Source organism: Pectinophora gossypiella, chromosome 21 (assembly GCF_024362695.1).
Source record: "Pectinophora gossypiella chromosome 21, ilPecGoss1.1, whole genome shotgun sequence".
Lineage (NCBI taxonomy): Eukaryota > Metazoa > Arthropoda > Insecta > Lepidoptera > Gelechiidae > Pectinophora > Pectinophora gossypiella.
The window spans coordinates 97,714-169,802 of record NC_065424.1 but is presented as its reverse complement, the minus strand read 5'-3'; the positions used below and the strand labels follow the sequence as shown (position 1 = coordinate 169,802).

At 36.0% G+C, this 72,089-nt stretch overlaps 5 protein-coding genes and 1 pseudogene across 5 annotated transcripts in view; 1 reads left to right on the top strand and 5 right to left on the bottom strand.

Moving 5' to 3' along the window:
• Nucleotides 1–2,726, bottom strand: part of LOC126376792 (uncharacterized) — a 5,838-nt gene extending 3,112 nt beyond the window's left edge. Inside the window, exon 1 of the mRNA XM_050024339.1 lies at nucleotides 2,604–2,726. Within this exon, the coding sequence (XP_049880296.1) occupies nucleotides 2,604–2,726 (123 nt within the window). The remainder of the gene's footprint in view (nucleotides 1–2,603) is intronic.
• A 14,413-nt stretch (nucleotides 2,727–17,139) lies between these two features.
• On the bottom strand, nucleotides 17,140–18,351 carry LOC126376899 (uncharacterized). The gene is made up of 2 exons (XM_050024464.1): nucleotides 17,703–18,351; nucleotides 17,140–17,534 (listed from the first exon to the last, which is right to left on the bottom strand). Exons 1-2 carry the CDS (start codon nucleotides 17,992–17,994, stop codon nucleotides 17,524–17,526), a joined length of 303 nt encoding a protein of 100 aa, XP_049880421.1. The 5' UTR covers nucleotides 17,995–18,351; the 3' UTR covers nucleotides 17,140–17,523.
• An 11,962-nt stretch (nucleotides 18,352–30,313) lies between these two features.
• On the top strand, nucleotides 30,314–31,949 carry LOC126376871 (uncharacterized). The gene is made up of 2 exons (XM_050024426.1): nucleotides 30,314–30,942; nucleotides 31,206–31,949. The coding sequence occupies exons 1-2, from the start codon at nucleotides 30,493–30,495 to the stop codon at nucleotides 31,947–31,949; spliced, it is 1,194 nt and encodes a 397-aa protein (XP_049880383.1). The 5' UTR covers nucleotides 30,314–30,492.
• Nucleotides 31,950–36,028: 4,079 nt separating this feature from the next.
• Nucleotides 36,029–37,352, bottom strand: LOC126376891 (uncharacterized; annotated as a pseudogene).
• Nucleotides 37,353–37,997: 645 nt separating this feature from the next.
• On the bottom strand, nucleotides 37,998–40,044 carry LOC126376883 (uncharacterized). Its single transcript, XM_050024440.1, has 2 exons — nucleotides 39,801–40,044; nucleotides 37,998–38,766 (listed from the first exon to the last, which is right to left on the bottom strand). Exons 1-2 carry the CDS (start codon nucleotides 39,982–39,984, stop codon nucleotides 38,000–38,002), a joined length of 951 nt encoding a protein of 316 aa, XP_049880397.1. The 5' UTR covers nucleotides 39,985–40,044; the 3' UTR covers nucleotides 37,998–37,999.
• Nucleotides 40,045–44,692: 4,648 nt separating this feature from the next.
• Nucleotides 44,693–46,522, bottom strand: LOC126376791 (uncharacterized). The gene is made up of 3 exons (XM_050024338.1): nucleotides 46,336–46,522; nucleotides 45,071–45,650; nucleotides 44,693–44,973 (listed from the first exon to the last, which is right to left on the bottom strand). The coding sequence occupies exons 1-3, from the start codon at nucleotides 46,520–46,522 to the stop codon at nucleotides 44,703–44,705; spliced, it is 1,038 nt and encodes a 345-aa protein (XP_049880295.1). The 3' UTR covers nucleotides 44,693–44,702.
• Nucleotides 46,523–72,089: the final 25,567 nt, after the last annotated feature.

Below are 72,089 nucleotides of genomic sequence, written 5' to 3'. Positions count from 1 at the left end.
CATCAAATTCTTTGAATATTTTAGAATGAGTTATGGTACATTTCAATACATTTTAAACGCAGTTGAACCACTTATTACCAAGCAAAATACAAACTATCGGGAAAGTAGGTATATCATCGACGGAAAGACTTGTAATAACTTTGCGGTAAGTGTACATTTATATAATTTTATTGTATAGGTATTTTATAGCAAGACACTTTATATACGGTTATCCGGTTAAACGGTTATTATATGATATATTTTTTTGTTTCAGGTACCTTGCAACTGGGGAATCTTTTCGATCTTTAGCATTTTCGTTCAGAGTTTCAAATAGCGCCATTGGAATGATTGTGAGAGAAACTTGCAAGGCTATATTTGAAAGTTTAGTATCTCATCATATGCCTGTGCCAACTGAGGAAATGATTTATCAAAATGCTGAATTATATTGGGCAATATGGGGTTTTCCTAATTGTATTGGTTCCTTGGACGGTAAGCATATTCGACTGAAATGTCCTTCGAATTCTGGCAGTATGTACTATAATTACAAGCATTTTTTTTCCATTGTTTTACAAGCAGTTGCAAGCCCAGATTATAAATTTTTATTTATTGAAGTAGGAGCATATGGACAACAAAGTGATGGTGGCACATTCGCCTCTTCAGCGTTATTTCGACATTTTGAAAATGGGCAGTTCAATATTTCAAAATGTTTACCAAATACCAATACTGTATTACCCTTGGTATTAATAGCTGATGAAGCCTACCCACTTAAACGGTATATTATGAGGCCCTATCCGAGGCGTAACCTTGGAGAAGAGGAAAGACTTTACAACGAAAGATTGTCTAATGCCCGAGTAGTGATTGAATGCGCTTTTGGTATAATAACACAAAAATGGAGAATTTTAACTAAATGCATAGAGACAACTACAGAAAACGCTGAAACTATAGTGAAATGTATCTGTTTACTGCACAACATTATTATAGACAAAGAAGGACAACCAAGGCACAGTTATTCTACAGATCAAACCAGAAATTCAGGTCAAAGAAACAACTTTGCTTCTAGAGGACAAAACAGAAGTACGACCGAAGCTTATAATATTCGTGAAGCTTTCAAACAGTTCTTTTGTAATCAAAATAGATATCAATAATTATACTTAGAGCTTTCGATTTTTTTTTTGTAAGGACAATTTACTTTTTAACGTAAATGAAGGTCTTAAAATATGTTCAATTAAATAATAATACTTACATAATTTTAAGTGGTTTTATTTTTAAGTAAATTAAGATCCAAAACATATTATGGTATTAATAAAACTTATTCTAACGTATAGTGAAATGATAATTACTGTAGGCTCCTATCTAAATCTACATACGAGAAAGAGTACAGTGGATTCTGGGCGGTTGTTGAAGATTGTGAAAGAGTCATTGGATTCGTGATCAGAGACAATGGCTCTTCTATATTAACAACGTAAGTCGGATGTGACACATTTAATGGTATGTCATCATTTGTGGCTGGTGGCAAGTGACCCTGCGCAGATGTGGATGTATTTGAAAGTGTCATTGGATTCGTGGTCAGTGACAAAGGCTCGTGAACATTATCAACGTATGTCGGAAGTGACGCATTCGATGACATTACACCAGAAGCAGGGCGGCTTAATTCTTCAGAAGAATAGCAGCTTACGGTAGAAAATTGAGGTTGATTTCTCTCTTCTTCCATAAACACGTCTAACAACTTTCGCTGAACAGAGAGTTTTCTGTTTCGTGGCACTTCTTTTAAGTATGGAAGTAAACTTAACAAAAAGTTTCGATCAGGGTCTTCTGCTGACTTATCAGCTGATCTGGACTCAAATAATTGAAGTTTTCGTTTTTCGATCTGTAAATACTCTTGTTCGACGACAGTATTTCGCTTTTTCTTATTAAACCGTCCAGTTGAAGAGTTAAAACGATGAGCTTGCGTTACAGGTACACGAGTAGGATTTGCGTGAGATGGAGTATTTTGTTGCGACGTTAAATTTTCGGATTGGCTCGATGAAGTTCCTGGCCGTGAAATAGGTAAATTCTCAGCCTGCGGTATTCCTCGTGGCTGTGATTCCGATGACAACTCAGAAAACTGAGATGATTCCGTATCATCATGATGATCTTGGCTCGGGCTTACTTCAGGCAAATTTCCACTTAATGGTTTTGGAGCAATTTGTTTCGCAAGGAATAATAACAAATCATAATATGCCCACGATGATGATTTGTGATCCGCCGCCGAGCCAGATTTACCTGGTTGAGTACATCTGTTATACTCTTTGCGAAATTGGTCCCTCAGGTTACTCCATTTCTTCTTAACATCTGCTATCGGTACTTCCATCTCTACAGCAACTTCATCCCATAGACGTTTCCCAATATCTCGATTATTGTAAGTTTTTGAATGTTTGTCCCACAGTGACAGTCTGTTATAAATGCAAGTAATTAATTTTTCAATATCCATTTTTCATCCAAAACACTACTCGATCGCAGAAAGAAGCGGGTAAAACTGACAAAAAATTCAAACATGTTCGGACTCGTCAGTTGATCGTCCGTTTTCGGGCGTTATCGGACGAAGTCGGTAGTAGCAGTGTATGCGCGCTCTTTCTTTTACTTACGTTTGATTTGATCGGCCGAGTTCGGCCGATGACGCCCGAGCATACTTCGGCCGATGACGGATTCGGTGTACGCGAGCCGTAAGACTGCGGGCGGCGCGAGCGCAAGATCGTGTCGGCGGCCATGACAGCGGCGTTCCGCTAGTTTTAAATAAGTGCGAGTGAGACCGCGATAACAAGCACGACTCCCAGGTAAAATGAGTCATCGGGCACGCCGAGCGTTGTCGCGCAGAATGCATTAATGTTTTAAAATAAAATGTATTGCTATAGCCGGAGAAAAGGAGAACACTCAATAACGTTTATACGATATTGAATTATATTAGTTATATATTTTTAAATGGGTGTACAATAATAGAGTTTTTTACGTTCATTTGTTCTATTTAGAACATAAAAATAATAAAAAACCCAACAAGAATTTTTGCAAAAGTATGAAAAAAAAAGCGCCTAATTTTCAGAAAATATAGAAAGACTGTGGAATTCTGGACGAGCAATATAACATTCAACACCTTTAACTTTACCACGATTTTGCCAATGTGTTAATAATTTTACATTAACTCTTTTTTTCGATATTTTCCATAGTCTTTCCATATATAGCGTCGTTCATTAGCTTATAGAAATCTTTTTCAAAGTCAGATGTCGCAATTGTGTGCCATTGTGTGTTCAATTCAATGTATTTTTTCAACCAAGGACTTAGTTTAAATTTTAATACTCGATGAAATTTAAGAACATGTAAACCAAGTTTTATACATTGTAAAAGATTTCTATAGTGAATAACATATTTGTTTTTGTTACATAAATTCGGAACTAATTTTTTTTCTCTTGTTTTACCCACGCAAATATTTTCTGGACATAATGGAAAATCGGAATGTGCATCGTGTAGGTTTTCGGGGTATTCAATATCAACTTCTAAAATATAACCATAATCTGAAGTGATTGCTACATTAAAATCAATATTAGGGTCAACCCATTCAAAATTTGAGATAGGTAAATACTGAGACATAGCCCATCCATACAAATTAGGGCCCTTTTCCTGTCATGCGCTTTTTCGCCCGCGCGCGGATCCGGTCCGCATGCGGGTGATAGCACGCTCCTGGCCACACGCAGGACAAAGATTTCGTTTGCCACTGCAGTGTCGTGCGTGTCGCCGTGAATAAACTCGTGCACAAAGATGAACGTTAAAAAAGTAATTATCGCTTATATCATTATCAAAAATAAAAAATATAAAAAACAATTCAGAGTAGATCCATATCTTGAAACTAGACTTTTAACTGGAATGTTTAATGTAAATTATCAAAATCTCCGACTTAACCATCGCAAAGAACTACTTCCGAATGTCTCTTCGTTCTTTTAACATAACATAACATAACAAATACTTTATTGCACAAACAGGAAAAAACAAAATACAAAACAAAAGAGAAATAGAATTAGTACAATAGGCGGCCTTATTGCTAAGTAGCAATCTCTTCCAGGCAACCTTTAAGTATAGGAGATATTGAATATTAAGTAATATAGCGGGATAGTGCAGCATGGGAATACTTGTGCATATAAAAATAAATACACTTTTGATGAGTTGCTGGGAAGAATTGAACATAAGTTGGCTGTATCCAGTTTACGACGAATTGCAATAAGTCCTACGGAGCGTTTAGCAGTTACTTTAAGGTAAATTATTAGTACTTACCTAATCCATACTCCATACTAATATTGTGACTCAATCACTTCAAAACGGTTAAAAGAAATTTAAAGTCTCCATACAAATTGGTATATCAGCTGACCACTTTTGTATGAAGAACAGACAGACAGAGTTATTTTCGCATTTATTTATTAGTATGGATGTGGATGAATCGAAAGTATTTCTGTCTGTTTGTCTGTCTGTTTATATCTATTGAATATGAATTAAAATACATGATAAGATAATCACAAATATATATTTAAAAAGAACGATTAATAACACTTATACATGTTAACATTTAAGGGGGTTTCATTTTAAATTCGTAAGTGAATTAATTATTGATGTGTCTCAGATCCAGCCGTATTAGCATCAGTAACCGGTGTACGGTTGTTGTTGTTGTTCGCAGTATCGGCGGGTGGTGTGTTGGCATTAGGAACAGGTGTACGGTTGTTGTTGTTCGCAGTATCGGCGGGTGGTGTGTTGCCTTCGAGAATAGCCGTATTATCAATTGGACCAGACACGTAGTTCGTAGTACTGTAATCAGGATTACTTATGGTGCTCTCAATTGTACCAGTATTAGGAGGGATACTTCGTTCGATATTGTACAAACTACGATATTCAACCGTATTATAAGCAGAAGCAGGTGTAGTATAGCATTCTATAACAGGAGTTTCGGAGGATGTAGTTGTGTTACTTTCGAGTATAGCCGCTTTATTAATTGGACTAGACACGTAGCTCGTAGTACAGTAAGGACCCGTCCACACGGCGCGTTGCGTTGCGTTGCGTCGTCGCAACGCAAATATTTTGACGCATAGCCGGCCACACGGGCGCTGCGCCATCGCAGCGTTACTATGACGCAGTCTTAACGTTCCGTCGGCGCAGCAGTCTATAGCAAATCATGGATCGGAAAAGACGTCTAGCATTGCTCCTATTACTACGTCACCGCCGAAATCGACGCAACACAACCACAAGACGGTACTGGATCAGTCCTTTCATTTCATTAAGAAATCGTGATGGACAGTTTTTTTTTTAGAATATCGAGAGTTGCTATTAGACGAAAAGAAGTTTTATAATTTTTTTAGAATGAGTGTATCCAGCTTCGAATGTTTATTGAAGTCCTTAGAACCACACTTACGAAAAAACTATACTAATATGAGGAATCCAGTGGAACCAGTAGAAATGCTGGGAATTACTTTAAGGTAACTATATAAATATATTTAAGTAATAAAAATATAACAGTTTTTTTTGTTTGTTTAATTAGTAATCAACTCACAAATAATCAGCAATTGTGATAATTTTAAATTTAGACATTATTTAAGAGAGATATCATCCAGTAATTACAAATTAGAAAAATCGTATACAGTTTCTTCACTTGCTTGTGATGTTTCTGGAGATGTAATTGAATTAGAAATGTATGTACTTTGAAAATTTGCTGTTTGATACCCATATGATGGTTGGTGAGACGTTGATGGGCCACTCACATATTATGATGATGTTTGTCCATACCGCATTTCATCTATAATTTGTATAACTTTACTTTGGAAACGGAGAGTTTCTCGGTCGGAAAATTCTTGAATAGATGGCAATATAGCTCTGAAAAAGGACATATGGCGATTTTCCGGCTCCTTGAGAAGTTTTAGTCCTTCTCTTTCAAACTCATCCATTTGCATTGCCCTTTTGCGCGCGACTGGAACATAGCGAGGAGTGTTGTCTGTGGTAATGTCATCATTTGTAGACGTAGATTCATTGTTGATTTCTCTAGGCGAGTCTAAGCTAGATTCGGTGGCATTTTGTTCCACTTTTCTCAAAAAAAGAAGTTGATTATATAAATGATACTTCTTCAGTTTCGTAGCGCCCCAGCCCGATTTTGATGCTTCTTTTATTTTTTTTGAATATCTGAAGTAATTATCTTTTACACTTCTCCATTTCTTTATTAAATCATTACCTGCAAAACCAATAGTAAACAAATGTCTGGTATTGAATGTGTTCCTCTAGTTATTAAATAACTTGTAATGTATATCCTCATTGGTTTTTAAAAGATGTGTTGCTGTTGCAGTTTCTTGTCATTTCTTCTCCTCAGCCATAACACCTTGCGAAATGACGTAAATTCAAAAATGTTACATTGACCTTCAACAAGTTTATCCATGATAATTACGTTGAATAAATGATTCTGATTTCTGATTACATGATTTAATAATTTATACATAGTGAATTACTCGATAAAATTTAATGACATATTCAGATATCGTTAACAAACACTATGTGACCGACTCTGGAATCGTGAAAATATAACAGCTGTTACATACAAAAAGCAATACCTACTGAATCAAAATCCCACCGGGGTATGTTGGGCCAAAGGGCAGAATGTCCAATGTGTCAAAATGCCAAGGAAATAATGTCCTTTTGTTAAAATGCCCAGTGGTCTTAACATCCAGGTGACTTAAAACCAAATTGTTAAAAAGACAAACTGATATTTGTCATTATGTCCAGTTATCAAAACACCCAATAGATAATATGCGCAGCTGTCATAATGTTGAATATCAAAACACCCAATAGCCGAAACGTCTAGTTGTTATAATGTCCAGGTACTGGAACCACAAATCAATTGTTAATTACCCTCCATCTATGCAATTTCTTAGAGCCTTATCACATTTGCGATGTGCGAGCGAATTTCTCATACAAAACTCGTACGCGGCGAACTCGCTGCGTCTTCGCCTTTATACAAAATTCGCTCACAAATCGCAAGTGTGATGAGGGTGTATTTTTTTAGCGAATTTTAAATGAAGACGAATACCTACGCAGCGAGTTCGCCGCGTAAGAGTTTCGAGTTATGTATGAAAAACTCGCTCTCAAATCGTAAATTTGATAAAGCCTTTAAAGTTAGGTTTTAATTCGACGCGTCATCATGGTTTTATAATTTATAATATTTATTTAACCTTCAGTTACACATTATATAACACAAAGTACAAATGGTGGACTTAATACCGTAGGCATTCTCTGTCAGTCAACCGTTTGGCCAAGTAGATAGAACCACTAGGCCATAGAGAGTATTTGTGTGCGTTTGCGTGTGCGTGCGTGCGTGCGTGCGAATATAAATATCTTTGCGAATCGTCGTCGTAACAAATAAGACATCAATTAAAGCTTAAAATTTATTTCTTTCCAACAAAAATCAACAGAAAATATAACTTAAACAATTGTCGCTTTCACATATTCCCTAATTTTAAATCATCGATAGGAACAGGATGTTATCTACTTAAACTTACAATTGCTGGCACATACTTGTTTCTGTAATTTTATGCAGCCTTGAAGAAACTGCAGTGGCGTAATATTTTTCTCAATTACGTCGTGTAATTTTTCAGTATACTTTTTATTGCATAAAATCACACTCCTTTTTCTCTTATTACGGTCAAATAAACTTCTCTTTATTACGTAATCTTTGTGTTTTGCCTCTTTGCGTAATAAATCTATAAATTTGAATAAATTTTGCTTCGTGCCGTGCATCCTCTTCTTGATACGACTGTGCCAAGCCTCGACAGAGTTGTTCGTTCTGTGTCTATCACTAGAACAACTTATATCAGCCTGTAATGATTTTGACAGCCATTCTTTGACAAAATAATGTTCAAAATTTTCGATTTCTGAACTTTTTTCAGAATTGGAATTCACGATATCATTCCAACCAGCAGAAATCAAATCTTTTGGCAAAAGTGGCAAATTGGAAGTTAAGCGAGCTAATTTCCTTCCCTCCATTTTATCACAAAGATTGAGCTGCTTTGCTTTTCTCCATATAGCTCTTTGGAAATGAAAAAAACAACCTGTTATTTCACATTCTGGGAAGACCATTCTCATAGCGTTAATCTGTGCCTTCTCGTAATCGCACTTGAATTTATTAATTACTATGTTAAATTTATCTCTTAGTGTAGAGAAGACACGTAAATATGTTTCAGTGCTTTTGTCCGGGAGAAGAGCGTATACCACTGGTACTACGCAAGTATGTTCATTGGTGCTCTCTATATCCATGTGAATACTGTACAGTTGATAGAAGGGAGAAGGCACAACGTCAAAAGTACCATCACCAAAGAAGGTTGTTTTGCTTGAAACGAGGGCATTTTTCATAGTCTTCAAAGAAAGTTCGGTACTAAAAATGAGTAACGTATTTGTGTCTCCATCTTCACTAATCAAAAATTTATCTTTCAGAATATCTGGTATTTCTACATCTGACAGGTTGTTGAATTTTGTCGATGTAACATTAAGTACATTATTGCGAGCCCTATACATTGACCGCTTTAGTGAGTCAAACGTAGGCACGTGTGTTGTGTTGGAATCGGAATCACTGTCGTCATCCGCCTCATGTAATGCACTAAAACACTCCTCATATATCTTACGCACAGGAGAGTAGCGAGTGCATACATTACTTTTAAAATCTTGTTTCGCTAGGTGTATTGCGTTTTTAGACGTACTCGCCTCGCAAAGATGCGTACTCTCTCTTATAACCCTCGTCCCTTCACTATTTATCGTGATTGACGCCGCACATTCGTCTCGGTTCACGCATCTCCACAGAGTGGTGCCGTTAATGTTTGAACCATTTCTATTATACCTGTGCAATCCAACTAGCACTGTGTCTTTTCCTTTTTGATTTTTACTAAACGTTATTTCCTCCATATTACGCCGCGGATATTAAACCCAAACGAGATCGACTGGATGACAGGAAATGTGGTGACATTTCAACTTCATTTATTTTATTATTAATCATTAATAGCCTCTTCAGCCAGTATCTATCGGAATTGATTAAAACCTTCCTGTTGTATGTAGTTGTGTACACATATGTATTAATATTTCATACTAGCAGCCCGTCCTGGCTTCGCACGGGAATGGAAAGAAAACGGTAATATTAACAAAAATTACAAATTTTAGCACACTGATACACCAATCTGGATACACCAAAAATGAGGAATCAATGCGGGGTCTCCATACAACGACTCGCTTTATTTACTACACCAGTAGGGTTCCGAAGCCGTTAGGTAATATACTATTAAGAAATGCACTACTGATGAAAATTGTGACTTAGAGACTTGTACACATTCACTATAATGGTCTTATATCATGTGGACATTATGACTCCTTGGGCATTTTGACATTTTTGCATATTAACAAATGGTCTTCATATCATCTGTACATTATGACTCCTTGAACATTCTGACTCTTGTACGTATTGACCAAAAGTCTTTATATCATATGGACATTATGAGTCCTTGGACCATCTGACCCTTGGACATATTGACTTATAGACTTTTTAACGTCTAGACGTTATGGCTACTTGGACCCTCTGACCCTTGGACATATTGCCTTATAGACTTTTTGACGTATGGACATTATGGCTCCTTGGACATTATGGCCCTTGGACGTATTGAGCTAGTAGGTTATTATTGGGAATTCTAAATCACTTTTCGCTCCATTGACCTCACGGCGCCGCCCCGCGCGCCGTTCGATCAACAGAGCTCCAAGCGATTTAAAATTCCCAATAATTATTTTGATACATATCTATATCACTTCATACAGAAAACCAATATATTTATAATTCCAGTCAATGATTCGATCGCACATACCTTCCAGATCTACTTACTATACTTTGACATAACCTGAGCCGATTGCTCCAGCCTTGCTAGAGCGTTGAGGTAAATAGATATGTCGAGGCTATTCCGACTGTTCCGTATCTAGACTGATGGCGATCACTTACAATTTTTAACGGGCAATCTGATTCGACAGTCTAGCAATTGAAAATCTACACACCTGTGTTTATTTTGAATTTTTTATTTTGATGTTTCGTTCTGGAATCATTTTTAACCTTTATACGTAGGTCAGCAGCCCTCGAAGAATTCATTTTACTACAGACTTTATTACATGACAGACGGCTCCGGAGTACACATGTGTGATGAAATTTATTAAACAGAAACATTCGTTGAACCTAAATAATGTTTGTCCTCTTACGAATGGGACTAAAGTTCACCGTCACGGTAAACTATTACCAAATTCAATTCGATGCATAGTTTGCGGTCCGTCAAATTGTGGAAAAACAAATTTAGTGATAGGTCTTTTATTACATGAAGACGGTGTGCGTTTTGATAACTTATATATTTATTCAAAATCTCTTTATCAACCAAAATATACCTTCTTAAAAAAGGTATTACAATTGGTACCAAATGTAACACTTGAAAACTATGCTGAAAGTGAAGAAATTTTGAGTCCTCACCATGCTAAGCCCAATTCCATAATCATATTTGATGACGTAGCCTGCGAAAATCAAAACAACATTCGAGATTACTTTTCTATGGGTAGACATAAAAATATAGATTGCTTTTACTTAAATCAAACATATACTAAAATCCCAAAGCAACTAATTAGAGACAATACGAATCTGATTGTGCTGTTTAAACAAGATGACATAAATTTAAGACATGTTTATGATGAACACGTCGGATGTGATATGTCCTGGTTACAATTTCGTGAAATGTGTTCTAACGTATGGAAAAAGCAATACAGTTATGTTGTGATTAATAAAGACTGTGAAAAGAATGATGGGTGTTATAGGATGAAATTTGATACATTTATTGTCCTCGATTGAATTGGTATATTAAATACATCATTGGATTTTGGCTTTCATTTGCATACTAAACAGCACCGAAGTCAATCCCAAATGGAAAAAGACCTTAAACAACGAATCATAAAATCTGCATCTGCAGTGAAGAAAAAAGTGAAGATGATGAGGAATATTAAAAATAATAATGAACAAATTTTAGAAACTATTTTCGAACCAATATCCAAACCATTGAAGGAAATCGCAGCTAAGCCTGCGAAAGACCATATAAACGATTTTGAAAATAGTTTTAAAACTGAAAAAGAAGAATCAGTCGAAAGCGATAGTAGTTACGATTGTTCGAGCGAAGATGATTTAAAAGAAGCTACTCCTAAGCCCCCACTCCTAAGTACTCCAGTCAACGACTCATACGGCAGTAATAATTTTAGTAATGAATCATTCAAAACATTGGAGTCGGATTCAAGTCCACTTAAAAATGTATCATCGTGGTCTTTATCATCTGATGTTATACAAGATGTTCCTTTTGGATTAAGATATGATCGTGGAAAGCTTATGATGGGTATTACACGAGTGTCAGATGAAGAAGATGGTCTACATATTGGTAATCTTAATTTCGAAAAAACTCCAGGTTTTATGGAATTATTAACAAAAAAGACACCTAATCTGTCATTAGTTACAGAACAGGATAAACAAGCGTATAAGGTTGCGTTGCTTGAAACCAACGCGCATCGTAGAGACTATGATCAAAAGAAACCAATAAAGAGCAATAAGGGTTTAAAGTATTTACGTATTATAAAACCGCTGTTCAGACATTCAAAAGAAAGAGATTTTTCAAGTACCGAAAATCTTACACAAGGAAGAGGTCTTCCCCTGTTAAAGAAAGTAAATCAAAATACAGATTTCGTTTATTGGGATGATCCTAACGAATTGGTAGAAAGGTTAAAATTGCTTGTTGCATCCCGTGACGCTGGCAACACTGGGTTGGATAATGAAATTATTTCAATTATAGAAGAATTGCGTCAAGCTAATATTATTAAATAAAATAAGATATAATGACAAAATTTGTACAGTTGACTTCTATTTGTGCATTTGTTAACACAAAAAATGAACATAGATAAATTTGGTCATCACGTACATAAACGTTTACGTCTATCAGATTATTTCGAAGCATTAAATGATACTTTAGTGAAATCAGATACAGGAGACTTTGATTTAAAGCTCACACGCTTACGAGGACTACCTTCTCCGTCATTTAATGATGAAGCAGTTAATAAACAATACATTGAAACGAAACTGAAACAAATATATTCTACCAAAGAATTTGAACAGAAAGTTAAAAGTGAAATAGACTCTTATTTAAAACAGTTTAAAGAACAATTATATGTAGCTTTGTCAGCTAGCTATTATAATAAGCCTGAAATCGATAAAATAATTGCAACTATATCAAACAAAAATACCTCTAAAAAAGCAGCATGAGTAAACAGAGTATCGTGGAAGAACTACATAAACCTGCGAGACGGAATTTTCCTCGTCGACCAACAGTTATTAAAGGAATCGATGATTTATGGCAAGCAGACCTTATTGACATGCAAAAATTTTCTCATTATAATAGTGGTTTTAAGTACATACTGGTTGTAATTGATACTTTTTCTAAGTTTTCTTGGGCTATACCAATAAAATCAAAAGCAAAAAATATGATTGTGCAAGCTATGCTAAATATTTTAGATAGTTCTGCACGCACTCCTTCTTTTTTACAAACAGATCAAGGAAAGGAGTTTTTTAACGCTTCTTTCCAAAATTTGATGAAGCAGTATGGTATTAAACATTATTCAACATTTTCTACAAAAAAGGCCTCAATAGTGGAGCGATTGATCAGAACGTTAAAAAGTAAACTGTATAAATATTTTAGCTTAGAAGGCAAATATAAATGGGTGCCGAAAATTTTAAATTTAGCTGTTACATCGTATAACAATAGTGTGCATCGTACTACTAAATTTAAACCGATAGATGTAAATAAGGAAAATGAACACATTATAAAAGAAAACATCCTCAGTTCACAAGTTAAAAGAAAAAAAACAAAAGCAAAATACCAAATTGGTGACCAAGTACGCATTAGCAAGCACAAAAGTGACTTTTATAAAGGGTACACACCGAACTGGTCTACAGAAATATTTAATATAGTGAAAGTTAACAACACTAATCCCATAACCTATCATTTACAAGACAAAAATAAAGAAAATATTCTTGGTTCATTTTACGAATATGAACTACAAAAAACAAAATTTCCAGATGTGTACTTGATTGAAAAGGTTATTAAAAGAAAAGGTAATAAACTTTTTGTAAAATGGTTGGGATTAAATAAAAATGAGAATAGCTGGATTAGCATAAATGATTTGAAATAGGATGTATAAAAGAAAGATAACCGTTATATTGTCTCATTAAATTTCTATCAATGAAAGGAAGTGGTCTTCTAAATAACATAATAAGTAATTTGCCAGTCGAGTTACATTTACCAGGTTATCAATTCTGCGGCCCAGGAACAAAACTAAAGAAAAGATTATTGAGAGGCGATAGAGGAATAAATAAGTTAGATGAAGGTTGCATGCATCACGACATAGCTTACACTAACAAGAATTTAGATATTAGACATAAAGCAGATTTTGAACTAATGAAAATTGCGCGTCAAAGATTGAGATCGAAGGATGCAGGAAAGGGTGAGAAAATGGCTTCATGGTTAGTAAAGAATGCTATGAAGGCCAAATTAAAAGCCGGTGCTGGTATTAATGCATTTAAGAATGGCGTTAGTAAAATACGTACACATTTGAAAAAAATAAAATGCAAGGACAACAAAACGGCAATAAAGATTGCTTACCTAGCAGCAAAAAAGATCTTCAACAAGAAAAAAGGAGTACATTTACCGCGCTTAATTCCCATTCCAAAAAAGACTGGTGGAATATTACCATTGATACCTATATTTGCTGGATTATCAGCACTTGGCACTCTAGCTGGTGGTGCGGCTGGTATTGCTAAAGCAGTAAACGATTACAAATCAGCACAACAAAATCTTAAAGAATCTGAACGACACAATAAGATGATGGAATCTATTGCTATTGGAAAAGGGCTTTATGTAAAACCCTACAAGAAAGGGAGTGGATTATATCTAACCCATCCAAAAAACTGAAAAAGCGGCTACCCACACGAGCTCTAACCAATATCGACATATTAGAACATACTCAAAACTTGCCTTATTTTCGTGGTGTTTTTATGAGAGATAGTCTGCCAAGAAAGCCCAGAAAAATTGAATGCGCTGTTTTGAACCTAGATAGTTCTAAAAATTCTGGTACTCATTGGGTAGCTTACGCTAAAGTAAATAATTACTGCCAATATTTTGATAGTTTCGGTAACCTGAAACCTCCTCTAGAGCTAATTCACTACTTGAAGGACACTTTGATTAATTATAATTACTGTCAATTTCAAACATTCGGTACCACCAATTGTGGTCACTTATGTATTAAATTTTTAAAAAACTTTTGGAAAGAGTATAAAATAAAATGATACACAACACGTATTAGTATTCATTTCAACAATGGCTTTCACTCTGTCTATAACTGGATGCGAATCTACGTTGACGACATATTATTCACCAGCTCTGGATTTGAAGGGAGAATATGAGTGTGCATTGTTATATTTTTCGACATTTAATTCAATACCTAACATCGATTCAGAAAATAATATGTTCTTTTACGGAGAAAATGGAATTCTTCAACTACCGGAGGGTTCGTATGAACTCCAAGATATATTTGATTATTTAAAAAAAAACGTTAAAGATTGTGTATTAAGATTATCATCTAATAATAACACATTGAAAACTAAACTTTATAGTTCAAAAGACATACACTTTGAAAAGGACAATTCGTTTGGTGACCTATTTGGTTTTAGTAAAGAAATATTAAAATCAGAAACCTTACATGAGTCGCACTTTCCAGTTAATATTATAGCTACAACTATTGTGCGAATAGAGTGTGATATTGTTAGTGGCTCCTTCGTTAATGGAGTACCCAGTCATATAATTTATGAATTCGTGCCTAATGTACCACCAGGCTATCGCATTATAGAAATACCTAAAAACTTAATTTATTTTCCTGTTAATCAAAACTCAGTTAGCCAAATAAATATAAGACTGCTCGACGCAAAAAACAATTTAGTTAATTTACGCGGTGAGGAAATACAGTTGTATTTACATCTCAGGAAAAAATGTTAGTTTACAATAAAACCACGACAACAATTCAAAATACTGTTAGTTTACAAAGCGCTTCGCGAAAAATAACACCTACGAAAAGGCTTAAAAAAATATCTAAAGAAAATAAACAATTTCTTAAATTAATTGGTTTATTAAAATGAATATTTTAAACGTGTTAGAGTCCCCAGTGTCTGATAACAGCATTGAAAGTTTCGAATTTCATTCCTACAAACCATATGTAACAAGTTTCAACAAGAACGATGAAATCCGGATCCCTATTAATCAGCAAGATTTGTATGTGTTGCCTTCCATGAGTACTTTATTCATAGAGGGTAAAGTAAACGTATACAAAAATGATGATAAAGCAACGGTTACAGACATACATTTTATCAATAATGCTATCTTATTTTTGTTCCAAGATATTCGTTACGAATTAAATGGAATAGAAATTGATAAAATTAAAAATGCCGGTATAACAACAACTATGAAATCATATTTGTCTATGAATGAAAATGAATCAAAATCAGCAAAAATATGGGGTTGGTCAATTAATGGTTCTAAGAATATCAATAGTGGAATATTTTCTGTATCTATACCTTTAAATAAAATATTAGGTTTTGCAGAGGATTATAAAAAAATCATAATAAACTGTAAACACGAGTTGGTTTTATTAAGAAGTAATACTAACTTAAATGCTTTACGACTGAGCACTGGAGAAGTAGTAGATGATATTATTATCACCAAAATAGTTTGGCGTGTACCTCACATTAAAGTTTCTGATCGCGAGAGAGTTAACCTACTGAAACATTTAGAGAGAGACCGTTCTATCACCTTAGCTTTTAGAAATTGGGATGTTTATGAGTATCCTTTGCTTCCTAAAACGCAAAAACATACTTGGTCAATCAAAACGTCTTCTCAAATAGAAAAACCACGCTTTATAATAATTGGATTACAAACGAATAGAAAACAAAATGTAAAGAGTTCTATGTCAGAGTTTGACCATTGTAATGTAACTGGTGTTAAAGTGTTCTTGAATCAAATATATTATCCATATGAAAATTTGAATGTAAGTTTTTCTGACAATAAAATATCTTTATTATACGAGTTGTATACAAGATTCCAACAGTCGTATTACGGACGACGTGCTGAGCCGTTGTTAAGTCTGAAAGAATTTAAAGATATTGCCCCCCTTTTTGTCATTGACTGCTGTCGACAACAAGAAACTTTAAAAGGCTCAGTAGATGTCAGAGTTGAAATAGAAGCTGACCAAGATATACCTGATCAGACTGCAGCTTATTGTTTAATATTAAACGATTGTATTTTTGAGTACAAACCTTTAAGCAGCATAGTAAAAAAATATCATGAACACAAACATCATCTTCGTTGATCTTCAAGGATTTAAAGATATTAATAATAACTTTATTGTGAAGGAGTGTGCAATAGCAACAAAGGTGTCTACTCAAAATTTTTTAGTGAAACCACCCTTTGCATACTCTACTTTGTCAACTGAAGAAAGAAAACAAGTGAGGTGGTTAGAAAGGTATCGAGGACTATTTTGGAGTGAAGGTTTCGTAGACTATCGTGAATTTCTACGTTTAATACCAGTTTACTTAAAAAATAAAAATGTATTTGTTAAAGGTAGAGAAAAAATTGAGTGGATTAAAAACTTGTGTGTAGATTGTAATATTGTTGACATAGGAGAGGAAGGTTGTCCAAGTTTGATTAAATTGCATGAAAAATACTGTATTATTAAAAACTTAAGATGTGTTCATCATTTAAAACAGTGTGCACTTCAGAACGTTTTATGTTTAATAAATTGGTATATAGACAATAATGTGTATCTTTTCAAACATTTTTATAACAATAAAGATAAATGTGACTAAGATGATTTGTTTGATTTAATATTAGATATTAAGGTAGGCATGAAATGAAACATCTACTTCTTAATTCATTATTTATTACATATTGATGACAACGTTGTCTATTTTCATAACAACAAATTAATAAAAATATACAGTTTAGTAAATATATCAAACAAAAATACAAAATATTCCTTTAAAAACTGTAAAATATATCATCACTACTCAACTTTTTTGATATTTTGTTAACTATGCTTTCTGTTTGGTCGAAAATGTCATCAACGACGTCTTTGACAACGTACTGCGCACTTAACACAACACTGTCACTATTTGCTGTCTGGGATGATGATAATGCTTCTTCGTTCAAGTCCTGGATGGTTATTTTGATAAGACGAATTCCTTTTCTTAGCTCTTTTCTAATTACAAAAGATTGAAGAGGTTTATTTTTATTCGAGTTTCTTTTAATTTTGAGACAACTGTTTGTATTAGGGTTTTCGCCTATCCTTAAAGATTTCATGATAAATTAATAGTAGGTAAATTTCGCAATCCAGAAATCTGCGCAATCACCGGTTATCTGAAACAAAAGAGAAATAAATTAATATCTACTCGTTGCTATTACAAAAACACATCTTTGAACTTAAAACGCACTAACACTTACTATAAGTTAAATAAATAAAATTGATGACACGTTGTAGACCAAGAACGGCTAATTACTCACTAAATAAAAATTATGAATGCTTACCTGATGGTGAGTACGACTGGTGATGAGTCTGTACTATATTGCCTGAACTTTCGTTTCTTGCTGCCACTTCAGCACCCATTTGGTACATAAGCCGAAGTGCCTTGTATAGGATGTTATCATGTTCATTGTGAACAACGTACTGAGCTTTCGAGTTAAGTTTCACGTTTACTTCACTATCTGTCTCTTCCGCACGCAAGATTTCTAGCCTAATTATATATTTAGGGATTTCTGGGCTCATATTTATGATAACCGAAGCTTCTGGCGAAGATAATTGTTGCTGCCTTCTCGACATGATTAAGTAAATTGAAAATTGGACAGTAGAACTGGTTGATATGAAAGTAGACGACAGAATGAATTAATGATTTTAAAACACAATAAATCTGCTGAGTCTAATTACACTTGCGAAATCCAACTAACAGAGCATAATTTAACGAATAAGCAATAGTATAACTTATTCATTTTGTCATACAGGATTCGCCTTATAGCTCATGTTACAAATAACTGTATCAGTTGGACTGCTATGTAATTAATCTACCTACTTTTAAAATAACATGTCTCGACTTGTCCAAAAAGAAAATGAAACTTGTTTTAACTTGTTTAGTAGAATGGATGGTAATTTAAATAAAACAATAAACATAAGGTACATTAAACACTTTATTAGATTAAACTTACACTAAAATCTTAAGTATAAATCAAAACCTTACTCTAAACACACAAAAATTACAAACATAAACTCTCAACTGTTTCTCACTGGGTATAAACAGAGATTATGGAATTCATTTTATTGTTTCTTTTTGTTTCGATCCTGACATAATAAATACAATATGATTTATATAAACAAGAAACCTTTCGGTGGCACCTAATTTCTTAAATACTATTTACACATAATTACAATTAGATACATTAAAATACTTAAAGTAAAATAGACTCATGACCCCACGAGAGAGTAGAGATTTTGTCTTTTAATACAATGCGCTTATCGTCGTTAAAGGACAAAGCTACTTTTTTAAGCGACTGTGTAAATATCTCATGCTTCAGCGATTTAAATATCAGATTTTTCTTCTTTATTAAGCAATTATCTAGTAATACAGTCTTATAATCATCAAAACTAAGTTTTTTGATGACAGCTTTTTTGGTACCTTTAGCTTTTTTTAATTCTGTTGCTTCTGTTTTAATAGAGTAAAGTTTAGATCTTAAACCAACAAATTCAACAATAAGTTGCCCTCCTAATTCGTCTTTAAATAATCCAGGTACTTTTTTATTCTGCTTCATTATACCAAAGATATTGTCGTCTTTATAATTACTTGTATCAAAGTACTGCTGAAAATGTTGTCTTATATCTTGATATACATCTTTTGTTTGTATAGAGTATAAAAAACTGTCTGTATCCGTATAGCAAAGCTTTAAGTGGGAACCGTAAAAAGGTTTAATGACAGAATAGTGAAAATCATACATATGACTTTTTGATATTTCTAATACGGTAAATCCTATGTAAATAGGTTTGTCAAGAGTAATTATTTCAGGTTTCATTTGAATCGCTACCAAATTCTCTGTGAATATAGTGGAACTGTGGTAGTTGGGCCTAGCTATAAGTTGCTCTGCCGTATAACGTTTCTTGGTTTTATTGTGGTTATCAAACCATTGGTTTATTAGCTTCACATTTAACCTTTTTTCGGTGTCTTCTAAAGTTTTCCCGAAAATGCTGTTATTTAGTAGCTTGAAGAAGTCTTGTTCAAATTGCGATTTTGCTTTTTGCCGCAACTTTGTGTTCAGGTCTATGTACTGTCTCAAATAAGGACTCTGTTTAAATTTGATAGCTCTATGAATATGCTTTAAATGTAAGCCATGTTTTAAACATGTTTTCAGATGAATGTAATGTATAACATACTTGAACTTGTCATACAAATTTGGTATCAATTTACAAGTTTTTGATCCAGGCGGTGTAAACTTTTGAGGACAAAAAGGTATGTCATTATGAAGATCATGTAAATGGTCAGGGTATACTAAGTCTACCTCTAAAATATAACCAACTTCTGAGTCATCTGGTATATTTAGTATATCTAAACATTCTAGTTTAGGGTTTTCAATTAATTCAAAATCAGAATATGGTAAATGACTACACATAGCATATCCATATAAATTATTACAGTCTATGTAAAGTAAATAGTTATTTGGTGAAGTTGGGTTGTAATTAGATAAGTACTTATTATTAGCTTTAGCGTAACGTGTGGAACACAAGCAAACACCCCCACGGATGCCGCTTTGAATCATCCGAATCATTTCGAGGTCATCGATTAGTTCTAACTTAACTCCTGTTTTGAGTAACATAGCATCAAGACTCAAGCTAGGCGCAGACACATAAAAAGCAGGGTCCAGTCTATAATTATTTTTACAGGTGTGTCTGAAGCTTTCAAAAATATCTGTCAGTAAAATAACATCAGATTTTAAGTATAAGTCCGTATATTCACCAAGATTTTTTAAATGAAATGTTTTCCACACTTTATGAGTATGTGCATAATCAGACTCTGAAATAGTCTCATCCGTTAAACTACTATAAAACTGATGACGAGGCGGCAATTCGACTTCTCTATAACATTTCCAATCGCACATATATTCATAGGGGTAAATGCCTTTGCGCGTTAATAAATCAAATTGTTCTTTTAGTGGATAAAAATGCGATAAATGGATAAAGTCACTTTTATTTAAATTCTCTGCCGCTTTCTCTAAACTCGTACCCAAAAACCTAAAAGAATCTACAAAACGTACGGGCATGTACTGATTGTTACCTAATGAAAAGAATTTAGTAAAAGAAATATAATTTTCTTTTGTTTTTGCTAGTAAATTGAGGTTACCTGGCATCTCACCTAATTCTCGAATAAATAAATGACTGTCGTAACCTGACAAGTTGTGAAAAAACACAGGCAAAAATTTAGGAAGCTTGAACTGAATATTACAATAGGAATGAGCAGGACCTCGATAACGACCTGTCAAATGACAATGATCTCTAACCTTATCTTCAAATAATAATTTATTACACAAGTAACAATTTTTGGATGTTAAAAAACTTTCCAGTTCTTGTTCGGTCAATGGCAACATTTTATGTTGATTTTGTAAAATTGTATTTATCCAAGATACATCATTTTCTAGATTTTCAATAAAATTTTGAACACAATCGGGCCCTCGGAAAGATACGTACTTATTTAAAGATGAATCATACGAGCAAACTGTGTAGTAACCAAACGCCGCGGGAACGTGTTTTTGAATATTTTCGGTACATTCAGAGTTTTGCACGTCAGGGGTCGGTTGTAGCAGAGATTCGAAATCAGCATAAATTACAAACGGCATATCTTGCATTCGTTCGAAGTGTTGAAACTGTATCAATGAACCTTTTTCAGGCAAAACTGTTTTGACTCTTCCGCATGCATGAGAATCTAATTTGTTTTCGCTAGAAAAAAAGTTCATACAGTCATCACAAAAAAATATTTTTCCATGATGCTTTGTAACCTGTGTTCTAATAAGTCGACTCAAATCCTTTATCAAACAATAATGTGATCGTAACCCGTTTTCGAGTAATAACAAATTAACATGCTTTTTCTTTTTATGAACCGACTTGTACAAGGGACCTACGACAGTTTTTTTGTTTTTGAGTCCATAGATATTCACACTAACTCTTGGGTTGTTTTTTTCAAAAACCTTGACATCAGACAAACTTACGGGGAAAGTCATACCTTTCGTACTGAGTGTAGTTTCAAAATGAGGATAAGAAGAAGGTCGATTTGAATTGTACTTGGTTGGAAACAATGCCGCCATAATGCACCATAAAAAACAAAAATTATCATTATTTTTTATGTTTATACAGGCGCGTTTCATTTTAATACTTTGTGGAAGCTCAATAAACCCAGATGCTCTCAAAGGGTTATATTTATTAATATTTATTTCTAAATACAAATTACCAACGAAATACCAACCACTATCTCTTTCCTGAAATTCGTCAACTTTAGTTGCAATCAAATTTACAACTTTATTAAAAATGTCATTAAAGTCGTACGTTTTATGAATAACTATGTTTTCAGTGTTGAAAGATTTGACTTCTCGTCTATCATCCTGGGGCAAAGAAAATTCAGCAAAAAGCTCAAAGTTTACTTTAATACTATCAAAGGCATCACGTCGGGCATCGATAAGCTGCCTAACATTCTTACGCAGAGAGCGTAAAAACGTCTCGGGAGGGCACGCGACCGCTGACCCTACCTCGCTATTTTCACTGCTCCTCAACCTATACGATGCGATACGGCTACGAAACGCGCTAGATATTCTCTCAATGCAATCGGACTCCCTAATAGAACTATTATTTTTATGCAGTGTGCTACGTAAATGAGATGAAAAAGCTTTATTTTTTATGGACAAATCACAAATAGAGCAATATACTGATTTAGTTGGCATATTGCTAAAATGTAATCAAGAAACTTCTTACGATTCAAAATCAAATTAGGTTTATATTTCTTAAGATATTTTAGACTAAAGACTTAGGACAACCTGATACCTGGTAGCACTATTTTAATTAATTACCTATAATTTCAAATAAACAAAATAATACGAGTCAATAAAAATCTCTGCCTACCCAAGAGGAAAAACAGACGTGAGTTATTCTTTTACGTCCTTATCTGCGAAAAAGTAGCCCTCAGTCCCGAACTTGGGTTTACATTTTTTGAGAAACTGTTGGAGTAGCTGTAACTCCGGCGCATTATGGTCCGCCTGATACTTTAGACTGAGGACTGCTTTCTCGTAGCGTTTCCTTACGTCTACGTGTCTGATGTCGGCGACCTGGTATAGCTTAAGCTCCACGAATAGGTCTCCGTTCAGCTTGGCGGTGCGGCGCACGGTCCCGTCGGCCACCCGCTTTGAGTAGGAGGATTGCAACGCGTTCTTGGAGCGCTTGATAACCTCCTCGTCCTCGCTCTCCGAGTCGATCACGCGCCACTCCTCGCCGGGTTTCTTTACCGCAGAACACTTTCTCTTTGGAACCAGCTTTTTCTTAGCCCTGAAAATTACAATAATTAATTAAACGCATGATCATCTAAGTATTTGAACCTTAAATTTAAATATTTATTAAAGTGAAAATAGGAGCATCATAAAGTTAATGTTGAGAATTTAGCAGTCATCGTGAATTAATCACAGCATGTGTAGAATTAAGTTACAACAAGTAGATTAAGTTAAACAACAAATAGATATTTACCTCGGTGTCTCTCCGTCAGATTCCACTGCTGTGCGCTTGGCAGATGAACTGAGCTTGCTTTCCTTTTTCTTCTGCCTGAAATTAGCAATATATATATATATATTTAAATTTAATATACAAACATTAACAGCAATAGATATCCTTAAAAATATAAAATTAGTATATTCACCTTGGTATCTCTACGTCCGAATCCGCACGCTTTGCGGCGGAGTTTCTCGAACCGATAGATCTTGATTTATTTCTATAAAAGCCCAGAAATACATTTCAAGTTTTATATAAGAATGTTTAGTAACACAAATAAAGTTAGGTCATTTTATTTTAATAATGTTATTAATATTTACCTGCTAAAAGCTATCTCGTCCTCCGAGTCAACAAATCCTCGACCGGCGGATTTGTTGGATGTTTTAGAATAATATTCAGAGTCCGACCTGAAATAACAATAAGTAAATAATGTTTAAAAATGAATGGATCTTAAAATGTCTCTAGAAGTCACAAAATAGCTTAATAGTCACTAGATCCATTCCGACCCGGATTGGTACGAAAACAAGCGATGCTAGTAGGATTTATTGTGATCTAGGTAAAAAAAAACAATAACTTCAAATTGGCGTCTGTCATTATCATCAAGTTATCAAGAGAGAATCTGATCCGAAAATTAAATGAAAACTTACGAACATTATTTGTGTTGCTCGAATCCTCATGTATCAAACAAAAAAATCAGCTCAGACGGCGCGGCGGTAGGATGGAGCGGGAAACAGCAGGGCGACTCTGCACTGTCACTAATTCGTGGACAGCAGCAGCGGGGTGGTGATGGGGCGTCGAAGATGGGGCACGTACCACTTAGCACTCGCGAGCGATTCAATCACGTCGAAAAATAATTATGGTAACTTACACATAAGTTTAGGGTTTTTATGGTAGCAAGTTGCACAACAGTCATCAGGAGTTGACAACATTTTTCTAAAACCTCAATGAGGTACCTTTAAATATCTTAGTATTTTTATTTACGTTAAGTAATGTACGTCTATTCCAAACCTTGTAAAAACTATTTTTTATGCTCATGTAAAATGTTTGTTATTTCTGTACTTACACAGCAATTTTCGCAAAGTGTGAAAAACAAAAATATTATATTTCATTTCGAAATCATTTATCGATAAGTAACTTGAAGCGCATCAGTTCAATAAGACCGCCGCCGCTGACGGAAACCCAGTACAGTTCACAAAATATTTTATTTGTATAGATCTAATAAAAAATGACGTTATCCATACAATACATAATATAAACATCCTATTTACGTCCCACTACTGTTGGGTACACCTTAAATAACGGGTTTGTGGAGGTGGTCTTCCGCCTAGAGGCCGGCACCAACAGTTAAACGTGCCTTTCGAAGCATAGAATCATCTAATCAATAAGGTAGTAAGGTGCAGTAAGGTACGCAACGTCATGAATGTACCTTTTATACCAATAATAATATGTTTAACTAGCTTAGTGACGATCGAATATGTGTATCTATTTAAAATAAGTAGGTAAACTTCATGGAATTATTTTGTAAACTGTACACAGACACAAACACCTTACTGGTCAGCAAAAAATGAACGCTGCATTACAATAATTATTAGGGATCTGCAGCTATTTTGAAACATCGGTGTTTGACGTTCTCTTCGAAGCACTGAAGTTTATTTACTATATTAAAGGAAATTAAAATATGAATAGTCTTTCTTATCGATCGCAGTTATCAACCATGTCAACAATTTTTTTCCCAGTGTCAATTCTGAGCACGGTTGCCCTTATTATTTGACCAATAAGACGCAACTTTTTTCTTAAAGGCCAAGCAGGGATCAATATAGAATTATATTCCTCATATCCAATTATTTGTACATAATAAAATTCGCACAAAATCCACACACGGGCGAGAATTCTTACTTCCAACACACTATCAATTTCGAGAGCCTGCTGCATTGTGTTTTCCTAACAAATATTCGTTATAATTTGAACCACATTTTATAATTGTCACCTTATATCTGGGGCACTGTAGTGCCCCGCCATCCTTTCTGGAAGCCATTCATGGTTACTATACTGTTCCGCATTCCAATTCAAATTTTAATTCTCCACATCTCAGCTAGACAAGGAGGAAATATCGTAATCATATCTTACAAAAATGTCTTATCCACATGCTTATTTCTTTGAAAAACTTTATTGATGTTCAGAACCTTCACTTTATAAACTAGTTGCGCTTTCTTGTTTATAGCAAGACAGCAAAACTTGGATCCCTATTCTATACCTACAAGCTTATGCTGTCGTTTGTATCGGTAAGGACTACACTTATCAATGCGACATAAACATGTTACTGTATAATGAAAACGTATGACGAAGTTTTAGTATCGTAGTTTCTCTTCAGAATAATACTGTTTGATCGAAGAGGACTCTACAAGTTCTCACGGCGATTATCGTTCATTTGGTCTCTAGTGTTAGAACGTAGATGATGTCTGTGGCGATACTAAGTACACGATGTGGAACAGTTACTGTTAGAAGTTTACGAACTGGTCTAGACAAAAAAAAAATCTCTATTTATGTACCAAGTATAGGGTTCGAACAGCCTCGATGTATCTGTACGCCTCTATACAGCGCTCTAGCAGGCATGAGCAACCGGCCCAGAATACATCAAAGCTTAGTAAACCTGCGAAACGTACGGGCTGCTGGCCTAAATACAGAAAGTTTGTCTAGCACCTAAGGACACTTTGTCTAGATACCAAGTACAGAGACAGAACAGAACGGCTTCGACATATACTGTATGCCTCACATAGCGCTCTAGCAAGCATGAGCAATCGGCCCAGATTATGTCAAAGCTCAGTAGATTTGGATCTGGAAGGTATGAGCTACTGGCCTAGACAAAAGCATGTGATGTGGTTGATATACAAATGATTTATAAATACAGTAAAGATGTGAGTTAATTTTCAATTGCAATTGTAAGTGGCCTCCCAAATATCGAGTCAGATGTATTTATATTCGAATTATTGATTAGGAATTCTATATTCTTTTCCGTATGAAGTGATCTAAGTGACATAGGTATGTATCAAAATAATTATTGGGAATTTTAAATCGCTTGGAGCTCTGTTGATCGAACGGCGCGCGGGGCGGCGCCGTGAGGTCAATGGAGCGAAAAGTGATTTAGAATTCCCAATAATAACCTACTTGAGCTATAGACTTTTTAACGTCTGGGCATTATGACCCCTTGGACATTCTGCCCTTTGGCCCAACATACCCCAGATTGATCAAAATGTATGCAACAGCTGCTATTTTTTTCGCAATTCCTAAATTAATTGGTTACATAGAGAAAGTTATTTGCTATCGATGTCTGAATATGTCAGTATTTTTTTTCGGGTATCTATCTCATAAATGCATATTATAATAATTATTTTCGTTTCAGATACCTAGGAAGTGGAAATTCAATAACTGATTTACATTTTAAATTCAAACGGGGAAAATCTACTATTGCATATATGATACTAAGAGTTGGTCGTGCTATATGGACCAATCTTCTTCGAGTCAACATCCCTGAACTGACAACTGAAAGTTTCCAAACAATAGCGAGGGGTTTTGATGTAAAGGCAAATTTTCCTCACTGTGTTGGTGCCATCGACGGCAAACACATCCGCGTGTGTAATCCTGCAAATAGTGGCTCACTTTTTTTTAATTATAAAGCCTATTTTTCGATTGTGTTGCTAGCTATTGTGGATTCAAATTACAAATTCGTATTTGTCGACATCGGTGCATACGGAAAAGAATGCGATTCAACCATATTACAAAATTTTAAACTGTACGAGCTAATGATTAACAACAACTTACCACTACCTCAACCCCAGCCACTCTCTGGTAGCAATATACCAACCCCGTATGTATTTGTGGGTGACGAAGCTTTTGGACTGAGCAAACATATTATGCGTCCATATGGCGGTCAAAATCTCGACTTACAACAAAAGGTTTTCAATTACCGTCTAAGCAGAGCCAGAAGATATGTCGAATGCGCTTTTGGGATTATGGCTAACAAATGGCGCATTTTTCACAGACCGATAGACGTGTCCTATGACTTCGCTACTGACATTATAAAAGTGTGCTGGACGTACAGACTAGATGGCCAACCTGAAGCTGACCAAGGCCCATGAACGCCCTACACCGAGGGGGTGCTGATCGCTGTAACAGGGAAATAAAAATGCTTCTTACAAATCTTCAAATTCTGAGGAGCGAGGCACCGCAGGAGAGCCCGGAGACGTCGAGTATGCGCGCGCGATAGGAACCAACTAACACGATTACTTGGAAATGACATCCTTATATACGAATGACGTACCTACTCTACTCCTAGTTGTGCCTCACTTCTCTGTTCTTTATTTTCATTATAAGATCGACATATTTCCTCTTACAATTATTTTTCTAATAAGAATATGCAAACAAAAACTATCCTAAATCGATGATCCTTATCTTTCCTAATTAATATACATTATAAATAGCATTTCTCTTTTAAATTGTTTTACTAATCCAGAATTTTCATAACTATTTGGGGTGAATCCCCTTAAAAGTGGATCATTTTTCCAATGTATTTCTTTAGGTAAATGAAAAACACGAACAAGACAAGTTTTATTTAAAAGTGCATACTTAAAACTACAGATGACAATATTATTTCAAGTAATCAAGTATAGAAAACAATAATTATCCAACAAAAACCTTACATCTCTAAGTAAAAATGATACCAAAATAGCACAAAAACAAAACTTAATCTAAATCATTTTCCTCCAATCACAAGTTCTGCAGTCTGTCTTGCTCTATAGGTCCTTTTCTATCACGATTCTTTGTCCCTATTACGCATTGCGTCTCACTCTAACATACACATTAAATGAAGATAACAAGGTTTCCAAACAAAATTTCACTTTTGATCGTCTATTAATATAAATTACACTATAATGTCATTCACTAAGAAGAAAAAAGTCAATCATCGCGAACAAAAAGCATGTTGTGTATTACACAATTTTGTCGCTGATCGAGATGGTTTTAGACAAAGAGATAAATTTGCTATAAGTGTTGATGAATTTCTCCCAATACAACCCGCACATGAAGAACAGACAGCACCGAATGTCATAAGACAGCAATATGCGACCTATTTTATGACTAGAGGAACTCTGCCTTGGCAGTCAAATAAGGTATAATTGTATTATGAGGGTTTTCAAGATTTTCTTGCACCGCCAATTCCGCGATCAGTAAAAAAATAATATTTTATGCCTACTCAGCGTAGTCTAGGTTAGTTTGAGCTAAGTAATAAAATAGTACTCACGCTAATCTAGATTCCCTTAGTTTTAAAATTTTAGAGTGTCGAGATATTAATTTTGTACTGATCGCGGAATTGGCGGTGCAAGAAAATCTTGAAAGCCCTCTTAAAATAAAAAAAAACATAAATATCTGTACTGTGAACTCACCAACTTTGTTTTTTCGTTCAGCTGTGAAATTCTCGTAATCAGGAAATAAAACTTTTGATATGTCTTGGGAAGACATATCAAAAGTTTTATTTGTATGTAAAACAACGCAACGGCAGCGCTGCGTCGACGCAACGCTGACGCAACGCGCCGTGTGGACGGGCTCTTAGGGTGCGCCAGAAACCACGAATCCCTACTACTAAAGTATAATTTCGTAAATAGAATCAATTTTAATTTATACGCCGATAAACACAGCACTACTTATAATGACAAGTCAAGATAAAAGGTGTTGTATTGTTAGCGGTGTGACAAACAAGAAAAAAACCTGTTTGTCATACTGGTGTGACAATCTGGTGTGGTGTCCGGAGGGCGAATGCCTCAGTGCCCTTTAAAATTATATTTATAATAGCAAATCTTATTACTAACAACAAAAAATGATCACTTAGGTGTTTCGGACACATTAGATTGTACTCATATTGGTTTTTAATAATATTTAATATTTCTGCTGAAATGTTTGCCCAGTGAGGATTATTTTTAAGTAAACATTTGTTTCCTCTATAACTGTGCCGAAACACCGTACCGCCGTGTCTGATGGGTAGCTCAGTCTATTTTTCATTTGTGTGAACTCCCTGTGTCTTACCCAATTATGGATGGGCAGTACCGACTGTGTAGTCAATTTTATTTTACAGTCATCATAGGGAGTTCTTTGTAGTACCTTCCTCACTACCCATCCAGCGGTATAGGCCTGTGAATGAATTTGTAGTCGTTGCCGTCTGGCTTCATCAACAGCTTCATTCATGGCCTCACTGTGAGACTGTCTTGCTTCAATGCCACCAAACCAAAGGATCACCGGATCGTGGCAGCATCGGTTCCTGCATATATCTCTCTACTTCCACTTACCTTTCCAGCGCAGCGACTTCGCGATCGAAATCAGCCCATATGGACGACGGCGGCGCGGTGGCAGCCTGCTTAAGTTTGAGGTCTGGGGCGTTCATCTGTTTTTTTAGTTCGTTGAGTTTACTCAACGCCGAGGAACTTCGTTTAAAGTATTCAATAACGCTCTTGGCCATTTTGTACCGCCCTGTTTATACTATGAGCGAGGCAGGCTATATTTCGCCAGTTGCCTATCTTGATAGCGGCAATTATGTTAAATACGTTATAACTCGCTATTGCCGTTGTTTTTGTGGACAGTTTACAGTCTTCTATAAAGTCTTTGAGAAAATCACGCAAGTTTTCTTGTGTGTGTCTTTCATTAAACTGTATCCAACCTAACATCAAAAATTCGAGTTTAATGAACGTCTCAACATGGGAAATATAGTGAGCTGTCACAGCCACAAAACTTTCTTTGTTTATCGATGTCCAGCCATCTGTGCTCAGACATACCTATGATGCTGTTCAACACATTTTTTAACAGTTACTACAAGTTTCTCATATTCTTTAGTAAGCGGAGATAGAGTTTTTCTAGTAGGAATGATAATTCGGATTTAGAAAAACGACGAATCTACGGAATTCTTTTTCCTCCACCAACCGAAGGGGGTGATACTCTTTTGCGATCATGGTGATCAATTGCTTATCGATCATAGCTACACGCCTGGGAGCTAATGGTTTTATTGTAAACTCCTTCATTGAGGGCTGGCTGTTAACTCGCAGCTCTACAGAGGCTGGGGCTGCCGCGGCAGGTGCTGATCCAGCATCTACATTTACTGCAGCAGCACGAGCAATGGGAGCAACTGGAGGTTTAACTCGGCAACTAAAGCGATAGTAGGACGCTTGCTTTCCATATGTCTGCCCAAGTTCAGCACATTGCCACTCGGCAACTGCAGCAGTTAGGAACAGTACATAGGGTGATTCTCTTCTGTGCTTGAAACTATGGGTATTAAAGTAAGTATTGTGCTTTAGGAACAGTTCTTTTTGAACGGGTTGTAGTTTTAAGGCTACTACACACATGCCGGCGGCAATGCCGCCGGGTTCATGCCGAGCGGCTGTGCCGCCGGCAATACAAGTCGCCGACACAAGCCGCACAAAGCCGCCAAGCATCATTCCGGTTGTGACAGTCACATAGAACGCTAGTGAAGTGATTTTTTTTGGTAGGTTGGTTACAATGAATACGGAAATCATCAGTACTGCCGCCGCAGTTGTCATTTATATTTTAATAAGAAAAAAATACAAAAGAAAAAAGACGAGAAGGTTTTGGGTGCGCCCAAGTTTACAAAATAGAAAATGGCAGAACGGTACTGTAATGATGGAAGAGTATAAAAAAGATGATGTGGGATGTCAACGTTTGCGCAATAGTATGTTCTTTGGGTTTCTGAGAATGACATATGAAGATTTTGAATTTTTGTTAGCGAGTACTGAAGAGTACATTAGCAAAAAAAATACTGGCTGGAGAAAGCCTATACCCGCTAAAGAGAGGTTGGCAGTAACGTTGCGGTTTTTAGCTACAGGAGAAAGTTATTTCAGCCTTGGAGAACGGTTTAAAATTTCACCACAACTTCTTTCCTCACTGATTCCCGAAGTTTGTCAAGCAATAATATCAAAACTTCAAATTAAGGTAAGTAATTTTTTCATGACTCACTCTTGATAGTCACAGGGAAGCTCACTCACAGGGAATCCTAGAGGGGAAGCTAGAGAACACCATAACCTAAGTCGTACTTAATTAAGCGCAAATATTTTTAGCGATTTTGCTGGAATTAGATAATATTTCAGTATAGCTTTACATTTAGGCCTTCAAGCACATATGCTAAACGTTTAAGTATATATTTAGTTTTGAATGTTTATTTTAAATTATTTTTTATTTCCTTTTTTTTCTTCTAGATGCCAACCACAGAAGAAGAATGGCTTTCGGTGTCACGTTTGTTTTTCAAGAAATGGAATGTTCCCAATTGTTGTGGATCCATTGACGGGAAACACATACGTATACAGTGCCCCAATAATAGTGGCTCAGAGTTTTTCAATTATAAATCGTTTTTCAGTATTGTGTTGTTGGCATTAGTCGATGCTAATTATAATTTTTTATACGTCGATATTGGTTGTCAAGGAAGAGTTTCGGATGGGGGTGTTTTTAGAAATAGCTCGCTTTACGAAGCATTGCGAAATGAATCTATAAATCTACCGACACCAAGACCTTTACCTGGACGGACTATGAATGTACCATTTTATTTCCTTGGTGATGATGCTTTTCCGATTTCTCCTAACTTAATGAAACCATTTCCTGGACAACATGAACGAGGATCTCCGAAAAGAATATGCAATTACAGATTTTGTAGGGGAAGGAGAGTCGTGGAAAATGCTTTTGGCATATTATCGGAAAAATTCAGAATATTTCATACAATAGCTAATTTACAGCCAGAGAAAATGACAATTGTAGTAATGGCTTGTGTATGCCTGCACAATTTTATCCGAAGAAATGACGTTGATGTTGAGGATAATATGATAACGATACCGGCACCAAATATTGAAATAAATCGAAATTTGGAACCTTCTATGGTCAGGAATGAGTTGATGAACTATTTTCTTTCAGAGCAAGGACAACTTCCATGGCAACATTACATTTCATAAATCAAACACATTTTTATAGGGAACAACGTTTACTTAGCATATAAGTGTTTATATAATGATATTTTAAGTAAAATTTTAACCAGGTAACACTTTGTTAATCTGTGTTCGCCTCACTAATCTCACTATTAATCACAACGTACGAGTACAATCATAGTTTTAATTATTAAATCCTTAATGTAGCATCATAAAAGAGTTTTAATTATTTTCCAAATATGTAAATAGGCTGTCCTGAGTATCAGAATTGTCGGTGTCCTGAATAGAAGAATGGCTAGTGGAAGGACGTACACTTTCAGATGTCGAAGTGGTAAAATATCCTTGAGCTGCCGCCACCGTGGAAGGTCTTGAGTAAACGCCCATTTCAGCCTGATAAATTATATTATTAATATGATGTTGTACTGTAGAAATTGTTATGGGATCCATTTGTCGTATTTTATTTGCTATGTGTTCTCCGAATACCGAGGCATCGTCGCGAGCAAATGACGAAGCTGACATATTTTTTAAAACTTGTAGGGCTTCAGCAATATCACTGTCTCCATCAGAACCGCATCTCCTTTTCCGGGAACTAGTCGCTGTTGCATTATCTTGCTGACTGTCCTGCGAATGCGTCTGTAAATAGAAGGAAATAATATGTTTTTTTTTGAAGTGAAAACTTCTTTAGCGGCGCCTGGCACTTTTCTAGATGGGGAAAAAATGTTAAACTCGCGTCGTTTGAAGGGTGATCGAAAATCCATACAAAAACGTAAGATATTTAAGCGTAAGATTTTTGTCATCGATCATAGAAATTTCGACCTTAACGTTATTGTTAAAAAGTTCACTAGTAGTGTAAATGTTATTTGGTCATGTTTTATAAGTTTATAATTTTTGTCATCAATCATAGAAATTTCGACCTTAACTTTATTGTTAAAAAATTCACTAGTAGTGCAAATGTAATTTGGTCATGTTTGATAGGTTTATAACTCTGAAAATTAAGAAGTTTGATAATTATATCAAAAACGTTACTTTCACTGACCTATTTGACATAGTCGGTTTGTAGTCGGTTATCTGTTGTATACGAGTGTCGGGACATAAAATAATAGGCAATAATCAAGTGGTATTAAAATATCCTATGATGAATAAAGAACTTTGACTTTGAATTATAATAGTTCCGTAGTGTAATTTTTCTATTGTAATAAAAATTGGCATGTTTGTCTATGATAGCGCAATAAATAAATATTGTATGTTACCACATAAATGATAATACTTTTATACTGATAATATTAAAGCATACACAACGTTGCTATTTGAGTTTTCACTTCTGCCGGCAGTCCCGGAGTGCAACCCGTTCTTTTTTTTTATCATGGTAGGTATTTAAGTAAGTAAGTAAAAACACTTTATTGCACACAATATAAACACTACAAGCAGGACATTAATACAATAAAATAATAATAGTAGGTACAATTATAGTGATAATAGTTAATAGTATAATAATAGTTTAATATTTAAACGTATATACTTACATCATTCTCACTATTTACTGTGGATAGTGGTTTATTTTTGTCTCGCAAAAAGTTCAATGCCTTGTAGGCAAACCACTTTGGTTCCTGTACCTCGTCTGTGCCTGCACCAGATTTGTTGAACTGTTCAAACTTCTTTTTTTCCCGAAAATAATGAGAGGTTAAATTTTTTAACTTTCTCTCTACTTCGCCTTTATCAATGTCAAATACACTTGCAATTATGTTCAATGCGTCCGTTCGTTTGTTCCTATTCTTATAGTCTGCGTTTCTAGGATTCCATAATATATCATTTTCGTGAAATTTTTCAATTAATAGCAACACGGTTTCCTCGTCCCAATGAAACGACATTTTAATTTGTTGAATACACATAAACTGCACACCACTACCGCTCGAATGCCGGGCACGAACTGACGACAGGCCGCGTAACCCGCCGGCACACCCCGGCGGCCATGCCGGCGGCTTCTTTGTGCGGCAAAGCCGGCGGCTTTGTATGCCGCCGGGTGCACGGCGGCTTGCCCGGCGGCCCTGCCGCCGGCACTGTGTGTAGGAGCCTTTAGGACTCCACTTCGGTAATTGTAAAATGTTTAGTATTTTGACCTGATTAATCTTATCTGGTTCAGGATTTGAGGCAACAACGTTTTTTACCAGAGCTACTGAAGATTTAGATTCTGTACAGGCATACGGATTTGAAAGATGACGAGAAGAAACAGTTCCGTTTTTGAGCCTATACCTGTGGGACTGCAGAATCGGATATCAGGCCGAGAAAAAAATTATCTGTGCAGCTGGTTTTTGATGATAGATTCTAAGTATCTGAGTATAAAGTGGCCCTAGAAAAATAAAAAAACCCCCTCTCTCCCCCCTGAGAAAACCTTGTAATGTATGTAAATTTAAAGAAGATGAAAAAAGTAAATGGATGAAATACAAGTGTAAGAAAATGGGTTTACTCGAATTTATATATTACTAATAAAACCAAAGTAACACAAAAGTATAAATAGGTATTTGGAACTTTTAAATCCTAAGGGTACATTCCAGGTATTCAAGGCCACTGGTCATTCGTTAAGCATTAAAAAATAAGGTGTTATAAAAACCTCCCTAGCTCGTTTGATAGCGACGGCAGGAAGGAAGCTGAGCCGACAAGGAGCAGCTACCAATAAGCTGTACGGAACAGCTGTACAAAACACCCGTACCTGACACGCCGTACTAAACACTCGTACAGCCCGTATAAAACAGCCGTCATAGAACACCTCCTGCGGACAAAACGCACAGGGGTAAATCAAACCTCTAGGGGCGGAGGCACAACCTAACTAACTCCCCAAAATCATACAAAAAGACTCACCTGTCGGAGGTCGAGAAGCCACGTATGCGGCCAACGTACGATGACGTCGATGCCACGACACTGGGACAAAATGGCGGAGCAAGGTGTCCACGCCACGGACACCAAAACCACATCTATTCAGAACAAATCGCATATTAGAATCTTGACCGCAAACACTAACACTCACGAGTCATGACAGAAATTTATAACTTACCAGAATAAAAATCTATGAAGATTTGGCGGCGCGTGCGACGGAGTTGCGAGCCACCGGTCACACGCTTATAAACCGCCCGAAATTCACACATTGAAAAATTGAAGGTGTGGACACACCCGCTCGGCGGAGCGCTGTCTGGGGAATGCGGCAGCTCGCAGGCGCAGGACTATATAAATCGCCCAATTCAATGACTACGACACGGACAAAGCCAGCAAAACCTCAACCGTCATATACATAGATGACGCCGCCGTCGCACACCCGAAATGCAATTTATCAACAAGTCCAAGGACAGAAGACTGACCGAAAATTCCCGATGTATATTAAATATTGACACCAACATTCTTCAGCATCTGCTTGACAAGGGACTCCAAGATATAGCCTTCTATATAATATCGGCACACGCCATCTTCCGGTTACTGGTGGAAAGTCGCCGACTACGGGGCTCAACGATAGCAAGTCGATGGTCCCGGACCTTAGGACCCGTCCACACGGCGCGTTGCGTTGCGTCGTCGCAACGCAAATATTTTGACGCATAGCCGGCCACACGGGCGCTGCGCCATCGCAGCGTTACTATGACGCAGTCTTGACGTTCCGTCGGCGCAGCAGTCTATAGCAAATCATGGATCGGAAAAGACGTCTAGCATTGCTCCTATTACTACGTCACCGCCGAAATCGACGCAACACAACCACAAGACGGTACTGGATCAGTCCTTTCATTTCATTAAGAAATCGTGATGGACAGTTTTTTTTTAGAATATCGGGAGTTGCTATTAGACGAAAAGAAGTTTTATAATTTTTTTAGAATGAGTGTATCCAGCTTCGAATGTTTATTGAAGTCCTTAGAACCACACTTATGAAAAAACTATACTAATATGAGGAATCCAGTGGAACCAGTAGAAATGCTGGGAATTACTTTAAGGTAACTATATAAATATATTTAAGTAATAAAAATATAACAGTTTTTTTTGTTTGTTTAATTAGTAATCAACTCACAAATAATCAGCAATTGTGATAATTTTAAATTTAGACATTATTTAAGAGAGATATCATCCAGTAATTACAAATTAGAAAAATCGTATACAGTTTCTTCACTTACTTGAGATGTTTCTGGAGATGTAATTGAATTAGAAATGTATGTACTTTGAAAATTTGCTGTTTGATATCCATATGATGGTTGGTGAGACGTTGATGTGCCACTCACATAATTATGATGATGTTTGTCCATACCGCATTTCATCTATAATTTGTATAACTTTACTTTGGAAACGGAGAGTTTCTCGGTCGGAAAATTCTTGAATAGATGGCAATATAGCTCTGAAAAAGGACATATGGCGATTTTCCGGCTCCTTGAGAAGTTTTAGTCCTTCTCTTTCAAACTCATCCATTTGCATTGCCCTTTTGCGCGCGACTGGAACATAGCGAGGAGTGTTGTCTGTGGTAATGTCATCATTTGTAGACGTAGATTCATTGTTGATTTCTCTAGGCGAGTCTAAGCTAGATTCGGTGGCATTTTGTTCCACTTTTCTCAAAAAAAGAAGTTGATTATATAAATGATACTTCTTCAGTTTCGTAGCGCCCGAGCCCGATTTTGATGCTTCTTTTAATTTTTTTGAATATCTGAAGTAATTATCTTTTACACTTCTCCATTTCTTTATTAAATCATTACCTGCAAAACCAATAGTAAACATGATTTAATAATTTATACATAGTGAATTACTCGATAAAATTTAATGACATATTCAGATATCGTTAACAAACACTATGTGACCGACTCTGGAATCGTGGAAATATAACAGCTGTTACATACAAAAAGCAATACCTACTGAATCAAAATGTATGCAACAGCAGCTAAATAAGGTATAATTGTATTATGAGGGTTTTCAAGATTTTCTTGCACCGCCAATTCCGCGATCAGTAAAAAAATAATATTTTATACCTACTCAGCGTAGTCTAGGTTAGTTTGAGCTAAGTAATAACATAGTACTCACGCTAATCTAGATTCCCTTAGTTTTAAAATTTTAGAGTGTCGAGATATTTTGTACTGATCGCGGAATTGGCGGTGCAAGAAAATCTTGAAAGCCCTCTTAAATAAAAAAAAACATAAATATCTGTACTGTGAACTCACCAACTTTGTATTTTCGTTCAGCTGTGAAATTCTCGTAATCAGGAAATAAAACTTTTGATATGTCTTCCCAGGCTTTTGTTTTTAAATTTTTATTTTTAAAATCTACGTTTGATTTGTCCCATATAATTTCCCTTTCCTGTATCAATGTAATCAAGTAATCTATGTCAAGTTCTTCAATGGTATTCATTTTACCCTACAAATAAAACTAAATACAAAAACGTAAACGTAAAACGAAATGAGCTTCCGTGTCCTCTGTCAACGCACAAGCAACTGAGCGCTGGCGATCCGACGTCGCACGAGTACACCCCCTCCCGCTTCGTCTCGGGGGCTGCTGTACGTCATGTGTGCGTTGCGACGACGCAACGCGCCGTGTGAACACCTTGGTTAGAGCGAGGCCCCATGAGTGCGTTGCGCTGCGTTGCGTCGCGTCATCGCAACGGAACAACGCATTGTATGCCACACCTGTGTTGCGTTGACGCTGCGCCAACGCAACGCAAGAGGGTATGCACGCCGACGCAGCTGCGTCTCAGTTCAGCCTTTGCAATGGATAGATACAAACGTGTTCTTTTGTTGCTTTTATTACGGCACCGCCGAAATAAACGTAGAAATCATAGAAGATTCTGGATATCTCCTTTGATAGCATTAAGAAATAGTGATGGTCAGTTTTTTATGCAGGAATATAGGGAGTTGTTATTAGATGAAAATACATTTTTTAATTTTTTTAGAATGAGTGTGGCCAGCTTTAATAATTTGGTTGAAACCTTAAAACCACATATAAAAAAGCAATATACCAAATTCAGGGACCCTTTAGAACCAATTGAAATGATTGGTATTACATTGAGGTAAGTAATTCAAATATCATAATACTCGTAATGTTAATCAGTTATTAATTTATTATCTTTATTAAGTATTACTATTAGGCAACAAAACAAAGTTATAATCTTCTTCTTGACTATCATCAGTAAAATTATTAATCGTAGTGTTGGTTGAGTAGGTAGCTTCGAATTCATCTGTTCGATACGATGATGGCGATGGTGACTGGGCATGTTGTCCAGTTTGATATCCGCGTGACTGCAATGGTGTTGCTTGATACTGTTGTCCAGTTTGATATCCGCGTGACTGCAATGGTGTTGCTTGATACTGTTGTCCAGTTTGATATCCGCGTGACTGCCATGTTGTTGATTGAGTCTGTTCCCCGAACCGAATTTCGGTAATGATATTTATAACTTTGCTTTGGAATGTCAAAGTTTGTAATTCCGTAAAGCTGTCCAAAGAAGGCAAAATTCCTTTGAAAAATGATAAGTGGCGGTTTTCTTTCTCTTGCAACGCTTTTAAAGCTTGCGCCTCGAAATCATCTATTGCTTGGTTTGATCTCTTACGGCTTGCAGGCACGTAGCGAGAAGGACCTGGGGGTAACGAGGACATTTCTTTTGTAGGAAATGGAGAAGATGATGCTGTGTTTTCATTTCGTTCCGTTTCTTCAGACACCATTTCAAGGCTACTATCAGTTTTATTTTGGGCAACTTTCATCAAAAACAGCAACTGATTGTAGTAATGATATTTCTTCAATTGTTTTGCCCCTGATCCAGACGAACTGTTTTCTTTTATTTTTTTTACGTATCGAAAAAAGTTGTCCTTCACGCTTCTCCATTTTTTCACAACCTCGTTACCTGCAAAGAAAGAAAAAAATGTGTAAGTACCTAACTTGTCTACACTGACCAATCTAAATGGGCCACCCTGTTTATTTTTTTGTGTTTCTATTTCAGGTACTTAGGCAGCGGAAATTCGATAAACGACTTGCATTTCAAATTTAAACGTGGAAGAGCAACAATTTCTAGAACTATTTCGTCAGTTTGTCAAGCTATATGGAAATATGTTCGACCACAGTACATAGAAGAGATCACAGTAGAAAAACTACAAAATATTGCATTAGATTTTGATCTCAAAGCTAACTTTCCTCATTGCTTCGGGGCAATTGATGGGAAACATATACGTTTAATAAAACCAGACAAAAGTGGCTCTCTGTTTTATAATTATAAAAATTATTTTTCAATTGTTTTGCTGGCGGTTGTTGACTCAAATTATAAGTTTGTTTTTGTCGACGTTTGTGCATATGGTAAGGAAAGTGATTCTACTATTTTTAGAAATTCGACACTGTACAAGATTTTAATGAGAAATGAATTACCATTGCCTGATCCTCAACCACTTGGAAATGATCATAATAACGAGCCACCAATCCCTTATGTACTCGTCGGTGATGAAGCTTTTGGTTTAAGTAAGCATGTTATGCGCCCATACGGCGGATCCAATCTCAATGTGAAACAAAGAGTTTATAATTATCGCCTTAGCAGAGCACGTAGATACGTGGAATGTGCATTTGGGATCATGGCAAATAAATGGCGCATTTTACATAGGCCAATTGATACGTCATATGATTTAACTATTAATATTGCGAAAGCATGTTGTGTTTTACACAATTTTGTTATACAACACGATGGGTTAAAACAACAAGACAATATGGCAATAAGTAGGTTCTCACAATTGAGACCCCATAGCAATGAAGAATCATTAGCCGAAAATTTTATCAGAGATCAATTTGCTAATTACTTTATGAGTCCAGAAGGGGCTTTACCATGGCAGTTGAAAAAGATATAAATTAACTTATGTATTGAATTTATAAATAATATAATAAATAACAACTCACCAATTTTGTTCTTTTTTTGGTCCTCAAACTCCTCGTAATCTTGAAATATTTTTTTACAAACAGCTACCCATTCATTCGCTTTACGAAATTTATCACTGTAATGTTCGTGTGATTTATCCCATATAATGGGTCTTTCTTGGACCAAGGATATGAGAAAATCTATATCAATATCCTGCTCACTCATGGTAAAATAAAAAATGTCGTTACGCTCGTCTAGCTTCCTCCTCTAGCAGTGCATCACTGTCCGTCGTCGCAGCGGAGCTCCGACAACGCAGCGCATCACCCTCCCTCCCGCTTCGTCTCTTGTCCGTCGATCCGTTGAAACGTCGCGCGCGACGACGCAACGGTCTAATGGGGCATGTCATAAAAAATGTATGGAAAACGACGCAGCGACGACGCTGCGACGACGCAACGCAGCGCAACGCACTAATGGGGCCTCGCCCTTATTTGTATGTAAAACAACGCAACGGCAGCGCTGCGTCGTCGACACAACGCTGACGCAACGCGCCGTGTGGACGGGCTCTAACATTGAACAAGGCGAGATGGCGCTGTGTCCAATACTACACAAAAAAAACTATAAAACGGGTCCCCTGTAACTAATCCGCAGGCTGAAAGAAATACGGTACTACAACCTCAAGTCACGATAGTGCGATATCGGCTTTACCTTGTCTACCTCAATTTTTCTAGGTATACATTTGCTATCTGTAATTTTAGAGGAATTAAAAAGACTTGTTTATTCGTAATTATCTATTAGTTTCTGTAATTAAATTATATTTTAATAAAAAAACTAAATTTTTAAACATTTCTTCTTGAGATCAATAATTTTGTAAACATTATTTTGGTTTAATCACTTTGTAATAAAATCTGAGAAAACTTATCTTCTATTTATTGCTTATGAAATAACGTGAAACACTTGCCTTTTCTGTTAAGGCAAAGGTACACGTTTCATTCTTCACATCTTATCTTGGATCGGCTTGAACAACCTTCTACACTAGAGATCGAAAACCCTCGATCCTGTAGAATCTACAGGATCGAGGGTTTCGATCTCGCCAAAAACCGGAAAATGTTCGTAACTGTCATGACGTTTCGCCTCTGAAGGTACATTCGCTGGACGGTATCTCTTCGCTAGAATATTTGGGTTGTCATTTTCTGGAGAGTGGGCCTCTATCCCTTCCATATTTTCGTCAGCATCTTGTTCTGGTCGTCAGTACGGAAGTGCATAATGGAAGTCGGTATTTTCAGATTTAGGCCGCTTATTAGAAGTAAATGAAGGATGTGATGTAGGCTTTGGTGTAGAGAACCGAAACGATTCAACTGATGGAGATATTTCAACACGTGATTTTTTAAATAGTGCATGGACATCAAACATTAAATCTTCTCTTTTATAATCAGGCAAGTTCTTCAGTTTTTTGGCAATTAATCTGCCAAATATATCACACTCGTCTTCAATCTCGGCACCATCCTTTTCTGGCTCATTACTTATTATTTTCGGGTTTAAGAAGAGCTTTATTTTATGACGTCATAAATCGTCTGAAACAGACGGATAAGGCCAATGATGATGATGATGGTTTTTCTCATAAAGAATTACATTCGCTTACATAAGAAAAGAGTCACAAAAATAATATAGAAATATAAAAAATAGGGTAGTAGTGGGTTGAGGTAAAGTGAGCGCACTGCACACAATGTAACACAAACGGTGGGTAGGTATGAATTAATAGATACTAAAAGTTGGTAAGCAACTATTCTTTGTTGTTAGTTCCTCGGAGCTATATTTTACTAGAAGTGGCTAGTAGTAGTAGTTATTTTATTTAAAGTATGGAATGCTTCGGTCATTTGTCTGCTTGCAATTTGCACTTCCGGTGGGTTGTCACGTCGCCGAAGAGTACGTCTACTTTGTGATGGTTCAATTGAATTTTGATTATATAAAGTAGCAGAACCAGTTGCTACGGCGTCCTCTGTAGGTAGGATCAGTGATGGCGGTGTGTTCAAAAACTCAACGTTATGGGAGAAAATTTCATCCAATAGGCTCTATCTTCCTAAGCCATGTTCATTATCCGGTACTGATAATGTCGACATTCCCTACGTTTTTTTAAGTGACGCAGCTTTTGCTTTACATAATAATATCATGAAACCATATCCAAACAACCATGAAATAAATTCTCCGAAACGAATATTCAATATGCGGTTAGCAAAATCTCGAGTAGTAGTTGAAAATATTTTTATTATTCTGTCATCCAAGTTCAGAATATTCAGAAAGCCAATTGATTTGGATATCGGTAATATTCCAGTTATAACAATGACATGTCTGTTATTGCACAACTTTCTTAGAAAAAGTAATAACTCTTCTCATACGAGGGTGGATTGATAAGTTTTCGGCCTGACCCAGAAAAATCAATCAATCAATCAATAATACTTTATTGCACAACAACATATACAAAGGACATAAACATACGAATAAAACATAAGCACAATAGAAACAACGTTTTTAAGATTTTTTTTTATTTCTCAACATAATCTCCTCCAAGGCTGATACATTTCTCATAGCGGTGTTCTAGTCTAGTAATGCCATCTTTATAGACTGATTTGTCAAGCACCTCAAAATACCCATTTACAGCTTCGATTACTTCTTCATTGTCCGCAAATCTCTTACCGCCAAGCCATTTTTTGAGGTTAGGAAACAGATAATAGTCACTTGGGGCTAGGTCTGGAGAGTAGGGAGGGAACGGCATCAATTCAAAGTTCAGATAGTTGATTTTAGCCATCGCAACGATTGACGTGTGCGCTGGTGCGTTATCGTGATGAAACAAGATTTTTTTCTTCGCCAGATGAGGTCGTTTAATTTTCACTTCGTGGCTCAAACGTTGCAATAAGTCTGCGTAGTATTGACCAGTGATAGTTTTACCCTTTTCAAGGTAATCAATGTATATAATACCTCTTGCATCCCAAAAAACAGTAGCCATAACCTTGTTCGCCGAAAATTTTTTTTTGCCTTCTTTGGAGTTGGTTCCCCTGATCCAATCCACTGTTTAGACTGATCTTTGGTTTCAGGAGTGTAGTGGTGGACCCAAGTTTCGTCAACGGTTACGAATCGACGCAAAAATTCGCTTGGGTTACGCTTATACAACGCCAAATTGGCGGTAGAAATGTTTTTTCGAATCAATTTTTGGTCGACAGTTAGCAACCGCGGCACCCATCTTGCACAGAGCTTTTCCATATACAAATGTTGGTGCAAAATATTTTGTACACGTTCATATGACATCTTACAGGTCTCAGCTATCTCACGCACTTTTAGGCTACGTTCAGATGACAAGCGCTCAACGCGCGATCAACGCGCGTAAAATTTTTGTATAGTGTTTACATGACACGCGCTTGTCAGGCGTCGAACGCGCGTTGCCGCGACCGTCATGGTATTCAGTACAGTTCTTACATTTGTTGAAGATGGACGTTGAAACAGTTTTAACAGTGATTCTATACCGACGGCTGAAACGACGCGACAGAAGACGCAGATATTGGGTCCACCCAATTTTGTCACACAGGCTGACTGAAAGCCAGTACATAGTTTTGTATCCTAAGTTAAGGCAATTCGGACCCAAATTTTTTAACTTCTTCAGAATGTCCATCAAGTCATTTGATGAGTTACTGGCTCTCATAAACGATGAACTCGTAGCAGATAGTTACGCTGTGCGATATTGCATTTCACCAGAAGAAAAACTCATAATAACATTGAGGTAAGTTTTTTATTAATCAACATCTATAAATCAATGAAATCAAATCAACTTGTTCAGAAAAGAAATTAAAAAAAAATGTTAATCGCAGAATAACTCTAATTCCGATTCCTGCTGACAGTTGGTGCTGGCGACGGAGTGTGTGTTACTGGCGATCCCATTGCTGTAGTATAACCATAATGTGCTAAATTATTTGGCACACTAGATTGCTGTGATTGATAATGTTGAAAGTCTTCAACAGAAGCTTGATTACGCTGCTCTTGTGACAAATAATTTCTTCGTTGTGGTACCGGGTTACGATAATATTGATTTTCAAATGTCTGATGTTGCGGTCCTTGTAGGACATTTTGGTTTTACAAGATTAACACTTCAGCTGCTAGACCCATGTGACAAATATGCGCATATGGAACCTCGAGGCGTGCTCTACGCACACGCATAGCTATCACGAAAGTTGTACCAACGAATGTGCTACCGACACGCCAGCTGTGTCTCGCTGTCCACACGAATGTGCGCACCGGTAACGCGTAGTGTGTTCATACAAACGCATCGACGGACCGGCCGACGCGCCACGCCGGTCCATACAATCTCGATAGGGTGTCAATTAAATGGTTAGCATAGTATTGTTATTTCTGTGAGCAGAAAAATATAATCGGTGAGCAGAAATAGCTAATTGGTCAGCAACTCATGGTCAGCAAACATTTCAAAATCAATCAGCAATTTATGTCATTCTGGATGGCTGTAATTATTTTTGTACAGCATATTAATTATATAAACTGCAATCAGCTGCTCATGTTTAATAAAATTTTGGTAAGCACTCAGAGTGTAAGCAAAAAAATGCATTTTGTGCTGCATATAAGAGTAGCAAAAATACTTTACTTGTCATGCGCAAAATGGGCGCATTCCTTACAAAGATTATTTAATTTATTTACTCTCTGAGTGGATGTGTTTTTTTGGGTATTTATTATTTATAGAAGTGTAAATTAATAAAATATTTTTTTATTATTATAAAATATAATTGTAACTTCTTATACAATGCAACTTCTTATACAATGTGTTAAAATGAAATATAAACAAAATGTTTCATTCTTATAATTATAAATGAGATCAAATCAAAAAGTTATCAAACGATTAGGAAGGTTCTTGAAATTAGCGTATTATTATTATTAGCTTAATAATTTTATTGTATTATCAATGCCCGTTTAGCTTTTGACGGACGGCCACGTTTTCTTTTTTCCCCTATGGGAATATTTTTAGCTTCAAGCGGAGGAACCACATACTTTAAGCGAATCGCCAAACCAATCACGTGCTTGCATATATATAAATTAAAAAAAGCTGGACAGTCACATCTCCCTTTTATCCAATCGTTTCTTTCAATTGGCAAAGTGACAAGCCACTTGCTGAAATTTTGTTTCTTGAAATCGTCAAAACTTTCCCATTGTGCGTCGAAAACTTCACAATTAGTTGCTTGAGCAGCAGGAATTTGGTAATAATTGTATTTGTCGTCTTTACGTAGCAGGGTCACCATTTTTGTTTTTTTTTGCCCACTAGTAAGCTTCAGTCCAGTGCTTCGTAGTTAAAGAGGGTACGTTGGCAATGTAATTGTCTTCTGGGTTAGTAATATATTTATTAGACCACTGGTTTACCATTTCTTTTGCAACCACCAAAAACCTGGACAAAGGGAAGCGTTCTCGGAGTGTATTGCTATCCTTTATTACTCTGTTAAAAGACTCCAAAGCGTTATTGGTTGATGGAGAGTTGGGAGCCGCTCCCAGGAACCAATTGCGGTTTTGTGTTAACCACTGTGCTCTGAAATACGTGACAAATTCAATCTGATCTTTATATTTTTGCAGAAATGCTTCGGAAGCTGCGTCAAATATATTCTCATCTGTAATAGAATGCAATGAATCAACATCATTTAAGATATTATCACGCAGCACCTTGTTCTTAATCCTTTCTATCCTCTCTTGAATTTTTCTTTTTGCGTGTGCCCAGCACATCCGAACTACGACATGTTCTCCAAAAACTTCTAGAAATGCATTTTGTATGCTTTTAGCAGCATCACAAACCTTTTGGATTCCAAGAACTTTCAAAAATTTCTTGTATTTTGTCCTTAAGTCCTTGGAACATCAATTTGAAATCTTCTTTTTTTTCATTACTTGAAACCGTTACACATAGAGGGTGGATTTTGCGGTTTTGGTCCGTGGTTCCACAGACCAATACAGGAAAACCCTGCCAGATGAGCTTGTACGTGGCATCTGCATGAACGACGCTGGCATCTTTGGAAATTTCAATTAAATATTTAGTAGACATAACAAACCGAAAAATGGGATTTTGTTCATCACTGTCATCAATTCGGTAACAAAGCACAAAAACTTCATGCGGATCCAAAGGAAGACTTGAGTGTGAATGAATCCAAGCTTTAAGCTCTCCTAAACTTATGGTAGATTGGCCGTATATAGTACGACGACGATCACTCAGATAATTTCTTAACTGAGACATTTTAGGAACTTTGATATTTTTCATTTTTAATAGACTTTCCATTATAGCTTTTGGTTTCATTTTTAAATCAAATAATCGATTAATTTCCTTCTTCACGGTGTCACTCAAACCGTACGACGAGGTAAACTCCTTCTTTTCATCATGGTCATGATCAGCATTCGTTTTGAACATTAACACTGAATCTGAGGTGCTTTCGAATAACAAATACATTCTTGTAGAGCACTGTGGACCACGACGTTTCAATTTATTGCACCTATAGTATGTCTTTTTTCCTTCCTCTGTTTGATGACAATAATTTTCGGACCAAGTACGTTCAGCTTTCACGAATGTTTTGGCTTGTTCGATGTTATCAAACTTTTGAACTAACTTCCAGTCAAAAGACAGTTTTGGTTTCTTCTTAGCCACCAGCACCGATTCTTCACTGTCAGTGCAGCATTCCGAATCCGATTCGTAGTCGGGAACTAGTTGTATTCCTTCTTCAATAAAATTATTATCCATTTTACTAGGAAATCACAAAAACCACACAAATCTCTTTAAAACACGTTGTTACCACTGTAATTTGACTGTTAATAATCGCCGCATAATCATCGAATGACAATACTCGCACGCGATTGGTTGCTCGTGTCACGCGCCTGCTCTTGCTCCGCCCACTTTTAACGTACATTGCCGCTTTTTCAACAAAAACGCAATCCAAGTAGTTATTTTGCTCACCATGTTTTAAATATGCATACCAATCAAATATACTGCTTATAGACATGTTTTTCTGCCGCTCAATCATGAAATCTTGCCGCTCAAGTAGTTATTTTGCGGACTGAATGTTTATTATGCAGACTCATGTTATTGTTGGCTGCCTATGTATGATTTAATTTTTGACCATTATCAAAATTAGTTGCGGAACAAGAATTGCTGCCTGATTTTTTTTATTGCAAACAAAATCTTTGTATGCTGACCAAATTATTTAAATGCTGCTTTTGGGTGGCTCGCCAAATTTTATAATTGCTGACCATGTAATTACTTCTCATCTCGATACAATAGGTACTGCGCGGCCGTCTCGCTTACGGTGTGTTCACACTGCACTTATCTAACGCCTTTTTATTGGAATTGTTTAATATATTTCTACATATTATATACCTAACTTTTAAATTACCTACCTTGTGTTTATATGTGTCTTGTTCTGATAATTGTATTGGTGTGTAATTTAACTTTTTTTTATGGGAATGGTCTGAAATATTTTTTGTTCTATACCTATCTATAAACCTCCAAAAATTAAAATAAACAACAAAGATTTTGAAAATTAAAAAAAATAATAGTTTTAAAATTTACTTTTGAGTAATTAAAAAAATAATTTGAAAGTGTGACAGTTTTTGTTAAATAGTTTAAAATAAAATATTTTAATTAAGTTCTTACAACATCTTTATTACGATACAATATACAACACACGGGCACAAAAGTAAGTCTCTTTGGTCTTTATTTTTTGGTTTGCAATAATAAAGCAGTTAGATTTTTTAAGTTTAAGAATAAAATGGTGCTAATACCTGTAGGCACCATTTAATTTAATTTTAAGTCATACCTCATTAGCTAATCCGCTGAAAAGAAAGGGACGCACTCTGGATCGAATTTGAAAAAAGGAACCTACGATTTTTTTTTGTCAAAAACCATTAGGTATTTTGTTATGCCAATCGATAGAAAAAATCGATACAATCAACATTTAATATTTGTGTTTTTACCGAAAAACTAATATTTAACGATATATGATGACAAATGTGTTTTTTTTTTTACTATGAAACGAAAACTAAATTTCTCTGGTACTCCAAGGTGGGTACATCATACACTTACATCTAGTTACAACTCCAAGGTCGGTATATTTTATGGTTAAACATTAATTTAGCATTATGATGCATAACCAATGATGACATAATAAACTTACATACAATCTAAAAAAAAAACTAGTGAACCAAAAACATTGGCACAACCTGCGTGTTCAAAAAATTAGCAACAACCTAATCTTGCTTCTGACTGTACTAGTAGCTTGCCTTTCTTCAATGTTTCTTATATTTTCTGTTTCTTGAACCATTTCCTTTTCAGAAATAGCTTGTTGTGAACTACTTGTAGCTGCCTCTGTTTCAACTCTAATTTCTTGTATATTTGTTTGGTAGTCTATTTTATCTTCAGAATCTTTAGTATTTACTTCACTCTCAGCATGTATTATTTTCCTCTCATCAATAGTACTTGTCTTAGTCAAGGTACTCTTGACAGTTTCATTCGCTAAGTTATCATTATTTTGAATTATTGTTGGAGCTTGACTTTCTTCGTTATTTGTTATATTTTTGTCTTTCTCTAGAACGATTTCTATTTCAGTAATAGCTTGTTTGTCTCAGTTTCAATTCTTATTTGTTGGGTATTTGTTTGTTGGTCTATTTCGTCCTCTGAATCTTGGATATTTACTTCCAACCTCATCACGTTTATCAGATTTCATTTGGTTTTGTAACAGTATTTTTTTCTTATAGGTTTTGCGTTTTATCACATCGTTTTCTTCGATGGAAGTATCTAAGTCAGTAGTGTCCAGTTCTATCAGTGGCAACATTTTACCATCGGCAGTACCAACCAGCCATCATTATTGAGACAGAACTTTTTGAATGGTTAACCAACCACTCTCTCAGGATACTTGCAGCCCCTTCTCATCAGCACTTTTTTGCGTCCCGGATCGTCAGAGAGGTTGGTCTCGCCGTAGTTAATAATATTAGATAATTCCACTCCTTCTAAAGTTTTCTGCAGTTCACTGCAAGTATTTCCGAATTGCATCAGGGGATGCAGCCACCCTCACTCTTTTTATTTTCTCACATATCCGTTGAGATATTTAGTCACTGTACCTTTTTAAAAAAACTTTGCACGAAGTCAACACCAGGAAAATTGTTTTTAAATATTTTGTTGATTACTCCTAATGTATCTAGGTACATTTTAACTATGAAACGCAAATCCATAGTATCGATTGGATAGCCCCACTCAGCACATTTATTGATATTTTTTATGAGCTGCAACTCAGCCTCCTCTGACAGCGCCGTTTGGACTCATTGAGGTTTCATACCTCTTTTGCTATGTCTATTCAAAACAGATTTATGTATGTTGTACTTTGACGCTATTTCCGCAAGAGAAGCATTAGGCTTAATGCTTTGACATAGTTGTGTACCAAGAGTCGCTCATTATGATACCTATTTTTTAATAATTCCCACGCAAATTTATAATTGGAAGGGGTGAATTCAGATCCAGCGCACCTCTGTATGAAATAACAACGTCTTGTGTTCTGTGCCCAAATCTTCACAGAGAGCTGTAAACAGCTGCGTGTTTAATGCACTCTTCTTAACATAATTTACAATTTTAATGCATAATTTTAAGACGTCATACAGTTCGTTTGAAAGTGTTTTAGCTGCCAAGGCTTGACGGTGTATAAAACAGTGCTGCACGAATCCTGAACGAGATCCAAGCATCGCCGTAGCGCCGCCTGTGCACACACCTATCAACTTTGTCCATTGTAGTTCATGTTTATCAAAGAATCCAGAGAGCGCTGTTATAATATCAATTGCCTTCGGAGTTGTCGTTAACTCTGTTGAAAACACCAACTAGTCTTTGATTGTTTCGTTTTTTTTTGTAAGTACTGAACGAAAACTAGCAGTTGACAACATTGCGCAACATCCGTACTCTCATCCAACTGTATTGCAAAAAAACATAATTCCTTCACGGCCTCCACTAATTGATTTTTTATATCTTCAGCGATATCATCAATACGGCTTTTCACAGTATTATCAGAAAGAGGTATTTGTGAAAATTTTTGTTTATTTTCTGTTCCAAGAACGATATCAGCTGCTTTCAATAGCAGGGTTTAACGAGTGTTTCTCCGGTAGTATAGCTTTTCTTGCAATAAGTAGCGACAATTCATAGGAAGCTTCGAGTACTTTCTCAGATGACTGAGCAAAGGTTCCAGTACTATCCAATTTCATGCGCTTCAAATTTGCAGATTTGGAAGCGAAAAACTCTTTCGGCTTATCTTTTCAAGCGCTGTGTTTTGTTGACAAATGGCGTTCCAAACGAGACGGTTTCATAGCATCATTGCTCAGTACGTCATAACAAATAATACTGCGGATGGTCGATACCATTTTTATTCATAGATACAAAACTGAAAATATTTGCATTTTTTTGCAGATCTCACGGCGAAATATAATCGGTCACTGTTGCTACTCTTACACAAAAATAACAATAATAGCACGACGATTGTTTGTTTTTGCGTCAAGTGCACACGTGTTCTCGCAATGCGCGTGCATGTACCATGGGCGGTTATACATATCATTTTCGCATTATGTCTATGGTTGCTCTTATAGAAGATGACAGTTCCACCCCGCCCCTCCTTCATACTTCTTTCCTATTTCGCCTGCCATGCCAGAGTGCAAAGACCAGTCGCCATCTTGTTCGACATGACATTTTCAAAGTTCCTCTCTCAAATTTTGTAGCTGTATTATCTAACTTTCACCATGTACCATAAGTGTAGAGTTGTGAGTTGTGATAGTACACGAAAGGACGTAATTTTTTATAGATTTCCAAAATCTGAGATAGAACTCCAATAATGGGTAGAGTGCATTGGTTCTGAAAGATTGCGAAACGTCCTGAACTTACGAAAGCAGAAAAGGTTTTTCTCATCGCCACGCGTGAGATCTCGCCTCCGCGTCGACGCCTATCCAACATTATTTAGTGCTGATGAGATCAGTACTGATATGCCCCAAGGCTTACACCACGACGCCGGTGGAACCAGTAAGTATCCACAGACTTATTTAAAATAATGTATAAGTGCCTATTCTATTAACAATCGATGCTCTATTTGTTGTTCTGCTCCGATAAGTTGGTCTGTTTGGGACAGTTGCTAGTGAAAAGAACAGTGGCAGAAGTCTGAGAATGCAACTCACTGAAACATTTATTACTTTTCAGAAAATGTCTCTCATCAGCACAATTTCTGCAAGAGGAGACTGCATGAAGACCATTCCTACAGCAAAGTTGAAGTTCCAGAGAAACATACAAGAGTCGAAAGTGATAAGTTTACACATCAAGATGTGATATCAATGATTAATATGTATGATATACACAAATATCCAGTTACGGCCAATTATTTTAATATTGTTTTACTTTTCATATTTATCTACCGTTAGAACACAAAAAAAAATTGCCCTCAACAGAATGGACTAGGTATGGATGTGGCGTAGTAGGATGTTTATTAGTTTCTGTCGATTTAGAGTTGCATTTTTTTTTATTTTGTGTTTCTTATTTCAGATGCACCCATTTACTCCACTCCTCGACGCCCTAGACGAAGAAGGCGTGTAATTGTCACGAAAAAATCTCATCAGACATCAATGTGTGCAAGAATTTACTTTGAGTACATGTGATCCAGAAAACAATCCATTCAAAAATAAAATAATTAATAAATAGCACTGCCTATTTCATTTCAAATTCCCATTCACCCTCCTCTTCATGTCTTCGCGCCTCCATAGTGGGGCGCTGTTAACTGTTACAGTAACTGTAAGGAACCGGAACCATGGGAGGTCTGCCCCTCAAACCTACGCGAGCCTGAGCATTACTGTTCTCTTCCGCATGAAAGGCATCATCGACTTCATTTTCAGTCACAGGGTATAGACATTCTTCTATCATACTCTCTGCAACTGTCTGCTTGAATGCGCGCAGCTGTGGAATCTTGTGAAGTCGAACACCTTCCATTTTCTGAGCCTCCTTATATTTATGCCTTGATCGCACCTACCGAGTGGTATGAGAGTATAATGATACTAGGCCGAGAGAGTTGGCTGGGCGAGTAGGTGTTTACACGTATTTTAGACCTTTGCGTCGAGTCAGGCAGTCAGTTCAGTTCCAACATAAACTGCTAGGGATATGGATAAAAAAACAATAATTAAAAAGTACACAAAGTTGCTCATACCGCTCCTAGCACAAGAATTGAAGGAAATGTTGCTAGAACAACAAAATTAAATTTGGACTAGACCATGGATTTTACGGAGACCTGAATTAGGTGCCATAAACACGATTATTAGTGAATTACATTCAGAAGGTCTTCCTGAATTTAGAGCACTTTTACGAATGGATGTGCAACATTTTCACACATTGTTAGAAAATATTACTCCAATGATACAAAGGGAAAAAACTAAACTGAGAGACGCAATACCTTCAGAAACTAAGTTACATCCATATGTAAAAGCAGTTTCTGCAGGTATTGCTTTTCTCTTAACTCTATCGTTATGCTATGTAGTAACTGGGAAAAGCTACCGCTTTTTGCAAGCGTTCTACAGAGTATCACGAGCTGCAATATCACTACTTATCCCAGAAGAAATGAAAGCGATATATGTATACATATTTGGAGGATTATTTAAAGGTAACTATTAGTATATTAATAATACATAAATAATAATTTTAGGATATCTATAAATAAAACAAAATTAGTGTAAGTAATCATTTTTTTATTTCTCTTTCCAAATAATAAATTTTAAATTCGAATATTTTTATTTCATTGGTCTCTTGTATCAAAATCAAAAGTTGCAGTCGTGGCTGTTAATATAATATCATTAGTGCTCACATAATTGGGAGGTTGTGTAGAATTTATCATATTATATGGGGATGTCACGGGAGCTGGTTGTGTAGCACACACTATATTTTCCTTAATTTTTTTTTCTTTCTGTTCTTCCTCCAAGTCAGTAATTTCGCTTGATTCTGTAATTTTTATTTTTCGCTTAATAACTCGTTTTGCTTTATATTTCCGATCTGGATTATTTTCGGTCTCATTTTTTTTTTCAACATCTTTACAAATCTTCTTTTCGTTATTTCTGTTTTCTTTCTGTTCCTCCTCCGAGTCACTCATTTCACTTAAATCTGTATTTTTTTTTGTTCGGTTAATAACTCTTTTTGCTTTATTTTTCTGATCTGTGTTATTTTTGTTCTCATTTTTATTTTCGACATCTTTATTTCAAACTTACATCCTTACAAATTAACATCCAAACATTCACAATAACCTTTGAAGGACAGCATATTATCACAGAAACAGCTCAAACATCTGTATTTAATGACATTCGCTGCCTCCGTGTTAGCAATTTAATGTAGAGCCATGGTTTGAGGGACTGGTGTCAGAGTATCTGGTATTGAGTACTTGATAATATCTGTCTCTGAAATAAAAAAGGTCATAATCGAAGTATCCGAGTCTTGGAAAAGTTGAAATGCCTTATTGATATTCAATTAATTTGATGAAATTCTGTGAAAAAAGTAGGCATAAGTTTAATATAAAAACAATATAATTAGTCAGCTTTTATTTGTTTCCACTTACAATATACTTAATAGTTAACTAATTAAAAAGGTAACTTAAACTCGTAGGTCATCAACATCTTCCATTAATTTGTCGCAGTAACCTTTTTGAATTTCTTCATTTGGCGAAGCCAATGTCTCTTGGGATTGCAAAATATCTTTGTAAAAAGTAAAAAAGGTAAATTCTCCCATTCACCAAAATGCTTAGACAGCAAAGTCTTTACATCTCGTAATTTGTTTTTGTTTACAGACACAACGTTTGGTAATGGATCTCAATCATTGATATTGTTTTTCCACGCTGACACATGTTTGCCGGCGTAGCAAGATCGCTTTTATAATGTAGTTCACCTCTACTAACCACATTGCCTGATCCCTTTGTTCTTCTTAAAATATTTTGCACTCCTTAAATTTTAATGGCCAGCTAGTTGATGTTTTCAGAATACTTTTTACACTGCCATTTTATGATTGACAACATTTCATTTTTACTAAGGTGCCTTAACCCTCTGTAGTGCACGATACCAAAATTTTCAAAGAAGCATTGACAAATGTTAATCAAAACAAATAAAAATACACGTGTTTCTGGAAAAATCTTAATTTTCTTATTTATTTGAAATCACTGCATCAAAAGGGTAACTTAACGTAGGTGAAACAGTCTGAAACAATTGTTGTGTTTATCACAACTGTTTACTAATAACTTCTGATAGAAGAAGCTTCTTCTTCACGATTTCAGAAACACGGACGTTCTTCAAGAGCGCGGGATACTTTAGCTTCTGGTGATGTCTGATTATTTTTAGCTTAAGACTAACTTAGAAACTAATGGAAAGGTACAAAGCGTTTGATCTCATCATGGGCTTATCTTAGTGAATGTGCAACGTGGTGCATTCTCTGGGGAGTCTAGACGCTTAACTAGGTTTTACGATGGCGGACAGCCGAAATCTTCCTAGAGTAGATTATATGATGTTGTTGCAATACATGCGTGAAAAAGACACCTTTAACATTGCCGAAATCAGGGGAGCAAAAGTGTTGTTTTCACCGAGGGACGCTTATGCAGAAACAAACGTAGGGTACGTGGAGGTGAAACGCGAATATTCAACATGTTTCATCTAGGACAGGGTGACACCCAAAGAATACGTTCAAAAATGTATACTGTTATCGCATCCATCAACGAGATAGAGGAATCTATATTGGAGGTGAAGTGCGAAGATTGTGCAGCCAGTGAGTGTGGATGCAAACGTTCCATATGTTTTATTATGTAGCTTATCAAGCGCACTGATGAGCCGTCAATGACGTCAGTACATTGTTACTGGAGTCAGCCAAAACTCTCTGAAGCTGTTGTTACTAGGGACAAGTTTATTTTGGCAAAAGAGATGGGAAGAAGGGTACAACCTGCAGTATTATTAACCAATTCCTTACGTCTGTCATCATTTCTCGAAGCATGTAAAAATCATCCAATTAAAGAATCTCTACTATAATAATAACATGCAAAGTCAACCATTCGATAATTGCCGAATATTCAAGCTTTTATTGGACTATACAATCAATCGTTCTCAGAAGGATTATCTTTCTACAGTGGAAAGAGTTTGCAGAAAGCGAATTACCCACAGACATTAAAGATGAAATTGAAGAAAGAACTCGTGGTCAAGCTGATAGCCAGTTATGGCATACATTGAGACAAGGTCCAGTAACTGCTTCAAGAATATATGAGGCAACTAGGTGCAATATACCATCAGGTGTACTAGTCAAATCAATTCTTGGTGACTACAAAGTACCCGAGACAAAAGCCATAAATTCAAAGAAGTGCAACTTTAGGCAGATGCTGATTTTGCATTTGAGTAGTCAACTAGACAAATATTACAGAAAATAAGGTCTCGCGGCTGGATCGGTATGGACTTGGCAGAAATTTAACTGTCTTTGATACATTTCTTAAAAAAAAAAAACAGATAACGTTTTTTTCTGACCAAAGTGTAAAGTTTAGGAAAAAATGACATGGCATAACATTTATCGTGTTTGATTAGCTCTATCTATTGGCATAATCAAATATGTGATAAACGAAAGTTGTATCGTAAGTCCCTGCAATAGCACTTTCGACCCAATGTGCATAGGTGGTGCTATATGGCCCGCTGCACTGGCTGTGAAAAGGACGGTAAGATTTTCTTTTTCATTACCCGAAGTTAAGTATATGTTTTTGTTTCCTTTTTTAACCAAAACGCAACCTGGCTTCGGATTGAGGAAAAATGCTGTCTCATCTGCACAATGTTGAAAACTCTTGATGGATCCTTTACAACCTCTGATAGCTGATTGTCCTGTAAATACTTTTCAACTTCCGAAAAACACTAATTTATTTGTTTTTCATTTACATTTTCTCTTGAAGCGGTAAGGTTTTGTGACCTTGTGATCTTGTGACCTTGACTTGTGATATCTGTTCGTAATACCTACTTTATTGGCGCGCGTTGCCATTTACCCGTGCAGCTATTCACCTGTGCACAGTTGAAGTTGTAGGTACGATATTATTTATTGTGGCTATTACATTGATATTTTTTAATAATTACTCATTTTTATTTATAAATAATTTGTAATGAAACTGATCGGCTTACTCGTTTGTATTGAAAAGAGGGTTAGCCCTCTACGTTTCGATCCTGTACGAAGATCTTCATCAGGAGTGTGACTTTCTTCTCTCCTGAAAGTCGATTAGTTTTCATTATGAATAATACTTGTTTATCGTTTAGTGTTAAAAGGGTAAATAATTAAATTACAAATTGCTCAAAATAAATCAAATTAAAAAACAATCACATTAATATTTACTTAATGCTATATTTTCATTGCAGGTGAGATTGACGTCCTGAAACTAAGAGAAAATTTGAAACGTGACGCAAAAGCGATGGAAAAGCCTTGTCAAATTATAAACCGAAATCTAGAATCAATACCAACATTTACCACATGTGTATTACCAAATAAGAATGCTTTGACATAAATTATTAAAAGAGCTCGAGGTAAATACAAACCTAAAAAACCACAATCTTTAAGTGATATCAATGTTCCTGATGATTTAAAAACAATAGACGGAGAGTAGTTTTTAGTTTCAGATACTAGTTTTGATGATAATCGACGTGCGTTAATATTTTGTACCAAAAATAATATAAATGTAATCTAATAAAAAAAACCCTGACTTGGATAATGGACGGCACATTTCAGTGTTGTCCAATATTATTCAAGCAATTGTATTCGATTCACGGAATAGTTGGCTCGATGATTAGGTCCAAGGAAAATGTTGTCTTCGAAGTGCCAACACCTGAGCAACAACTCGAATCTATTTCTGCTCATAACCTGGCGTGGGGACCGGATTATAAAATCGTAAGTAAAAACATCGATGGTCGTAACATCGAACACTTTGCATCGAAAGGTCACTACAGCGAACGTGCTTAATATAGAAGTTATACCTCATATAAAGCACTCTATATCGATGGTCGTAACATCGAACAATTTGCATCGAAAGGTCGCTACAGCGAAGGTGCTTAGTATCGAAGGTACGCCTCATAAAACATTCTGCATCGAAAGTTTCCTCGTCAAATATTTCACATGGAAGTATTTGATGAAGAAAGCACCTTATATCGAAAGTATCCTACATCGAAAGTTTGCTTCGAAGCCTATATCAAATACGGTTCCTGTGTAAAAGCTGCCGCAATATTTATGGGGCTTCAAACTTAAAGTGAACCAGTGTTTTACAAAGAAAAACATATTTTATTATCATTTATATATTTATTATTATTTTATATTTATTTATTGATTTATGTATCAAAAGTGGCTGCCAATAGTTTCTTGATGATTTGTAGTTCTGCCCACCACTTCGGGGAATACGGGCGTGAGTTTATGTATGTATGTATGCATGCCATATATTTATTAAACGCTTAAAAAACTTGACAAAAAAAAACATGCAATCACTCAGTAATGTAAAAAAAAAGATAATGAATACACAGGGAGCAGAATCATCTGTCAGAACTATGTAAACACCGATTCGGTGATAGCAAAAGTGGAGAGTTGAGAGAGTCCATCGTACAAAATGCACAAATATAATAAAAAATGTCGCCACATTTTATAAATGATCTTACTCTATGAGTCAAAATGTTAGGAATATCAATCAGATATTTCAGACGAAAGCAATAATATCCACCTTCTTGGGATTGGTCGAGATTGAAGATGGAACTGCAAACAGCATAGTCAATGGCATTAGAGGATTATTGTCATATTTGAAGATTGACATCAAAAAAATGATCGGTATTGGCACAGATAACGCTACGGTGATGACAGGCACTAACACGGAGTACATGCCTTGTTACAAAATACAACTGATAATGACAATTTGGTTTTAGTTCGCTGCGTGTGCCATTCTTTACAATTGGCTTTATCTCATGCCTCAGAAGAAACTCTACCACGTAATGTTGAATTTCTTATCAGAGAAACTTACAATTGATTTAGTCATTCTACGAACCGTCGATTATATTACAAAAAAATCTATGAAACAATAAACTGTGGCTCTCGACCATTATCAATTTCACAGATGTCCAACACCAGATGGATTTCAATTGAACCCGCTGTCAACCGTATTTTAGAGCAATGGGTAGAGTTGAAACTTTTGTTTGAAGTTGCCAGCCGCGATAACCATTGCTATATGGCAGAAACACTATATAACATGTACAATGACCCTGTAAACCATTTGTATTTATTATATTTAAAACCTGTCTTGGGAGAAGTTCAAGCTGTTAACAAGCTGTTTGAACGTAACAACGTTGATCCAACAAAACTTTATAAGGATTTGAATGCCTTAGTTCAATCTACTAGTTGGCGTATTTTAAATCCGACTGCGAGAGTCGATGTTTATAGTCAAAATATGGAAAGTTATATGGACCCTAAACCGTACTTGGGATATGCTTTTGAAACAAAATTACGGTAATACAACCTTCTTCATGAACTGGAAAATAATTTACGACATCGTTGCCTGACATTTACACTGAAACTTGTAAATGAGTTGCAATCCATATTACCAATCAATTTTAAGATACTTGAGAAAGTATCTTTATTTTCCATAGAAGAAACTTTAAAAGTAGTCAAACCTTCTATAAATTATATTGCTCTAGAATTTGCGATGAATACATCTGCAATAGATCGGCTCATGTCTCAGTGGGTTCACCCAAATGTACAATTTTCAAAATATACACACCTGGATAAATAACGAGAAAAAAAGCTTGTGCGCCAACGGATATCCCTGTAGAAAAACGAAAACCAGGGTGACAATTAGTGAATGTGGGGTTTGTTGACAATTTATATTGTTATGAAGACCTCCCTCCTTCCGTCGCATCCAATTTTCAAGAAGATCCGTTTGCTGATGATGATGATGACAGAGATGAAGACTATATTCCAGACAAAGATTCTGTAGATGAATGTGAAGAAGATGAAGACTTTGATGGCCCCCGACAAGACAGCAGCAAAACATTACACCCAAAAAACATAAAAAAAACCAAAGCTAGACGATAAAGAAAATGACTATTCAAGTAAAATAAATACACCAAAGAAGGCACAAGAGAAAAATACGGAAACAGTGTGTATCTCACAGTGTGAGTATGTTGAATGTAATGAAGATGATGTTATAATAAACTAAGAGAAAGGGTTGTTGAATGTGCTTTTTATGACATAAACGAATTCTATAATATATAAATAATATGTTGACATCATTAATATAAGTATGTACTACTACTTTGACGTGCAAAATTTAAAAAAAAATATAAGTAAATGAGTATGGGTAAACAATAAGATGTTTCTGGTATATATGTGTCCGATGGTATGTTGTATCTGCCACTTTCTATCAAATCATTTATTACTGAGTAATAAAATGTCCCTTTGTCCACCCCTGCCACCTATCTCCACTGCGATGAATCTCTTATGAGCATCGACGACCGCTTGTAAAATAACAGAAAAATATTCTTTATAATTGTAGAAACTAGATCCTGTATTTGATGGACACTTTATTTTGCAATGTTTTCCATCTATTGATCCAATATCTGTTGGTTTTGATGTAGGATACCGAGTATTTGGGAGAGGATATATATCTTTTTTTTTGTTTCGTTTTAAACTATTTACAGGTGTAGTTGATATAGGTGATGGAGGTTGTAATATATTTGTATCCACTTGTTCTACGCTGTGTTCTTCCTGGGTTCCAGATTCGTGTGAAATATTATCGTGTAAATCGTTTCGTAAATTGATAATTTCCTTCGGTATTTTTTTTATCAAAGACTGGTATTTTTTAACCCTTTTAGCGGCACTGTCTGTGGGAGCATTTTTATTTTTTTGGAAGTCTCTTCGAAAATAGTCTCTCATGTGTGTCCATTTTTTCTTCGCCTCGGCGCCTCGCCGCTTTGGCGGCGCCAAACAGTGCCGAAATCACTTCTAGAGGGGACGGAGGCGCTTGTTACCGTGCGCACCTTGTTTACGAGTTTCTCGCTATTACATCATGGCATCGACTAGTAGTGGTTCTATATGTACAAGAAGTAAAACGGACGTGTGGTTAGTAGGACAAACTTTGCCTGCTTTGTTAGAGACAAAGCTTCCTTCGACCAAAGAAGTATTACAATTGTTTTTCTACCATAAAATCGAAGAAAGCAAACTGTCAGTGCTTCTGCGGAGTTTACTGCTCTCGAAGTCTTGTCTGTATGGGAAAAAGCAAGCATACCTACTCGGAAAAAACAGCACGTGAAAGAAAAAATACTGAAACACTTTAATCAATGGCAATCTCTCAAAAAAAATAAGAAGAAGCGATCCGAATCAATGCAAGATAAAGAAAAAACATGGCAGATTACACTTGAAGAACTTTTTGACACTATGAAAACAATGAAAATCGAGGAAGATAAAAAGTTTTTGCTAGCTCAAAGACAGAATCGATCTGGAAAGATTGGGAAATTAAATAAAAACCATACGAAGAAGGTGCTCAAAAAACAATGCAGAACAGACCGATTAAAAAGCTTACAACAGTGAGAAGAGGAAGGACTGAAAAGATTAACGGAAAAATGTCTTCTAGCATCCTCATCCACGTCACCGTCTTTAATGGGCAGCAGCGAGGATGAGACTTGTGTCGTTTCACAAGAAAGGAATAATCTAATAGATGAGCGTTTAGCTGTAAGTCTCGATGTAGCCAAATTAAGTGATAGTGATAAGTGAAGTGAAGTAGTGACGGATACATAATTGATACGAGTATTTTGTGTTGGATGTAAAACGTTGTCTATGGTATAAAGAAAACACTTCCCTCTCCTCTACTGACAGCCGACATGCCGTATTGATATATTTTACTTATTTGAATAAAATAAATATTTAATACTAAAACAGATAGTATTATTCCGCACATTCCGTTAGGTTATGGGCCCAGAAGCTCTTTTCAGCCAGATCGGCACAGATTAGCTAAAATAGTCAAGTTTTATACAGAAATAAAATTAGTAAAAAATGACGGAAGGAATTCCGAGAATACTACCCGAATTTACAGGGACCAATTTTAGCACATGGCATTTCAAGTTATATCTATTTCTACAGGAAAAGAAATGTTACGAAGCAATCACAGAAGATTTAACTAAAAAAGATGTAACAGAAAATTTCAAAAAGAAGGATGCGAAGGCCAAGAGTCTTATTGTGTGCACTCTAAGTGTCAAATATTTAGAATATGTGCGGGACGCCACTACAGCCGCACAAATGATAAACAACCTCAGAAAGGTATTTGAACGTAAAAGTACGCTATCAGCTTTATACACAAGAAAAAAACTGTTGAATTTAAAGTGCAGTGAAAATGACAATTTACAGGATCATATCAATAATTTTGTCAATTTGGTTAGAGAGTATGAGCGAAATACAAAAATGGATGAACAAGATACGGTCCATATTCTACTATTATCGGTGCCAAAAATAAAGGATAAAGGACGAGGTCAAAGTAGAGGAAGAGGTCAATATAGAGGACGAGGACAGAATACAGGACAAAGTCAGAATGTCAATTCAAATACAGGATCAAGAGATAAGAATTCATTGAGTTTTATAGCTACAGAAGAAACAGCACTCACATCAGAATAATAAAAATATAGTATTTGTAACTGATTCAGGAGCAACATATAATATGATTAGGATTTGGGTTTGGATTACTTAGGATTTGGGACAGAATCTAATGCGACAACAGCACAACAGCGTTGCTTAGAAGAACTAACATTAATTAAGCACGACAGTCCGACGACAAGTCGACAAGAAGTAACACCGGCACCTGCTCAATACATAGCAAAAGCAAAATCTATCTGGGATCACTTTGAAAATAATAAGGCCAGCTATGTTGCGACATCTTCCAGCACAACGGAAAATATTATAACTTTAAGACAATTCCTAGAATTGCCGCTGCTTAACAGAACCAGCAATCCTTTATTATATTGAAAAAGCATGAGAACAAATAACCCGGAATTATACCAGTTACACTTGAAATACGCGTGTATACCAACTACCTCGGTTCCCTCTGAGAGAATCTTTTCCTAAACTGGTATGATGACTAATTTGAGAAGAAACCGGCTTCTGCCATCTGAATCAGATAATATTTTTGAATGCAAATTGGAAACTGCTTGGAAATGTAAATAAATAAACATAGATTCTCGACGATTATTATCTTTCTTATTACTTCTATATTATTATATTACGCTCATATTTAAATTCGTTGATTTATTAAAGTACTCTCTAATAATTATTATTACTTTTATTTTCATTATCAACTATGGTATCTATAAACTGTAATCAATTTTAAACCGACTAATTTTTTGACCACAATTTTAAAAAATCCTGTGTAATCGACCATAATTGATCAATAGTCGATTATTGATCGATTACTATTCGGCACATAACTACTTAGAACTGATTGAAAAGATTAAGAATGAAGAAGACCCTGAAAAGAAAACTACATTAATTACTGAAAAGAGAGTTCACTCGTTAAGGGCAAAAGCCTTTTTTGAGAAGTTATGAGACATATCTGACGGACTTAAAATTATTACATTTGACTGCCAAAAAACTTACCCTTACCAAGCTACGTGCTAGTGGAGGGTTCTTCCCAGCTTCCACTTGCAAACGAAATAATTTTTGTTTATATTTGCACAGTAAACCAATTTGCTAGAAGACTCGAATCTAGTAGCAAAAGTGGAATACATACAATTCGTTTGGTCGCCGACGGCTGTAGCGGCCCAAATAAAAACAGTATTGTGGTTGGTGCTTGCGCTAAGTAGCTATTAAAAAATCAACCATCAAAACGATTGAAATTGTCTTTCCAGTGACGGGTCACTCGTATATGCCAGCTGATAAAACATTTGGAATCATAGAAAAAAAACTTAAGTTAGAAGTTATTTTACATCCTAACGAGATATCTGAAATTATATCGGAAACGTCTACAATTGACAACATTTCAAATCTTTAAGCCGAGGTTTTTTACTATTTTAAAAGTACTTATTTAAATAGGAAACACGTATTTTTGCTTGTCAAGATTTTTCCAGCAGAAGTTACACAAAATATTTTTTGAAAAGTAGATTCTGCCATTGATAGAATGAAGGCAGTATAATGTAATGTAGGTACTTTTGCATGCGTATTTAAAATAATAGCTGCTTGGTATAGTCTGTGGGGATATATCATTGTCATTAAAGTCATCATTCAATTCAAAAAGTCAAAATTCATTAATTAATAAAAAATGAATGTACAACCACGTAAATTAGATCCTCTCATTTCTTGTGTTGGAGCTAGTTCTTGATGAATCAGGAATCCAAGAATAAAATGCTTCACGATTACTGAATTTAACTGGTTTATTACGTCAGTTGAAATAGTACAACATTTATGTGGCGCGTGGACGCGATGTAACGCATCGCGCGCAATGGTCGATCGGCGAGTGAGTGAAGATGGCGGCTCGGGCCGAGTTGACTTGACTCAAGCCTGCACCTCACCGCTACTACACCAGCTGTTCCGGCTCCACCAGTACCGGTAGCCTCACCTTCAGCTGTTCCTGCGACTCCGCCTGCTGCTCCTTCTGCTCCGTCTACTATCACTGTTCTTCCTTCTGCCACTACTCTTACTTCTTTTTCAGACTCACGCAAACCCTACACCACTAGGACAGGTCGGATAGTCCGCTTTCCTAAGCCATTCGATCTCTGACCTTCTTCTTTCCGGGTTTTCTTTACTCCGTAGGGGGGTGGTGTGGCGGCTTGACAATCGTGAAAACCGTCGGTCAATCAGCGGTCGATCCCCGCCCGCGCTCCCGCACACACACGGGAGAAAAGTTAGACAGTACGATATAAGAAGTGGAAAAAGGAACTGGCTAAATGTGTGCGCTATTTATGGTGGATGAATGGTTGGTTAGTTTAGTAGTTAAAATTAATGGTGAACTGTGGGAGATATAATTAAACGTTTTGGACGTAAAATTTGTGTTGTTGTTGTTGGAACGTACCCTACTGAACGTGACAAGAAAAAAAAGCAAAAAAAAATCTGCAAAGCAAAGAGGGATTCAGCGGGCTCGAACCGCTGCTCATCCCCAAAAACCCAATTCGTCATTAACAATCCAAACTGTAGATCGGCTGCCTAACTTGGTATCAGGACATGGAGTTGATCAACTACTTGCAGTTCCAAAATGTGAACGTGGAACGAGCGAAGCATGTGCGTCAGCTGTTTACGAAGCTATAATTTCATGGAATTTGAGCGATAAAGTAAAATGTTTGTGTTTTGACACTACTGCTGTAAATACCGGCTTAAGAAGTGGAGTATGCGTTCTTTTGGAGCGAAAAATGGATAAAAATATGCTTTGTTTTGCTTGTCGTCACCACATAATGGAAAATTTGTTGTCAGCTGTAATAGTGGATCAATTGCTTGCCCCATCTAGTGGCCCTGATATACAATTATTTAAAAGATTTACGAACAATTGGAACTGCATTGACCAAAGCGAATTCAAAACAATAACAGATGACCCTGAGGCAAGAATTCTTGCAGAAGTGGCCGCAGACAGAATTTCTTTTGCCATAAAGCAACTACAAGTACATCAACCTCGAGATGACTACAGAGAACTGTTGAATCTCACTATTATTTTCTTAGGAGGTGTTCCTGAAAAAGGCATTTTATTTAGAAGACCTGCTGGTCTACATCGAGCTAGATGAATGGCAAGAGCCTTGTACTGTCTGAAAATGTATATATTTAAGAATCAGTTTAAGCTAACGAAGAAGGACGAAAAGGCTGTGATAGAAATATGCATTTTCACAGTGATGATTTATGTTAAATATTGGTTTCAAGCCTCTACCGCATGGTCAGCACCAAGAAACGACTTACAGTTATTAAAAGATCTTAAAGCTTTTGAAAATTTAACAAAAATATAGCTACTGTTGCACTGAAAAAGATTGTAAATCATCTGTGGTGTTTGTCAGAAGAGCTAGTTTCGCTTGCATTTTTCGATGACGAACTTTCAGTTCAAGAGAAGAAAAAAATGGTAGAAGCACTGAAAATTGAAGGCACAGAAGATTGCTTAAAAAGAATAAACCTTGATATCTCACATATCCCCGATAAAAATATAGAAAACTTCGTGAGTGGTAATTCTTTAAGATTCTTTCAGATCCTAGGTATCTCATCAAGTTCTTTGAAAATAGATGTCGAATCTTGGAACGAGGACACTGATTATATTGCTGCCAAAAATATCGTTCATTCTTTGCGAGTAGTGAACGACATAGCCGAGCGCGGTGTTGCATTAATGGAGGAATATAATAAATTAATTACATCCAATGAAGAACAAAAGCAATATTTGCTTTTGTTGGTAAAAGAGTATAGGAAAAAGTACCCTAATACTAACAAGTCAACTCTTTGCTTCGTAAATTTATAATATTTTATAGTATTTCATATAATTTAATTATTATGACATGTCAATTTTATTTAAGTTTCTTTTTTTATGCCTGTAAAGGTTATAGTTTTTGCAATTTCTTCTTTAAAGATAATATTTTTTCCTCTATTTCATATTCATGTGCAATACTAATTTTTATTATTAAGTACTTGAAAGTTCCACTATACTTACAACGATTTATACACTACACTCGTATATTGATGTATTATCCTCACACACAGACTTCTCATCTCACAGTCCTCATACTCACTCTCTCTAATCTAATTCACTCCATTAAAAAATATTTAATTTCGGTAAGATATGATATCCATGCCCATCATACGCTCACGCCCTATCGGGGTGGACAGAACGTTTATTTCACTTCCCGTTTAAATAATGTAGCTGTCGCTTTTGCTTTTGCCAGACAACTCCATGTTTGTGCAATATTTTTCTTAACCTGTTATTTTTATTTATAATGACGCGTAATAAATATTTAAAAGTTAGTCTTTTTAATCCTGGCACACTAGGGAAACACCATGATGAAATTATAATGTCTGTCACCCAGAAATGTATAGATATTCTTGCAATTAATGAGACATGGTTGAAACCTGGTGAGGAGGAGAAAGCTGCTTGTATACCAGGATACAACTTTCGATTCGCTCCGCGTCCATCTACTACCGGGAAATCTAAGGGAGGCGGTGTTGGTTTTTATATAAAAAAAGGTCTTGTGGTAAAAGTGTGCGAACATCCTATATCTATAAATGTTGAACAGTTGATAAAACTGAGCATAAATAGGGCTAAAATCATTATTGGGACTGCTTACCGACCTCCTGATTTCAATGTCCAAACGTTTCTCGATGCTCTTGATGAATCTATTAATGCATTCTCACATTGTGATAATTTGATATTGCTGGGCGACTTTAACATAAATATGCTTGATGATAATACTGCGGAAGTAAAAAAACTTAAAGAATTATTAGATATTTACAGTTTACAACAGATCGTATCATCCGCTACTCATTTCACCGATCACAGCTCCACTTTGCTTGACGTTGTTTGTACGGATGCCCGCGTGCGTCAAGTGGATATTGAGGTTATCGGGAATAAAAAGTCAAACCATGCACTCGTTTGCTGTGAATTTAACTTTAAACCTCCAAAGATCCCTCCTAAACGTATAATTTACAGACCCCTCAAGCATATTTTACTACAACAATTTAATAGCGACATAAGTTCAATTCCTTGGAATACAATTTCTTCTCTCGATGATGTTAATGAAATGGTGTCTGTCTTTAACCATTCAGTTTCAACTTTGTTTGATTTACATGCTCCGGTAAAATCTATAGTCATTAAACATCATTCGCATCCTTGGTTGACCGACACTTTAAAAATTATAACCAGTAAAAAAAATGCGGCTCATCTTAAATGTATTAGAACAAAAAATTATAGTGATCGCAAATATTTTAAAGAATTAAAAGCAATAGCTCATAATGCACTCATCAAAGAAAAAGCAGCTTACTTTAATTTAAAAATTAACCATAACATAAAAGATCCTAAAACTCTCTGGAAGAACTTAAAAACTGACGTTCTACCTCCTAAAGCTGAGTATGAAATTCCTAACAGTTTATCTAATCCTATGGAGCTTAACAACCACTTTTTAACTTTACCCGGATCTACCTTTGTGAATAACCTCGACGTGTTCTATTATGAATCAAACAGATTTGGACCTGCGACCTTCAATATAAAATGTTCTTCTATTGATCAAATTAACAAAGTCATTTTGTCTCTTAAAACAAACGCGCTCGGTACTGACGGCATATCATTAGATATGATTACCATGACTTTACCTCACACGTTAAATTCTATTCTATCTATAATCAACCGATCTATCACTACTTCTTTATTTCCTACCTCGTGGAAACTTCCCAAAATCACCCCTTTCCCTAAAAAGGATACCCCACTAACGTATAAAGATCTTAGACCTATCAGCATATTACCTTGTCTTTCCAAAATCCTGGAAAAAATAGTTTATTTGCAGCTTGTTAATTTTTTAGAGGATAATAATATTCTTCCGGATTTGCAATCTGGTTTTCGAAAGGGCCGCAGTACGTCCACAACTCTCTTAGATGTAACTGGCAATATTTTAGAATCACAAGATTCTGGTATGGGAACTATTTTAGTATTTTTAGACTTTTCCCGTGCATTTGAATGTATTAATTTGCAACTTCTTTTAGCTAAGATGGTTTATTATGGGTTCAGTGCATCTACACTACAATGGTTTAAGAGTTATTTAAATGATCGTCGTCAATATGTAGAGGTTCGCAGAACTGATGGTTCAGTCTCATCTTCTTCTCCTTCAATTATTACCAGAGGTGTGCCACAAGGTTCTATTCTCGGTCCTCTCCTTTACATACTTTATAGTGCTGATATAATTAATAATATTAAATACTGTAAGTTTCATTTATACGCAGATGACCTACAATTATATTTAAGTTTTAAACCTCAAGATATAGATATCGCAGTCAAAAAGCTTAACGATGATCTAGACCGTATATCTGACTGGTCTCAACGTAACTGCCTCGTATTGAACCCTGATAAGTCGAAGTTCATGGTATTAGGTACCCGTCAGCAAGTCGACAAAATTATTTCTAGTAAACCTACTATTATATTGCAGGGTAATCAGATTTGTCGTGCAGAGGAAACTCGGAATTTAGGACTAACATTTGATGCTCTACTTCGATTTGAATCTCATATAAAAGATGTAGCTCGCAACTCTTTCTATCGTTTGAAAATTCTGTACAAAATTCGAGACTTTATTAATATACAATTACGTATAAGGCTCGTTGATTCTTTGATACTGTCTAGGTTTAATTATTGCGACACTGTCTATGGTCCACGGCTTTTAGAGAAGTCTAAAAAAATTATTCAGCGTGTTCAAAACGCTTGCCTTAGATACTGTTATACAATCCCCCCACGGAGTCACGTCACTCCTTATTACAATACTTCGAAGATCCTTAAAATGTCTAGTAGACGCTACATTCATCTCGCTACTCTACTTTTTGGAGTTATTAAAACTCAGTATCCATGTTATTTATACTCAAAACTTAATTGGTCAACTCGCATGCGACTTCACAATCTTCATATTGGAAGACACAAGTCCAATGCCTTCAGAGGTAGTTTCAAATATGCCGCAGCTAAAATTTGGAATAACTTACCTCCGCCCTTACGTACCGCTAAATCCATTACCACGTTTAAGAATAAAATTAAATCATTTGTCCTTAATATTCAGCTTCAATATCCTGTCGAAAATATTCTCATCTTCTAATTTAAATTGTTATCTTACCTCTTAATCTTCATGCGCAATACCTATGTTACTTTAACTAATTTCATAATTTTATATAATCACAATATTCCTACAGTAATCATCCTCATTAACATACGGACACATGTACATACACGACATACGTTTCACTCTCTATTCACTAATACGCACATGCACCCTTACACACTCTCACTTAATAAACACACACACTCACCCTCGAACTTAAATTCATTATAATCCGTTAAATGTATAATACATATTATTAACACAGTTAATTTGATTTGATTTTTGTAGTTTTAAGCTCATTATTTTTAATATTTTTTGGGGTTCAGCTGAAAATCAGCGTTGTGGCACTCCCTCAATGTAGGAGTGTCACAACATCTCGCTGAGCTGATGTCCCTTTTTAGAGATAAGGTTTTAATTCATTATTTTGTTCATTTTTCTATTGTGTGTACCACTTGTTTCTAAAATAAATGTTTTCTTTCTTTCTTTCTTTCTTATATCTTCAAAATAATTGATTCAAATATGTACATAATATCTTAGTTCATAGCAACAACAATCATTTTGTAATATTTTTATTTCTTGGCTATAAAAATAAATGAATCTAACCAATACAGATTTTGTGATTTTACTTAAAATTCAAACCTTGGTAGCGACCCCTAAATGTCTTTAAAAAAAAAATAAAAAAAATAATGAAAGATTTTCTTATGGTATATAATCAAATTATGTAGTGCACCGCACAAAGAAAAAAAAAAGCTGTAGTAGCGGACGATTTGGCTCCGAAAATCATTGAAGTCATGACGTACGTGTCAGGGTCGCGCTGCTTCTCCTCACCCCCTGTCCTCAAGAAAAGTTGCGCGCCCTGATCTTCCTGCCGTATTTTTATTCGCAGAAACATGTCGGCAATGTCCGCTGTGAAGGCCACAGGGCCGCATCTAAACTTGAATAAAATACCTAATAACCAGTTTAACATATCTGGGCCTGATAACAGGTTGTCGTTCAGGCAAGTACCTTGGTATGTGGTGGCCGCATCATATACCAATCTTAATTTGCCAGGCTTATTAATATTGGCAACCAAAATGTGGCAGCCACCATACCGGGTTCACACCCATCGGGCCATCAACTGGTTTCGCGTACCCTTCATCTAGCAGTCGCTGGATTTGTGTCTGTAAGCTTCCGCATAAGAAGAGTCTCTACTTATTTTTCTCTCTATCCCAGCCAATCGTTTTCGGGCATAGTCGTAATTATCGGGTAAATATACCTCTTCTCGCGCCGACTGGGAATGCCAGGATTCTGGGAAATTATGAGAAAAGACCGATTTATTTTATTAATACGATTCCTACACTTTGTAGATAATAACTATATTATGGCCCCGAGAGAAAACTGGCAAAAATAAAGCCCCTACTTGATTATTTAAACAGAAAATTCAAAGCCGCTTACACGCCTCGCAGAGAAGTAAGCATTGACGAATCGTTGCTGCTTTTCAAGGATCACCAAAGTTGGATACAATGCATTCGTACCAAAGCAGCACGATTCGGCATAAAAAACTATGTACTCTGCGAGTCGGTAACCGGCTACGTTTTGAAAATCATTATATACAACGGAATGGGAAAGTCAGTCGGTAGAGCTACATACGGATTTACGTCAGCAACGGCCAAGATAGTTCTTGAGCTTTTCAAGGATTATCTTGGAAAAGGATATAGTTTTTTTATGGACAATTTTTATAATTCAATTGCCTTGACCAGATTTTTAAAGTCGCAAAAGACGGACGTAGTTGGTACTTTAAACCGACGGTGTGTCGACTGTCCTGGGGATATAAAAAATCTCAACGAGAAACGAATGGGTAGAGGCGATGTGGTAAGTCGACACTGTGGTGACGTTTCCGTCGTCGCCTGGAAGGATGTCAAACTGGTGACAACAGTCTCGACTTACCACAACGACGATATGGCTCCGGGTAGTAATTTTTTTTTTTTTTTGTATATTTCACGTTTTTTATATGTGGCAGTCCACGTTAAAAAGGTCCAAATGTCGGCATCTAGTTTCCGAGATATAATATTTATTATTAATAAATTTTTTTCGACGTTTCGTCTTCAAATGACTGTAAAAAAGTTTTTGAAAAAAAATTTAACCCTACCTATCAATTGACTATTCTAGATAACAAATCTAGTCTTAACTCAATACCGCACAACTGGACCCTTTTAGCGTGGACTGCCACACTTGTACTGTATATTTTAGGTATATTTTTTTTTTATTGAATTAGTCTGTAAAATTACAATGCATCATAATTAATCGTATTTTTTTATGACTGATTTAGAAAAGGTACCTTTTTCCAGACATGATTGTACATTCCATACAAATATTGATTTATTTTGCTCCCACTTCATTATAAATAATGCTCTCGGAACAGACTGCGGAAGGAAGAGAAGTGTCTCAATGGCTTCAGATCAATCTGTTCCAACAAAAAAAAGCAAGGTTGTTTGTGCTGGAGGAAAAGATGGAGAGGATGTTCGAGCTAATGGCCGAAAAGATCGAAGAATCTCTCCGTGAGTCTCGGCAGCCACCTCAACAGTGGGATGAGTCGGACAAAGATTCTGAATTTGAGAGTAAGCTAAGTCCTCCACGTGAGTATTCACCGGAATCAGAATGGCACGCTCCATCTCTTAGATGACTTAGATGAGTTCAATTTTCGTCTAGATTTAGAGGAGGCCGACCCGGTTATTCCGGAGCCCTCTTTGGAGCTAAGAGAAGAAGGCGTAGGATGCCAAAGATTGGGGAGCGCAGGATGGACTAGAATCCGATATGAAGAAGTGAAAAAGAAGCTACACGCATCCCCGGTAATCGACGCTCTTAAGATCAACACCGAACTCAGCAGTGTAGCTCGTGATTTTAGCTGGCTCGGCAAACACGACAGTTTGCTAGGAACTATATGTCATGGGTTGCTACTTCAAAGAAAAGCCATTGCGGAAGAACTTAGAGTGATGGCCAAGGCGTATCTGGCAACAGAAGGAGAGGTTAAAAGGATTTTGGAGGAGTCCAATTTCAAATCATTATCAGATGACTTGCTGCAGTATGTTTGTGCCCACAGAGCTGAGACAATTGAAAATCGGCATAAGATCTTTAAGGCCAAAAATGATACTAATAGGAATATCCGTCGGGGGCTGCTATTAACCCAGCTAAAGTTTTTCTAGTGATGTGAATACAATTATTGAAGAATTGTAGATGTTTAACGACGACATAACATACACTTATGAGTATGATTAAATTTTTGTTGAAATTTCATATACGTAGAAAATGCAGCCCCCGATGGATATTCCTCGGTTATGTATTATGGTAAAATTATTATCTTATTATCGCTACATTTAAGTATATCTTCGAGAAACAGACACGTTAGGAAAAAACTGTAAACATCCATATTCATTGTTTAGGTACTTAAGTATATCTATTACCGATTTCTCGAGATATCAACTCTTTATTAGAAAGTATTTTTAAGTCTATTATAATATTTCGTTACA

Excerpts from the sequence above, each read along its gene's own strand:
- LOC126376899 (XM_050024464.1), bottom strand. The coding sequence starts at position 17,994 with ATGTCGAGAAGGCAGCAACAATTATCTTCGCCAGAAGCTTCGGTTATC.
- LOC126376871 (XM_050024426.1), top strand. The coding sequence starts at position 30,493 with ATGAATACGGAAATCATCAGTACTGCCGCCGCAGTTGTCATTTATATT. Across the intron at positions 30,943-31,205 it reads TATCAAAACTTCAAATTAAG|ATGCCAACCACAGAAGAAGA; the intron begins GTAAGTAATTTT and ends TTTTTCTTCTAG.
- LOC126376883 (XM_050024440.1), bottom strand. The coding sequence starts at position 39,984 with ATGAGTGAGCAGGATATTGATATAGATTTTCTCATATCCTTGGTCCAA. Across the intron at positions 38,767-39,800 it reads CCAAAAAAAGAACAAAATTG|GTAACGAGGTTGTGAAAAAA; the intron begins GTGAGTTGTTAT and ends CTTTCTTTGCAG.
- LOC126376791 (XM_050024338.1), bottom strand. The coding sequence starts at position 46,522 with ATGGATAATAATTTTATTGAAGAAGGAATACAACTAGTTCCCGACTAC. Across the intron at positions 45,651-46,335 it reads AACATTCGTGAAAGCTGAAC|GTTCCAAGGACTTAAGGACA; the intron begins GTACTTGGTCCG and ends TTTCAAATTGAT. Across the intron at positions 44,974-45,070 it reads CACTGGACTGAAGCTTACTA|TTTCGACGCACAATGGGAAA; the intron begins GTGGGCAAAAAA and ends TAATTGTGAAGT.